The sequence below is a fragment of the Lactuca virosa genome, chromosome 4 (assembly GCF_052849685.1).
Source record: "Lactuca virosa cultivar CGN04683 chromosome 4, Lactuca_virosa_CGN04683_v6, whole genome shotgun sequence".
NCBI lineage: Eukaryota > Viridiplantae > Streptophyta > Magnoliopsida > Asterales > Asteraceae > Lactuca > Lactuca virosa.
In genome coordinates this window covers 335,676,426-335,748,514 of record NC_136429.1, presented here as the reverse complement: position 1 = coordinate 335,748,514, position 72,089 = coordinate 335,676,426, and the positions used below count along the sequence as shown (strand labels likewise).

The 72,089-nt window shown below is 37.4% G+C and overlaps 2 protein-coding genes and 3 long non-coding RNA genes across 13 annotated transcripts; 3 read left to right on the top strand and 2 right to left on the bottom strand.

Moving 5' to 3' along the window:
- Positions 1-9,743: 9,743 nt before the first annotated feature.
- Positions 9,744-10,723, bottom strand: LOC145168933 (uncharacterized). Its single transcript, XR_013742187.1, has 2 exons — positions 10,247-10,723; positions 9,744-10,169 (listed from the first exon to the last, which is right to left on the bottom strand). It is a non-coding gene; the product is annotated as an uncharacterized LOC145168933 (long non-coding RNA).
- A 26,558-nt stretch (positions 10,724-37,281) lies between these two features.
- Positions 37,282-42,230, top strand: LOC145108576 (uncharacterized). Its single transcript, XM_079045608.1, has 13 exons — positions 37,282-37,607; positions 37,886-38,054; positions 38,546-38,626; positions 38,712-38,794; positions 38,899-39,014; positions 39,345-39,455; positions 40,241-40,350; positions 40,621-40,933; positions 41,014-41,091; positions 41,211-41,261; positions 41,400-41,486; positions 41,606-41,683; positions 41,997-42,230. Exons 1-13 carry the CDS (start codon positions 37,595-37,597, stop codon positions 42,039-42,041), a joined length of 1,335 nt encoding a protein of 444 aa, XP_078901734.1. The 5' UTR covers positions 37,282-37,594; the 3' UTR covers positions 42,042-42,230.
- An 862-nt stretch (positions 42,231-43,092) lies between these two features.
- LOC145108574 (uncharacterized) lies at positions 43,093-47,506 on the bottom strand. 8 transcript variants are annotated; one of them, XR_013708393.1, is made up of 11 exons: positions 47,034-47,506; positions 46,815-46,935; positions 46,675-46,737; positions 46,284-46,382; positions 46,106-46,211; positions 45,897-45,979; positions 45,574-45,661; positions 45,415-45,475; positions 44,817-44,986; positions 43,770-43,848; positions 43,093-43,428 (listed from the first exon to the last, which is right to left on the bottom strand). It is a non-coding gene; the product is annotated as an uncharacterized LOC145108574 (long non-coding RNA). The 8 variants fall into 8 exon arrangements; XR_013708394.1 differs by having other exon boundaries at positions 46,904-46,935; XR_013708390.1 differs by having other exon boundaries at positions 46,815-47,506.
- Positions 47,507-54,205: 6,699 nt separating this feature from the next.
- Positions 54,206-55,567, top strand: LOC145106155 (uncharacterized). The gene has a single exon (XM_079043182.1). It carries the CDS (start codon positions 54,206-54,208, stop codon positions 55,565-55,567), a length of 1,362 nt encoding a protein of 453 aa, XP_078899308.1.
- Positions 55,568-55,872: 305 nt separating this feature from the next.
- Positions 55,873-57,614, top strand: LOC145168932 (uncharacterized). 2 transcript variants are annotated; one of them, XR_013742185.1, is made up of 5 exons: positions 55,873-55,988; positions 56,090-56,182; positions 56,582-56,652; positions 56,908-56,991; positions 57,473-57,614. It is a non-coding gene; the product is annotated as an uncharacterized LOC145168932 (long non-coding RNA). The 2 variants fall into 2 exon arrangements; XR_013742186.1 differs by lacking the exon at positions 56,908-56,991.
- The last annotated feature ends 14,475 nt before the right edge of the window (positions 57,615-72,089 follow it).

The window sequence follows — 72,089 nt, the reverse complement described above, 5'->3', positions numbered from 1 at the left end:
AGGTGAGTTCATACCCCTACATTTTCCGTGTTTTTAATGTTTTCAGGGGGGGAATACAAGCCAAACTCAAAGTATTTTATTAAGTTTTAAACTTATTAATGCAGTCCAACGATTTCCACGTTTAATAACATATTCGGATATTTTATCTCTTTTTGTAATATGTTGAGCATAAGGGAAACTATTATTTTGGAAATCTAACTTCATAGCTTTCAGAAAGGTTTTTACAAAGCATTTTCCATACAAATTCTAATAAACTATAATGGGTATAGTTTGGGATAACCCTCTAGGTAGTCTCTACCTAATCAGATTTCATAAATGAATATATATAAACTATGGCAGATTTAGTTTATGTTATATATTTTCTCAGGAGTATAAAGTACTATTATTCAAGGATAATTATTGTTTTATACTGTTTCTCGCTAGTAAACTAGATTATACAGAATTGTGAGGCTCTACTTCAATATTGTACCCTTAGGTGTATAGTGATAAATCCTATCTCAGTATAACCAGAGTCTCCTGGAGGGAGAGCGTGAGATTTGTGAATAGATCTATTCGGGACTGACAATCCCACACCAGAACTGCTAGCTACAGTTAGGCAGGCATGCCTGTGGTGGACAAATGTCATTTAGCATAAACGCCTGAAGAACGTTATAAAGGTCTCTAGGTCATATCAAGTATGGTTATACGACTCGCATTTAAGTATAAACTAACTTTGGTTTACGTACTCTACTCTTCGCTTGTTTTATTTTGAGTAATAAAACTACTTTCATATACATACTGATAGTAATCAGGGATTTTCTAAACTTACATCTCTACCTCTAGGACGGATAACCTGTTTCTAAGGAAAATATGATATTTTCCCAAGATAACACCGGTATTTCGAAAACTGATGGTTTATTTTCTACTAATAGACACTCTTTCAAAACCGCTTTTCATAAGAAAATACAGGATTTTCTTGAAGAACACTTTTCTAAAGGATTCAAAGAACATTTTCTCACCAAAACTAAATGCTTATGAACTCACCAACTTTATGCTGATATTCTTTCAAAACTGCTTGTATTCTCAGGGAATTAGTAGACAGGTACTTCCAGGAGTTCAGAGAAGTCGGAGCGTTATAGTCATGTCTTTCCATTTTACTTTTGATATGAACAAAACTATGTATTAAACAATGTAAACCTTTTTCATATATGTATTCAATGTCTGGTTGTGTTTACTATGCTTGCTATGATACAATTGTTGTGATACTACGCACGACGTCAACCACCCCCGAACGTTTCCGCCGTTCCGGTTTGGGGGTGTGACAGATTGGTATCAAAGCCCTTGTTTATAGCGAACTAAGTATACCGAACCTTACATGGTATACAACTATAAATACTAAGGGACCTAAGTGCTCTAAACTAAAAGTACACTTTCAAAAATACAAGTATTTTTATAAAAGTATATAAGTATACCCGAGTATCAGAATCCGTGTCGTAAGTAGAACAAAACAAAAGTATTTGGATGTTGGACATCGCGGTTAAACCTGGGCAGTTATGTAATCATGTCTAGGGTGAATATAGCCTGATCAACTATATTCAGTCGAGACATGACCAACATGTGCTTGGAAGTGACTGTGGTGTTGCAGCAAGCCTAAAAACTTACCTAGATACCAGAAGAGTTCTAGAACCGAACATAAGGATTAAAATACTATAGGAGTATTTTAGGATGCTATAACGACCAAGCCAGAAAATTACCCAAGAATCCAATCTTCAAGAATCAACCCTGTAGCTATAATACATTAGAAGTATTATTAGATTCGATGCCTATTAACTATCCCTTTACCATCACCTCGCGTAGATAGCATGGTTGGATTCCATCTCCCTGGCGACCCGTACTTTCCCAACCAAGGAGATGATGGATGGATCGAGCCAGAGCCAGAAGGAAACCATGAAATCCCTTTGGACGATGGCTTTGCTGAACCCTTTCCTGAAGAGACTGACTCGGAACCCGAAGTCGAGAACCTACCTCAAGTGGCCCCAATGCCAAACCCTAACCCTCGAGTTGAATTCCACGGTCCAACTCCCATGTGGGTTGGGAGTTTGAATAGGTGGAGCCATGAGCAAGGCCAACCCCTCCCATACAACGGTAACCGCAACTTCTACAATCTGGATGAAGGAGGTCCTGCAGACAGGGCCCTTCCAATCCTGATACGCCGAGTGGCTCGCAATGTGGAGCTAGGTGTGGCAACCCTTCAACGAACTATGGAGCTTGAGGCAGACTCGGAGGCCAACACAAACCGTATTCGCAATCTCGAAGTTGCCTATGGGAGGATTTTGAGAGACAATGAAGCTCTGCAGCAAGAGTTAGCTACAACCCGAGCCGAAGTCATAGAGCTCCGAGCACACCAGACCGGGTACGAGAGACGCCTGCTTGGTGTGGAACGCCAATTGGCCGAATTAAGGTTTCACTTGAGGAGTACTTGTCGCTGATAGGAGAATACTCTACTCATCCTTCCTTTTTGGCCTAAGGAATAACTTTCATTCATATCGGTTTACATGAAAGCTTCGATATCCTAATCGGCACGGAATGGTTAAGCCTCAAATTGTGCTGGTATCCTTTGCTTCGAGAAAGCGATTCGTCTCAACCTCCCCTTCAACGAGACCCTCACTGGTCTCAGTAATAAGATTTTTCGAACCTTCGTATCATTTCCTGCGTCAAGCCTAGGAGCATCTGCGGAAGGAATGTTATGCATTCCTGGATCATGTTGTCAATGAGACGCAAGAAGTTAAGTACCTCGAGAGCATCTCCGAAGTTTGTAACTTTCCCGATGTCTTCCCCAAAGACATTCCAGGGATTCCTCCCGAGCATCAAGTTGAATCTTGTATCGACTTGATTCCCGGAGCTATTCTTATAGCTGACCCTCCATCTCATCTGGAGCCGAAGAAATGGGAGAGTTACTCAGCCAGCCCGATGAGCTGAGCAACCAGGAGATTCTTAAACTTATTGTATGCGAACTTTGTTGTGCTCAAATATTTTCTATTCTTGCTAAGACCACATCATGGGGATGTGGGTCGAATCAATGAGAGTCAGATAGCAAAACGGGAAAAATCTCCATGCATAGATAAACATTTAGGATTTATCCAGAGGCAACCATTGTTGCTCACAAGCTTCTTTTCTTGACATGTAGCAGAATCATGCCTCCGAAGGAACGTACCCAACCCACCAATAAGACACCAGTCCTTCAGATGGACTCAGCTACGTTCCAAGCTACTGTCACAGCAGCCGTAGCAGCCGCCCTAGCTATTCTTAACGCTAACAACCCAAGTGGGAATGGGAACAGTTTCCACATCTCGAACTGTAGCAACACATCAGGAAACCAACAAGGGCTTATCCAGGAGGACACTCCAACTCCCAAACCTAAGAGCGCCAAACGAAAATTCTGGAACAAGAGGGAGCGCAAGTCGTGTCAGAAACTTGCCAAGAGACAACAACCCGTAATAGCTCCTACAGCCACAACATGCGCCAAACCAGTGCCAACGCCAGTGTGGGGATATGCTGGAAAACTTCCAAATTGCGAGGAATGCAACTTCCACCACGTAGGAAAATGCTGTGAATCGAAATGTAAGAACTGCAACAGGCAAGGACACACCGCTCGTTACTGCAGAGCACTAGCACCGTCAAACGCCTCGATTTCTGGTGAAAAGATGGGTCAGGTTTGCTACAAGTGTGGCGAACCCGAACATTTCAAAAGAAATTGTCCAGGGGCTGAGGATGGCCAGGAAGCTCGCTTCGCAAAGACCCCGACTCAACACATCACTTCCACTACCGACGCTAGCATAGTTCAAGTGTGCGGTACATGTGGCGAAATGGGACACTTCACAATAGACTGCCCAACAGAAAAGAACAATGAGGAAACCGGAGGAGTCTGACCTCAGTGAAGGAGGAAGCATCGAAGGACCCTGCCTTGTTTTGGTACGTTTTCAAAAACCTCAATAATTATTCATAATCGTGATTTCTTTCCCATCCAAATTAAATCACAACTTACTTTTAAAAGTTGATGCCCTAATGGGTAAATTATGGTAGCCTAGTGTACACATTGGAGTCAGTTGTGTTTATACATGGCTTGTGTACACCAAACGATCATAGAGGGATCTAGTAAGAACCATTCCATCAAGAGTTCATAGTTTCAAAACATCCGGACCCTCGCATTAGTAGTACCCACCAAATCAAATCAAACAGAGGGAACACCCGAGTCTTTCATCTAGGAGCACCGATGTACTAACAAAACGATCCTCCCGGACTAACATAACGCGCAATTCTACGGCGCCATCCTGTTTAATCCGACTGGGTCTATGTCATATCAAACCCTTTGTCTTAAATCATTCGATCGCGAAACTCCCGTCGCTCGTGACGACAAACTAGATGCGAACTTCGAAGAATTCATCTCTCTTCGAAACCCGAAAGTATTCATACGAAGATTATCATCCACAAAGAGAAGGACAAAGTAAGAGAACCATCCGGACAATTGAAGATGCGTCATGGGACACACATCTATCCTTAATTGAACCTTCTTGCAACGACGGCGACCTTTCCAGTAGCAAGGTTGCGCCGTTAGAAGCCCTCTGCAGCCATAAGTACAGACCCCATCTGCGCTGGGCTGAGGTGGGCAACACGCAACTAGACAAGAGTCAAGTCCCCAATAGCACTCTCGCAAGTCCTGAAATCATCCGAGAGACGGCAAAAAAGAACGTACGAAAGGGACTACGCCGATAAGAGACAAAAACCCTTGAAGTTCCAGATTGGTGGGAGTGTCCTTTTGCAAGTCACACCCTGGAAAAGCCCGATACGCTTCAGAAGGCGTTGAAAGCTAAAATCAGGATACGTTGGACCATCCAAGATCCTTGCTAGGATCAGCCCCGTAAGCATTAAAACTCTAGTTACCCCGAGAACTCAACAAAGTCCATTCCTCCTTCCTCGTGTCAAACCAAAATGAGTGTCTGTCCGATGAGACACCTACGATTTCCCCTCGACAGCCGCGAGTTAGGCGAGAGTCTACACTTTGTGAGAGAATCATCCGAGCTCACGGATCGAGAAGTCAAGCGAACGAAATAAGGTCACATCCCGAGAGTGAAGGTCCGCTGAATTGTCAAACAGGAACTTGTATTCACTTGGGAGCACGAGAGTTCCATAAACCCTAAGTACCTCCATCTTTTCCAAGACCATGAGTTATATTCTTATTCTTGAATTTCGGGACGAAATTCCCTCTAACAAGGGGATGATGTGACAACCCAGAAACCCCTACCTCGCACACTTAGCCAATTCAATCAAAGTTAAACGTGTTTTGTTGACTTCTTACACCGTTTGAGGGTTCGTTTAAGTGATTCTAAGCCTGAGTATGACCAGGGTTGAGATTAGGAATGAGTCAGCAAGTCGTATACTGTCAAAATAGGGCCATACACACCCTTAGAGGGAGTGTACGGCCGTACACATGGGTGTGCGGCCGCATACACACCTCCTGGCAGCACACTCACTTCTAGACCGCACACCCACCCTATATAAAGGGTAGACCCCTTTTCCTTTCATTCCTTTAACACCTTGGCAGCACACAACACCATTTCTCTCAAGCTTCTTCAACCGCAAACCCTCCAAGGCTTCAAAAACGTGAGTAATCCATCCCTTAGCTTGTTGTACTAGAAGAACCACTTCATCTAAGTCTTGATTCATCAAAATTTCATCATGTTCTTCATCATATGAAGGAGTACGGCCGCACACCTTCATAAGGGTGGCCGTACACTCCTAAAAGACCCTCCAAAGTGAGAATTGAACTTCCATATTCGAGTTGGACATGAAGCTAGCCTTGTTACTCCCTATATTTGGCTTTTTGGACATCATTTTATGGGGTGTACGACCGCACACACCTGTGTACGGCCGCACACACCCTTGTGCGACCACACACTCTCGTGTGCGGCAGCACACTCAAGTGTGTGACCACACACTCAAATGTGCGACCACACACCCTAGTGTGTGACCACACACTCATTCTAGGGCCACAAACACACTTCTAGGACCCCTAACTTGCACTACAATCGAATTTAAACCTAGGACACTTCATGGATTGCAAGTATGGACTTTGAAACACCCCAAGAACACTTTCCAACATGACTGTACGGCCGCACACCCCTTGGTCCGCACACCCATGGCCGCACACACCATTAAGGTGGCCATACACTCCCCTCATGCAATCCATTAAGGTCCTAACACTTAGTGCAAGTAGTTCCAAGTTCTTAGAGTGGTTCTCCATCACATATAGTGGTGAAATACCATCATTTGACTCCTTTATGTGTCATTACTTGTTAATTAGGATCAAATCGTGTTCAAGGCTTCACTTAAACATCCCGCATTCCGTATCGATCCTTCATTCAAATCGCCCGAGGTGAGTTCATACCCCTACATTTTCCGTGTTTTTAATGTTTTCAGGGGGGGAATACAAGCCAAACTCAAAGTATTTTATTAATTTTTAAACTTATTAATGCAGTCCAACGATTTCCACGTTTAATAACATATTCGGATATTTTATCTCTTTTTGTAATATGTTGAGCATAAGGGAAACTATTATTTTGGAAATCTAACTTCATAGCTTTCAGAAAGGTTTTTACAAAGCATTTTCCATACAAATTCTAATAAACTATAATGGGTATAGTTTGGGATAACCCTCTAGGCAGTCTCTACCTAATCAGATTTCATAAATGAATATATATAAACTATGGCAGATTTAGTTTATGTTATATATTTTCTCAGGAGTATAAAGTACTATTATTCAAGGATAATTATTGTTTTATACTGTTTCTCGCTAGTAAACTAGATTATACAGAATTGTGAGGCTCTACTTCAATATTGTACCCTTAGGTGTATAGTGATAAATCCTATCTCAGTATAACCAGAGTCTCCTGGAGGGAGAGCGTGAGATTTATGAATAGATCTATTCAGGACTGACAATCCCACACCAGAACTGCTAGCTACAGTTAGGCAGGCATGCATGTGGTGGACAAATGTCATTTAGCATAAACGCCTGAAGAACGTTATAAAGGTCTCTAGGTCATATCAAGTATGGTTATACGACTCGCATTTAAGTATAAACTAACGTTGGTTTACGTACTCTACTCTTCACTTGTTTTATTTTGAGTAATAAAACTACTTTCATATACATACTGATAGTAATCAGGGATTTTCTAAACTTACATCTCTACCTCTAGGACGGATAACCTGTTTCTAAGGAAAATATGGGATTTTCCCAAGATAACACCGGTATTTCGAAAACTAATGGTTTATTTTCTACTAATAGACACCCTTTCAAAACCGCTTTTCATAAGAAAATACAAGATTTTCTTGAAGAACACTTTTCTAAAGGATTCAAAGAACATTTTCTCACCAAAACTAAATGCTTATGAACTCACCAGCTTTATGCTGATATTCATTCAAAACTGCTTGTATTCTCAGGGAATTAGTAGACATGTACTTCCAGGAGTTCGGAGAAGTCGGAGCGTTAGAGTCATGTCTATTCATTTTACTTTTGATATGAACAAAACTATGTATTAAACAATGTAAACCTTTTTCATATATGTATTCAATGTCTGGTTGTGTTTACTATGCTTGCTATGATACAATTGTTGTGATACTACGCACGACGTCAACCACCCCCGAACGTTTCCGCCGTTCCGGTTTGGGGGTGTGACATTTATTACTGAGGAACCCCCTTGGTAGTAGTGTCCATCCCGATGAGATCCTTAGGCTAGGTACCTTATGATAGGTGTTTTAGGGACGTAAAGTGAGGATAACGGGAACGGGTAATCGGGTTATTGTTGGTTGATGAAATTAATAAACTTATTTATTGTAGGTTGAAAAGCCTATGTGCTCACCAGGCGCCCAAGCCTGACCCACTCAGTTTCTTGTATTACAGGTAGTGACACTCGAGCATAGATGTGATGTTTGGATGAGGATTACGGATTATAGGCCTGTAGATATGAATAAATGTTATAAGGCTTATATTGTATGTTTATGCTTTTGATCTGTATTGAACATGACATCCCGTGGTTTTTAATGAAATACATTTATTTGGAAATGCTTTGATAAATCTTTATCATATTTTATTTTGGGAACAAATTCCGCTACACTTTTATTTAAATCGTTACTCTGATTTTCAAACAAAGCATAAACAAAATCGGTCTTTTCTGGCCGTGAAAATGGAAATGTCACACAACAAGGGTGAAAAGAATAAGAACATAAACAAGAAGGCCAATACAATCATGGCTTGATTTCATGAAAGGTAGTTTTTTATATTATATGTTAAATTTCATATTTTTTTTTATTAATTATGAAAGTGGTGCTGACATTTTTTTTCTTGATAAAAGTTGAGAAGTTATTTCTCTGATTTTTTTCCAAGTACGAATTTAACATTGACCATTCATTAAGAATTATATGAGAATAGAGAATTTATTAATTTTTTTTAGAAATTTATTTTTCAAGCTACGCATTCTTGTAAAATAGTGTATGTTCATCATTTTCGTGCACTTGAACTGAGTTTGTATATATACACATTCTACAAGAATTTATTCACTTTACTTAATTATAAGAAATTATTCACTTTACTTAATTTCGTTTGTATTCCTAAAGAATATGTAAATTCAATGTAGCGTGCATCTGGTTTTGTCAAAGAACCAATAATGTATTGAAAAGTTTTTTTTAGTTGTCGGTTTTTAGCAAAATATTCTCAGAGAATATTAGATGTTATTTTATTTAATTTTAGTAATCTGACTTTTATATACATTGCAGTGTATTATTTTATTCAATAAGGACGTAAGTCATATTTCAAGACGGTTGTATGGAGCATTTAATGGGAAACAAGAATGTATGTAGTGTTGTCTGTTTGAAGATGATAAGAGGTCATGAAAACCGATGATCAGTGGAGAAGAATGTAGGGTTTTTGTAATTCAGTTTTCCCTTATGACAATTAGGTTCTTGAGGAATGTATATATTATAATTTTTTGTAATCTTCAACCAGTACTTTATATTATACAAAGAATGTAGTATATATTAAAAACATAGATATAGTATAGAAGGTTGTGTATATTCTTCAAAATGTTGCATACATTATTGTGCGATATATTTTTCTCAGAGAATGTTATGTTATTGTGATATATATATATATATATATATATATATATATATATATAAACACACGTGCATTTTTTAAGAAAATTTTTCTTTTGGTGCAAATTGTTATTATTGAGAAACAATACAGTAATACTATTTAGAATAAATTACATGAGTGGTCCCTATGGTTTAGAGTAATTTTCACGTTTAGTCCCTAACTTAATTTTTTTAACTCGGAAAGTCCTTAATATTTGTTTTTGTAGCGCGTTTGGTCCCTGACCTAAAAAGACTATTATGCCCTTTTTAAATTCTTTTTTAATTAAATTTATTATTTATGTAATTCGTTTTTAGTTTATTATTATAAATTTATCATTAATATAGAAACATACACATTCAAAACCAAACAAACACCAGACACCATCATCATCATGCTACACTTCCTGTTCAAAGATCCAATGATCATGACCACCACGGTCATCATATACACCTCTAGCAACCATCAACAACCACCAGAAACCACTATCAACCACATACAACACTATAAACCATCAACATGCACCAAATCAAAATCAATCCAAAGACAAAGCTGAAAATCAAAGCTCAAAACAAAATCAAAATCAAACCAAAATCAACCTGAAATAAAAGATTAAACCAACCCCAAATAAAACATGAAATCTAGTAATATGGAAAAGGATGCAACCAGAGCGAGGATGAGAAAAATGGAGAGTCGTCGAGAAAGTTTTTTTCATAACACAGTCGTCGACGAGGGCGGACGATAATTGACTTCTATGACCCGATTTAGAAACCATTCAAAATCCTGATTCCAAAATTAAATCAAAATAAAACATGATGAACCTACCACCGATGTATGAAACCAAAACCAATATAAAGGGTTTCTGAAACGACAATCAATTTATAGATCACATCGATTTCATAAATCGCTCATAACTATGACTGTGGTTCTCCATTTCTGTTTTTGAACTCAACGTCAATGGCACTGGCTGTGATTTATTCATCAGATCAGTAATGGCTAATGACTTCTGTAATTAGGAAACAACTTATTCAAAATCCAAATTGACATGGTTAACACAAAGAAAGAGAGGGGTAGGGGAGATACATCTGAGATCCGGTGAACATGCATTTCAGGGAGAAGAATTTTACCAAAGAAGATTAGGGAACTGTGATCTAAGAAGGTAGCAGCTCTGGTAACCGTTACCATGTTCATCATTTCTATAAGAAGCGAACTGTGAAATCTAGAAAAACATTGGTTTCTTGAAGGAGAATAAGGAACATAAAGGATTGATTTCATGATGGTGCCTTTAGTCAATGGTCATCGCACCTGAAGGGGAATGAGGAGCAGAAAACTGATTTCATGATTTTTTTTCTGCATCTCGATGTTGATGGGGAAGACGAATGTGTTGGGGTGGGACGGGGAAATAGGGAGATGACGAGCTAAGGATGATCCTCCGGCCGTGGTGGTTTAGGGTTAATTATTCTTTCTTATGTCTGATGAGAGAAAGAGAAATGGAGGCTATCGATGGGTTTTTTTTGGGTATATAGGTCAGGTCATGAGATGAGATGGTGGTGTTGGTGGTTGTTGGGTTTTGATTTTGAATGTGTAATTTTCTAGATTAATGATAAATTTATAATAATAAATTAAAAAATAATTATATAAATAATAAAGTTAATTAAAAAAGAAATTAATAAGGGCATAATAGTATTTTTAGTTCAGATAAAGACCAAACCTATAACAAATGCAAATAGTAGGGACTTTTCGAGTTAAAAAAATAAATTATGGACTAAACATGCAAATTACCCTAAAGGACCATCCATCTAATTTACTCTTTTATTTAATAGCAATATGTGATTGTGTATATATATACACGTTTATTCATTAAGAATATTTTATTTTTGGTGCAAATTATTAATTATTGAGAATAAATGCAGTAATATTATTTAATAGCGTTTAGTTCTAAAAAATGAGCTCGTATTTTTTAGAATGAACTCATATTCTTTGAGAATGAATGCATGAATAAATGCAGTAAAAATCTCTAAAATGAATTCGTATTCTTTGAGAATGAACTTATATTCTTCATCTTTATTTATTAGAAGAATTCTTCGATTCTTTAATATGATCGTACACCATCATTTCTTTCATATCCATAGAATTATAGTTGATTTTAATAACTGAATATTGTTTTTGAATTAAGATAAATGTGTTCTTAATTCTCTCATCTTCAATATTGAGAATCAATAAAAATGTCAATTATGCCCTTATAATTATTATTTCTAATTTTATTTTATTAAAAGAAAATGTTTATATGTATTATGTTCCATTGTAACTATTGTACACCATTTAATCTTATACTTATACAAATCTAAACTAATGGCCTAAAACTTGTCATATACTCACACAATATATATCATTTACGTTTAATCCTAACCCTATATATATATATATATATATATATATATATATATATATATATATATAATCGAATAATCATAAATAAACAAACGACGTGAACGTAAATGAACGAACGAGAGCATTGTTCGTGTTCGTTCGTTTAACTAGACGAACCATATATCTTGTTCATGTTCATTCGTTTATTAAATAAACGAACTTACCGCCGAACGGTTCACGAACTGTTTGTCGAACGTCCAGTTCGTTTACAACCCTAAACATGATGACCTTAATTATCAAGCTGCCCCACCGATATCACAATTTTCTTCAGGTCTAGAATGAATTTTACATTTTTTAAAGTCCAATTCGTACCCAAATTCATCCTGAGAACCACATTTCTAACACTCATGATGTCTATACACTTGTAATCCGCTAGTCATACATTCCCTTTGTAAGTATGAAGTTCTACATTACATATCTAGAATAACTAGCATGAAATGACGCATTAGAATCCAAGACCCATGATTCAACTGCATTTTTAATTGAATAAAATAAGCACGCCGCCTTTAAATTTTGTTGTCATATCCCTAATATTCATGATATCTAGACACTTTTAATCTGAGAGTCTGATATTCCCTTTATAAGTATGAAGTTATACATTACATCTCTAGAATAACTAAGCATGAAATGACGTATTAGAATCCAAGACCCAAGATTCATTGTGTTTTAACTGGAAAAAATTAAGCGCATCGCCTTCAAATTTTGCTGCAATATTCATCTCCTACTGCCCTTTATCTGCCATGAACTCCATACATTGTTTTTTGACATGACCACTCTCTTTGCAGTTTCAATTGGAAAGTCCCTCCTGTTGTCCTGTCCACCTCTCCTTCTCGACTTCGATCTTGCACTACCCCCACCCTTTCTGTTGGACTCTCTTTCCTTTGTCTTCAGTATCTATAAGACTGATGGAAGCTTCTCCGGTACTTCTCATGTGCATATCCTCATAAGGATTAAATTTTGAATACCTTCAAACATTCTCTTAACACCACCGTTTGATCTACTAATTGTTGTTGTCGTTTCGTACCAACTTTAAGGTAAAGATGATAGTAGTTGCAATTCCTATACTATATCCTTGAATCCATTATCAACGGAAATCAACATTGATAAGGTTAAACTGAATTTATTAATATGATCGGCTACTGAGCTACCTTCCTTCATCTTTAGATTCACCAACTATCTGATCAGAAAAACCTTGTTCGCTGCTGAAGGCCTTTTCATATATGCCAGATAACACCTTGATCAAACCATGAGTAGTCTTCACATTGATAATGTTGTAAGCAACATCCATTACCAATGATAATCTCACCACACTAAGTGTTTTCTGATCCAACAAATCCCAGTCTTCTTGCTTCATAAGAAAAAGTTTTTCTTTTGAAAATGGTTAATGTAAGCAACCTTTTCATATATGTCAGATTACACCATGGGGTACTCCTATTGCACCATGGAGTATGTTGTTGCGCCAAGCATGGCCTAGTTGCACCATGTATGTTATTGTTACGCCAAGATGGTGGTGTTTCTCTAACCTACATGCTCTTGTGCCACACTTGATGCCTCTTGTGCCATCCATATTCCTGTTGCGCCATGATGGCACAAGATGGACCATCTTGGTCCTTGACAAGCCAATTATGCTATAAAGTCCTCAATGATGCTCAAGATCGTTCAAGGATGCTCAAAAGTTGGTATTACTCAAGATACACACCATGTTGTGCCACCATGATAGATTTTGGGCCATTAGTGTTCATGATGCGCCATCTATGCATCATGATGCTCCACTATGGACAAGGTGGTCCATCATGTGCGCTGCTGATGCTCATGGGTTGTATGACCTGGAAGAATGTTCCAGAAGATGATGTATGGCGGAATATGATTGGTTTTCACCATTCATGGGCTTATGGGTCAATGGGCTTAGCCCATTAGGGTTTTAGTTCTGATCTCTCAAGTATAAATAGACTCCTATCTCCATCATTGTAGGTGTGCATAAATTTCAAGAGAGTAATCGTTGTGAGGTTGAGAGTACTCCTTTGGAGAAGTTAGTAAGCAAGAGAGATTCTTTTGTTTTGAGAGATTAAGTGAGGTTTAACCTTTGTGTGTGATTGAAATTGTTCTTGGAAGTTAATAAAATCCTCTCTCTCTCTCTCTCTCTCTCTCTCTCTCTCTCTCGTTCGCCCGTGGATGTTGGTCACCTTGACCGAACCACGTTAAATATTGTGTTAACTTGATTCACATTTTCAGAAGTTTTATTTTCGCAAGTTCACCGAATATTGTTTTGATATTTGTTTGAAGTGCTTAACTTGTTTTGTTGTCACCCAAAAAACTGGTATCATAACTATGGCTGTAGATGGGAAAGTTAAGATTGACAAATTCAACGGGCACGATTTCGATTTCTGGAAAATTCAAATCAAATACTATCTCTACCAGAAAAAATTACATGAACCATTGTCCAAAAGTAAACCTGAAGAAATGAAGCATGAGGATTAGGAATTGTTAGATCGGAAGGCACTTGGTGTGGTGAGATTATCCTTGGTAAAAAATGTAGCATACAACATTGTCAATGTGAAGACTACTCATGAGTTGATCAAGGCACTATCTAACATGTATGAAAAACCTCCAGCAACGAACAAGATTCACTTGATTCGACAATTGGTAAATCTGAAGATGAAGGAGGGTGGCTTAGTGACTGATTATGTTAATGAATTTAATTCAATCCTATCAAGGTTGATGTCGGTTGATATTAAATTTGAAGATGAAGTCATGACATTGCTACTATTATCATCTTTGCCTGATAGTTGGTCCAGTACAGTGACAACAGTTAGCAGCTTAGTTAGGGGCGCTAAGCTGACATTCGAAGGCATTTGCGATTTTATCCTTGGTGAGGATGTACGCAGACGGAGTTCTGAAGAAGCTTCCAATAGTCTTTCGAGTACTGAAGATAGAGGAAGGGGGTCCAACAGAGGATGTGGGGGTAGTGGAAGATCAAAGTCGAGAAGGAGAGGTGGACAGAACAACAGGAGGGACGTGACTTGTTGGAATTGCAAAGAGAGTGGCAATGTCAAAATTCATTACCCAGTCCTCATGGCAGATAAAGGCCACAAGGAGATGAAAATGACATATGATTTTGAAGGTGACGCACTCATTTGTTCAGTTGAAAATTCAATAGAATCTTGGGTCTTGGATTCTGGTGCATCATTTCATGCTTGTCATTCCAAAGATGTGATGTAGAACTTCATGCATTACCAAGGGAAGGTTAGGCTGGCAGATAACAAGTTTCTGGATATCATGGGTGTTGGAGATGTGGTTCTAAAGACGACTCTGGATACATATTGGACTTTGAAGAATGTCAAGTTCATTCCAGATCTAAAGAGGATGTTGATATCAGTTGGACAACTTGATAATGAAGGTCATCATGTTACATTTGGTGATCACAAGTGGAAAGTGAAGAATGGAAAATTGATCATTGTTAAGGGTTAGAAACATGGTACACTATATATGGTGGATGTTTCTGAAGAGGAAGCAAGCATTGTTGAAGGAGTTGGAACATCCACTCTATGCCACAAAAGATTTGTTCATATGAGTGAGGAAGGAATAAGGAAGCCTGTATCCAGTGGGAGGATGCCAGATTCAAAGAATGTGACAGATGCTTCTAAGCCATGTTCTATTGGCAGACAGAAGAAATTTAGTTTTGCGAAGATAGGAAATCCGCCTAAGTTTAGGAAGTCAGGTTCAGTTCATTCGGATGTTTACAGTCCAACTTCAAATTCTTTAGTGGGAGGATCCTGGAATCATGCAAAACATATCCCTGGTCAAAGTATAGGCAGGTGCTCAAGAAGCAGTGGGAGCTCTGGTGATAATGGTTATAAGGGTGGAGCTATAGGTGTTTCAAAGATCAAACCACATATTATCCAGAGGACCACGAAGCAAATTACTCCAGTTAGGTATTCTCCATCAACCAAGGAGACATTGATGTGTGAGAATGGATCAAAATTCAAGGCCTTGAGGATGAACTCCATACAGTGGGAAAAGGATATGGATGACAAGTTGAGTGGACTGCAGAACAGTAAGATGTTTCAAGTTAAGGATGAGAGAGATGGCGGTAAAACTTGCAATGGAAGATTGGCGGTCAAGGTAATACAACAAAAGGGATAGGACAATTCTCCAGTTGCGAAGATGACTACAATTACTTCTATGTTAAATGTAGTGGCCTCTGAAAAAATCTCCATCCAGAACACCTAGATGTGAATACAACTGATCTCCATTATGATAACTTGGAAGGAGACATCTTGAAGGAACAGCCAGAAAGTGCTCTTACAACTGGTAAGAAAAAGCTGGTGTTCAAGAACAAAGAAAACCTGTATGGCATGAAGCAAACTTCTAAGCAATGGTACTTAAAGATTGATAACTTCATCAGGAGAAGTGGGTTAAGAATACGTGAGGTTGATCACGGTTGTTACTTAAAGAAGTTAAGCTCCTCATACATCATCCTCGTATTAAATGTTGATGTCGTGTTGATTGCTGGTTCCAACACACATAAAATCAATGAGCTTAAGATGCAGCTGACCAGAGAGTTCAAAATAATGAACCAAGGGGCTACTAAGATGAAGAAAGCCCTTAGTATGGAGAACTCAACAGATGAATGTATTAAGGTGTTTACCACTAAAAAGTTGAAGTCAGGCATGGCTTCAGCTGCCCTTCCAAGATTTTCAAGATGTTCCAGAACATGCTTCATGTCAGAATATGATTGGTTGTCACCATTTATAGGCTTATGGATCAATGGGTTTGGCCTATTAGGGTTTTAGGTCTGATCCCTCAAGTATAAATTGTGACAACCCTTTAATTTCATTCTTGTAAAAGTCGATCTTGGTCAAAGAAAGTCAAACATATCAAATAAAGGTCAAACCTATTTCTTTAATTATCTTAATATGGTTAGATTAATGAGTTATAGGTGTATAAATCTTGTATTAAAAGGTGTTGTGTGTTTTGGAGGGAAAACCCTTGGAACTGAGAACCTTGTCCGAACCGCAAACCCTCGCATGGGCTGCAAACAGCTCGCAGCCGCAAACGGGTTCACAGCCGAGAACCCACTCCTCGGACCGTAAACCTCGGTTCACAGCCGAGAACTCACTCCTCGGACCGCAAACCTTCGGACCTTATCTCCTCGGGAAATGTTTACAGCCGAAAACTATTGTATATATATGAGTTCAAACGAAATCATTCATCACTTATTCATTTCCAACCGAAAACACACCTTCCACTCTCAAGAACTCCAACCGTGAACACCTTTTCTCTCTTAACTATCATCCTTCATCCTTTGAATCTTCTTAGGATCTTGCTTAGATCTTCAAGTGTTCTTCATTTCATCAAGAACATTCAACCATAAAACCAAGATCTTCTTGGGCCGTGAACTCTTGGGGCTAGCCGTAAACTCCTATCAGCCTTCCATTTTGCTTCTAACACTCTTATTTGTAAGTTAAACTTACAAATTAGTCCAATTCCTTATCATTCTTATGCTTATTCTCCACCTGAATTCAATTAGTGTATATAAACATAAGAATGATAAGGAAATAGACTAATTTGTAAGTTTAACTTACAAATAAGAGTGTTAGAAGCAAAATGGAAGGCTGTTAGGAGTTTACGGCTAGCCCCAAGAGTTCACGGCCCAAGAAGATCTTGGGTTTCTTGGGTTTACGGTTGAGTGTTCTTGATGAAATGAAGAACACTTGAAGATCTAAGCAAGATCCTAAGTACATTCAAAGGATGAAGGATGATAGTTGAGAGAGAAAAGGTGATCACCGTTGGAGTTCTTGAGAGTGAAAGGTGTGTTTTCGGTTGGAAATGAATAAGTGATGAATGATTTCGTTTGAACTCATATATATACAATAGTTTTCGGCTGTAAACATTTCCCGAGGAGATAAGGCTTGAGGGTTTGCGGTCTAGGAGTTTACGGCTAGCCCCAAGAGTTCACGGCCCAAAAAGATCTTGGGTTTCTTGGGTTTACGGTTGAGTGTTCTTGATGAAATGAAGAACACTTGAAGATCTAAGCAAGATCCTAAGTAGATTCAAAGGATGAAGGATGATAGTTGAGAGAGAAAAGGTGTTCACCGTTGGAGTTCTTGAGAGTGAAAGGTGTGTTTTCGGTTGGAAATGAATAAGTGATGAATGATTTCATTTGAACTCATATATACACAATAGTTTTCGGCTGTAAACATTTCCCGAGGAGATAAGGTTTGAGGGTTTGCAGTCTAAGGAGTGAGTTCTTGGCTGTAAACCGAGGTTTACGGTCCGAGGAGTGGGTTCTCAGCTGTGAACCCGTTTGTGGCTGCGAACCTCGTTTGCGGTCTGCGAGCCGTTTGCAGCCCATGCGAGGGTTTGCGGTTCGGACAAGGTTCTCAGTTCCAAGGGTTTTCCCTCCAAAACACACAACACCTTTGAATACAAGATTTATACACCTATAACTCATTAATCTAACCATATTAAGATAATTAAAGAAATAGGTTTGACCTTTATTTGATATGTTTGACTTTCATTGACCAAGATTGACTTTTACAAGAACGAAATTAACGGGTTGTCACATCATCCCCCCGTTAGAGGGAATTTCATCCCGAAATTAAGTCTAAGAGATACTCATGGACTAAGGGATAAGATGCTGATACTTATGTTTCATTTGATCCTCCCGCTCCCAAGTGAATTCAGGTCCCCGTTTTGCATTCCAGCGAACCTTCACTATCGGGATACGACTTTGTTTTGTTTGCTTGATTTCCTTATCCATGATTTCTACTGGTTCTTCCATGAAGTTGAGGCTCTTATTGATCTCGATTTCATCGAGTGGGATAACAAGAGTCTCATCAGATAGACACTTCTTTAAGTTGGATACGTGGAAGGTAGGGTGTACGTTACTCAGTTCTTGAGGTAGTCGGAGTTTGTAAGCTACTGGGCCGATTCTAGCGAGAATCTCAAAAGGCCCAATGTACCTTGGATTTAGTTTGCCACGCTTTCGAAGCGTATCATGCCCTTCTAGGGTGAGACCTTCAATAGAATAAGGTCACCAACCTGAAATTCCAAGGGTTTCCGTCTTTTGTCAGCGTAGCTTTTCTGTCTGTCTCTAGAGGCTTTCAATCGTTCACGAATTTGTACAATCTTTTCAGTCGTATCCCTGATGATTTCCGGACCAGTGAGAGTGTTGTCAGGAACGTGTCCTTTAGCTAGTTACGTGTCACCCACCTCAGCCCAGCATAGAGGGGATCTGCACTTCCGGCTATAGAGGGCTTCAAATGGAGCAACTTTGATACTAGTATGGTAGCTGTTGTTGTATGAAAAATCGACCAATGGTAAATGGGTATCCCACGCATTACCAAAGTCGATCACACAAGCTCTCAGCATGTCTTCCAACGTTTGTATAGTCCTCTCACTCTGTCCATCAGTTTGTGGGTGGTAGGCTGTACTCATGTCCAGCCTAGTTCCCAGGGATTTTTGTAGCGAGTGCGAGAATCTTGAGGTAAATCTACTGTCTCTATCAGAGATAATAGATATGGGAACACCATGCAGTCGTACTATCTCCCTAATGTATGTTCTTGTCAATTTCTCCATCTTGTTGGTTTCTTTGATTGGTAGGAAGTATGCGGACTTACTTAACCTGTCAATGATCACCCAAATGGTATCAAGACCACCCGTTGTCTTGGGCAACTTGGTTATGAAATCCATTGTAATCCGCTCCCACTTCCATTCAGGTATCTCCGGTTGTTGTAGTAAACCTGAGGGCTTTTGATATTCTACCTTAACTTTAGCGTAAATAAGACACTTGCCTACAAAGGTAGCAATATCTGCTTTCATGTTAGGCCACTAATATAACTTTTTGAGGTCCAGATACATCTTGTGTGAACCTGGATGAACGGAGTATCGAGTATTGTGTGCTTCGTTCATGACAACGTCTCTGAAACCACCGAACTTCGGTGTCCAGATCTGATCCATGAGGTATAAGACTCTGTCACCCTTGACTTCTAAGTTCTTATCCATCCCTCTCAGGGTTTCACCTGTCACATTTTCAGGCTTCAAGGCTTCCTGTTGAGCCTCCTTAATTTGTGTGGACAGATGTGAATGGATTGTCATAGTCAATGCCTTGACCCTACGACCTGAGTATTCTTTCCGACTTAGGGCATCAGCTACTACATTGGCTTTACCGGGATGATAACGAATTTCACATTTGTAGGCATTTAGTAGCTCGACCCACTGTCGTTGTCTCATGTTGAGCTCCTTCTGGTCGAATATGTGCTGAAGGCTTTTGTGGTCTGTAAAGATAGTGCTTTTCGTACCATACAGGTAGTGTCTCCAGATCTTCAGAGAAAATACCACTGCTCCTAACTCAAGATCATGAGTAGTGTAGTTGAATTCGTGCGTCTTAAGCTGTCTTGAGGCATAAGCGATAACCTTTCCTCGTTGCATAAGAACACAACTAAGCCCTTGGTTGGATGCATCGCAGTATACCATAAAATTTTCTATCCCTTCTGAGAGGGACAATATCGTTGCACTGCATAAGGATTGCTTTAGCATTTGGAATGCATTTTCTTGTTTCTCTTCCCAGTCAAAGCTGATACCTTTCTGGGTCAAGGTGGTAAGAGGTTTCACAATCTTTGAAAAGTTCTGAATAAATTTGAAACGACCCAAATTTTACAAAGAAAATTTTCATTTTTAATTAGTCAACCATTTTTCATAAAACATAAAGATTCCAATAATTGTTTTCAAAACCATCAACATTACAACATTATTATTTTCAAAACATCAGAGTGTCCTCCAAACCAGATCGGAAAAGAGAGATAGAGTGCACGCCGCATCATCACGCCTTGCCTTTGCCCTTGGACTCCGAAGTACCTAAAACAAATCCACAGACGGTAAGCTGAAAGCTTAGTGAGTCCCCCAGAGCATACCCCGCACAAACCACATATCGCATTAGCTATAAAGCTACCTCTACCACATATCGCATGTCAATTAGCCATGAAGCTATCTCTACCGTTAGCCACAAAGGCTATCTCTACCATCAGCCATGAAGGCTGTCTCTACCATTAGCCCTAAGGCCATCTCTACCATTAGCCATAAGGCTATCTCTACCGTTAGCCACAGATGCTATCTCTACCACATATCATGAACACATACATATCACACCTCTACTTAACAAGTAAACCAACTATCACAAGATGGGCCGGCCTTGGTGCCTTAGACCTATTGGTATGGTGAGAAAACTCTCCTCTCAAAGGCTGAACTGGCAAACTGGATTCAGGTATGCCCTATGCTGCTCTTCCCAACTGCCTATAATCAATGAGTAAATAACTCAGCATAATCCCAAAAATACCCCCAGGGTCAACCCTGGTCAAAGGCAAAGTCTAAAGTCAAGGTCAACACTCCATATTGACCTTGACTCGTTGAGTACAATCATTCACTCGTCGGGTTCCTTGCTTAACTCATCGACTCGCCGAGTCACCCGAAGTACTTGTCGAGTTCCTTGGTGTTTACGGTCGTAAACCACCAACCGTACACCTTTGACCGTAAACCCTTGGTCGTACACCCTTGGCTGTAAACCCTTGGCCGTAAACGAGAAAACCCTCTCGACTCGCCGAGTCACTTGCACGACTCGTCGAGTCCCCCAAAGTTCATCATGATTACGGTCCTTTCCAGTGGGACTTAAGGTCCCAAACTTTAGATCCATCATCTCCTATAGTAGAATTCACATAAAGTTACAAACTTTACGTGCATGCAGGGCCTTTCATAACCGTAAACACCAAAACTAATCCTCCAACAAGGTTTTCCTACCTGGGGAGGGAATAAGCTTATAAAGCATGCAACTTTATGATATTTGGGACCTAGTGAGGTTCAGATCTGGAACCATACCCTTGTGATAGGTCCAGATCTAGGCTTGCTTCCATTTCCTCAAAGTTTGGTCATGAACTCCCAAATAGAATATAGACTTAAGGTAACAGATTCATACCTCAATTTGATGCCCAAGATGAACTAAATGCTAGATCCAGTGTTTTCCCCTTGATTCTTCTTCTCCAAACTTTGATTCCTTCCCAAATTCCCAAAGTCAAGCTCTCAAATGCACACACTTCACACACTAGGGAGTTTGCGGTCGTACACAGTCTCTTATGATGTTAAGGGTGGCTGTAAGAGCGTTTAATGAGGCTTATATAGGGGAAAACCCCAAAATTAGGGTTTTCATTAAACAGCGTTGACTCGTCGAGTCAGCCTTCTGACTCGTCGAGTCACTTCCGATTCGTGCCCCTGAAATACGACCCTACTCGACGAGTTGAGCTCCCTACTCGCCGAGTCCATACATGAAACTTCTCTATTGGCAAGTTTCCAACCAATGCTCAAACCAGGTGTTACAAATCTCCCCCACTTGAACTAGACTTCGTCCTCGAAGTCTGCTGACCCAAACAAATCTGGGTAATGCTATCACATCTCCTATTCCGGCTCCCAAGTCCATTCGGAGCCTCTCCGATGCTGCCATTGCACTTTCACCAGTCTTACTTCTTTATTCCGAAGAACCTTGGTTTTCCTATCCAGCACCACAACGGGTTTCTCAATATAGTTCAAACTCTCATCCACCTGGATATCGCCTAGAGAGACGACCGTGGCCTCGTCGGTGACACACTTCCGAAGTTGCGACACATGGAACATGTTGTGAATCTGGCTAAGCTCCTCTGGCAGATCCAAGCGATATGCTACTTTGCCCACCCGGGACGTGATCCTGAACGGGCCTATATACCGAGGCCCCAGCTTGCCCCTCTTCCTAAACCTGATGATCCCTTTCCAGGGCGACACCTTCAGCAACACGAAATCCCCCACCTGAAACTGAAGATCTGATTGCCGTTGGTCGGCATAGCTTTTCTGACGGCTCTGCGTGACCCGCAACCAGTCGCGCACATGCTGAATCAACCCAGTAGTCTTGAGCACTACTTCATTGCTTCCTATGACCCGGTGTCCAATCTCATCCCAAAAAACCGGGGTCCTACACCTCCGACCATATAACATCTCAAACGGAGCTCGATCGATACTGGCATGATAAATGTTATTGTACGAAAACTCTGCTAGTGGGAGATACGTATCCCAACTCCCTCCAAAATCCAACACGCATGCCCGCAGCATATCCTCCGGTGTCTGGATCGTCCTCTCACTCTGAACATCGGTCTGGGGGTGGTACACCGTGCTAAAATGTAGTTGAGTGCCCAACTCCTCGTGGAATTTCTTCCAGAACCTGGATGTGAACCGAACATCACGATCAGAGACTACCGACACAGGAACCCTATGTCTAGCCACTACTTCACGCACGTAAATATCTGCCAACTTCTCTGCGGATATACTTTCTGATATCGGAATGAAATGGGCACTCTTCGTTAGTCTATCCACAATCACCCATATGGCATCCACACCCCTCGACGTCCTTGGCAACTTTGTAATGAAGTCCATCGTGATCTCCTCCCACTTTCACATGGGAATGGGTAGCGGTTGGACCTTACCATGAGGCCACTGATGCTCGACCTTGACCTTCCTGCAGGTCAAGCACCGATCTACAAACCACGCAATTTCCCGCTTCATGCATGGCCACCAATAACTCAGCCTCAAGTCCCTATATATTTTTGTAGCTCCTGGATGTATAGAGAACCTGGACTTATGTGCTTCCTCCAATATCTTTTGTCTCACTCCCCCATTCGTCGGTACCCACACCCGACCACACTGCGTCAAAAGGCCTCGACTATCCTTAACAAACAAAGTATGCTGCCCTCGGATCCTTTCTACCTTCCAATTCTCTTTCTTTACTCCCTCAACCTGAGCCTCTTTGATCATCTCCAACAATGGAGAGATCACTGTCATCCTCAAACACACATTCCCAATCAGGTAACCTGTCGTCTTACGGCTCAAAGTGTCGGCCACTACGTTGGCCTTCCCTGGGTGGTATAGAATCTCGCAATCATAGTCTTTTAGCACGTCCAACCACCTTCTTTGTCGCATGTTGAGGTTCTGTTGGTCCATCAAATACTTCAGACTCTTGTGGTCGGTGTAAATGGTACACCGCACTCCATACAAGTAATGCCTCCAAATCTTGAGGGCAAACACCACTGCCCCCAGTTCTAAATCGTGAGTAGGGTAATTTGACTCATGTAGCTTCAACTGTCGCGAGGCATAGGCTATCACGTGTCCTCTCTGCATCAGTACCGCACCTAACCCTGAAATCGATGTGTCACGGTACACCACCAGATCATCTAATCCATCTGGTAGAACAAGGATCGGAGCCTCGCACAGTCTCCGCCTTAAGGTTTCGAAGGCCAACTGCTGATCCTTACTCCACCGAAACGTCACATTCTTCTTGGTCAGACGGGTCAATGGCACCGCAATCTTGGAGAAATCCTGAATAAATCTCTGATAATAACCTGCTAAACCCAAGAAGCTACGAATCTCTGATGCATTCTTCGGTACTTCCCACCGCATCACAGCCTCAACCTTGGCTGGATCAACCGAAATACCCTCCTGATTGATGATATGCCCCAAGAATTGTACCTCTCGCAGCCAGAAATCACACTTGGAGAACTTGGCATACAACTTCTCCACCCTTAAGGTCTCCAGCACCTCCCTTAAGTGCTGTTCGTGCTGCTCCCTGGTCTTATAATAGACCAAGATATCATCAATGAAAACGATCACCGACCGATCCAGCATCGGTCTACACACCCTATTCATAAGGTCCATGAACGCTGCTGGGGCATTGGTGAGCCCAAACGGCATCACTACAAACTCATAATGCCCATACCGAGTCCTGAAAGCCGTCTTCGGTTTATCCTCATCCCGAATCCTCATCTGATGGTATCCCGACCGAAGATCAATCTTGGAAAACCAAGACGCACCCTGCAGCTGATCGAACAAATCATTGATCCTTGGCAACGGATAACAGTTCTTCACCGTTAACTTGTTTAGCTCTCTATAATCGATACACATCCTGTGGGATCCATCCTTCTTTTTCACGAAAAGGATTGGTGCTCCCCACGGGGAACTACTCGGACGAATGAACCCTCGGTCTAACAGCTCCTGAAGTTGTGTAGATAACTCTTGCATCTCAGGTGGTGCCAACCGATATGGTGCCTTTGCTATCGGAGCGGCACCCAACACCAAATCTATGTGAAATTCTACTTACCTCTCCGGAGGCACCCCTGGTAACTCTTCGGGGAAAACATCCCGAAAGTCCTGAACAACGGGCACACTGCCTACATCCTTCGTGATCTCTACCCTTGTATCCGAGATATATGCCAGAAATCCCGTACAACCCTGCTGCAGGAACCTCCTAGCCCTTGCAGCCGAACAAAGGGTCGGTCCCTGCGATGCCCTATCACCATGTATCACCAGTTCTCCCCCACTTGGGGTTCGAACCCTCACCAACTGATGCTCACAGTCAATCATGGCCCCGTTGGCCCCCAACCAATCCACTCCGATAATCACCTTCAGCCCTCGCAATGGTATTGGGACTAGGTCGACACGAAATCTCTCACCAAACACATTCAGGACACAGTCCCGATACACCCTCGCAACACTAATGGTGCGGTCATCTGCAATCTCCACCTCGAGCGGGGAATCTAAAGTTCCTGGCGCTTCCCGGAACTTCTTGCTAAGCGTAAGAGATACAAGCGATCGAGTAGCACCCGAATCAAATAAGACGTGAGAAGACATACCATTGACCAAAAAGGTCCCTATACAAGCATATAATACACATAAGCAAAACAGATACATAGAGCAGGGAAGAATAATCACGTACCAACCACAACGTCTGGCGCTGCGCGCGCCTCTTCGGTAGTCAGCTGAAATGCACGGCTCTTCACTGCTGGAGCTTCCGCCTTAACAAGGCTTCCATCGGTAATCCTCATTGTGGCGGGCGCAGGCGCCGCCACCGCTCCTCCTCCTCCCTGCAACTTCGGACAGTTGACCCGCTTATGGCCGGCTGGTTGCAGTGAAAATAGATTAAGCCCTTCGCGGGGCAGTCCCTGCTCATATGGCCCTGCTGGCCACATGCATAACATCCCGAGCCTGCGATACGGCAAGCTCCACTGTGTACCCGGCTACACTTGGCACATCGGCCCCGACCCTGCTGACCCTTGCTGGGAGTGTCTGACGTCTTAGGCTTCTTAGCCTGTCCTACTGCTGCCTGAGCCTGCTCAGGCTTCCGCTTCGTGCGGGACTCCAACTCCATTTCCCGTTCCCGGGCCTTCTCCACCATTTCATTCAGGGTCTTACACCCCGTAAAACTCACAAACTACCGAATATCATCCCTCAGCATGGAATGATATCGGGTCCGCCTCATTTCCTCATCAGTAGCGTATTGCGGAATCAACAAAGCTCGTTCCCGAAACTTGGCAGTGATTTCCGCCACAGTCTCGGTGGTCTGTTGCAAATCATGAAACTCTCGCATTAAACGTTGCACCTCAATGGGTGGTGCAAACTCCAGATCAAATCGCCGAACAAACTCGGCCCACGTCATCTCAGCCACCCGGCTGGCCCCACCTGTCTAGTAACCTCGCCCCACTAATCCCGAGCTCTGTCTCTCAGCATGCAAGAAGCAAACCCAACCTTTGCCATATCCGGGCAAGAGCTCGTGCGTTGGGCGTTTTCGATATCCGCCACCCAGCGTCGGCTGACAATGGGGTCCCTGACCCCGAAAAACTCTGGCGCCCCACACGCCTTGAACTCCCGGAAAGAGGTAGTTCGGGCCCCCAACTGGCCCGCAGCAATCTCAATCCTGAATGATCTGAGTCTCTCCTCCATGATCTCCATTATGCCCTCCTTGACCGTCCCGAAAATGACTGGGGTAGCGTCAAGGATGCCCCTGGTAACCTCGGTTGCAATAAGCTCACGCAGCCTCTCATCTATGTCGTCCGTAGTGTCACCCGATCCAGATCCCGATCCTGATCCTCCCGTCCCGAAACGTGTCACTACCATGCTGAACTGGAATGTCATAAATCATAACGATCAGAATTTTCATAAAACGGATCTCTCCACACCAGTCCTCCTTGAAATTGTCAGATCTAACATTGGCTTGGGTACAGGTCCTGCGCTTCCAGTAGTACGGGCCCAATACTACCTTCCGCACCTACCTGTACCTTTCCCCAAGGATCGACCTGATAATTCCATTTCGTCCCAAATAAAACATATACTACCAACCACTGCATAACCCACATCCTAGACTGTTCTAAGATTTCCTCTACCCACATCAAACAGACCAATCATAACAGGTTACCTTTATGCATGCAAATTATACATAGAAGAGGATCAAATAGACTTTCGAAAAAAAGATCCTACCCTAGGACCACAACCAAACAAGGAATAGAAAGTAAGGCCAAATCTATCATTCTAAGGCTATAAGCTCCTAACCGTATATATTTTTAAAAGCATACACGTAGCAAATTCCATACGATCATCTAAGTTCAACTATCAGAATAGCATGACTAGCATATTGGGGATATACTTACTTGGCTCGGCTGATCACGCGCGTTGCACTCTCATCTTTTCCCTCTTTCAAAATCTTTTTATGTTATGTTTGAAAACAAATTTACCCTTTCCTTAGTTTGAGTCCTGACACACCCGAGAGTATGCCCGAATCCCTCAAACCAAGGCTCTGATACAACTTGAAACGACCCAAATTTTACAAAGAAATTTTTCATTTTTAATTAGTCAACCATTTTTCATAAAACATATAGATTCCAATAATTGTTTTCAAAACCATCAACATTACAACATTATTATTTTCAAAACATCAGAGTGTCCTCCAAACCAGATCGGAAAAGAGAGATAGAGTGCACGCCGCATCATCACGCCTTGCCTTTGCCCTTGGACTCCGAAGTACCTGAAACAAATCCACATACGGTAAGCTGAAAGCTTAGTGAGTCCCCCAGAGCATACCCCGCACAAACCACATATTGCATTAGCTATAAAGCTACCTCTACCACATATCGCATGTCAATTAGCCATGAAGCTATCTCTACCGTTAGCCACAAAGGCTATCTCTACCATCAGCCATGAAGGATGTCTCTACCATTAGCCCTAAGGCCATCTCTACCATTAGCCATAAGGCTATCTCTACCGTTAGCCACAATGGCTATCTCTACCACATATCATGCACACATACATATCACACCTCTATTTACCAAGTAAACCAACTATCACAAGATGGGCCGGCCTTGGTGCCTTAGACCTATTGGTATGGTGAGAAAACTCACCTCTCAAAGGCTGAACTGGCAAAATGGATTCAGGTATGCCCTATGTTGCTCTTCCCAACTGACTATAATCAATGAGTAAGTAACTCAGCATAATCCCAAAAATACCCCCAGGGTCAATCCTGGTCAAAGTCAAAGTCTATAGTCAAGGTCAACAGTCCATATTGACCTTGACTCGTCGAGTACAATCATTCACTCGTCGGGTTCCCTGCTTAACTCATCGACTCGCCGAGTCACCCGAGGGACTCATCGAGTTCCTTGATGTTTACGGTCATAAACCACCAACCGTACACCTTTGACCGTAAACCCTTGGCCGTACATCCTTGGTCGTACACCCTTGGCCGTAAACCATTGGCCGTAAACGAGAAAACCCTCTCGACTCGCCGAGTCACTTGCACGACTCGTCGAGTCCCCCAAAGTTCATCATGATTACGGTCCTTTCCAATGGGACTTAAGGTCCCAAACTTTAGATCCATCATCTCCTATAGTAGAATGCACGTAAAGTTACAAACTTTAAGTGCATGCAGGGCCTTTCATAACCGTAAACAACAAAACTAATCCTCCAACAAGGTTTTCCTACCTGGGGAGGGAATAAGCTTATAAAGCATGCAACTTTATGGTATTTGGGACCTAGTGAGGTTCAGATCTGGAACCATACCCTTGTGATAGGTCCAGATCTAGGCTTGTTTCCATTTCCTCAAAGTTTGGTCATGAACTCCCAAATAGAATATAGACTTAAGGTAACAGATTCATACCTCAATTTGATGCCCAAGATGAACTAGACGCTAGATCCAGTGTTTTCCCCTTGATTCTTCTTCTCCAAACTTGGATTCCTTCCCAAATTCCCAAAGTCAAGATCTTAAATGCACACACTTCACACACTAGGGAGTTTGTGGCCGTACACAGTCTCTTATGATGTTAAGGGAGGCTGTAAGAGCGTTTAATGAGACTTATATAGGGGCGCACCCCAAAATTAGGGCTTTCATTAAACAGCGTTGACTCGTCGAGTCAGCCTTCTGACTCGTCGAGTCACCTCCGATTCGTGCCCCTGAAATACAATCCTACTCGACGAGTTGAGATCCGTACTCGCCGAGTCCATACATGAAACTTCTCCATTGGCAAGTTTCCAACCAATGCTCAAACCAGGTGTTACAAAATCTGCGATAGTAGCCAGCGAGGCCTAGAAATTGACGAATTTCCGTAGGCGTCTTTGGTGCTGACCAGTTCTCAATGGCCTTGATTTTGTAAGGGTCCACGTGAATTCCCTCTTCTCTAACCACGTGACCCAAGAACTCGACTCTTCGAATCCAAAATTCGCATTTAGAGAACTTCGCATAAAGCTTCTCTGCTCGTAGTGTTTCCAAGATCTGTCGTAAGTGTTGACTATGTTCCTCCTTACTGCGTGAGTAGATAAGTATGTCATCGATGACTACTATCACGAACCTATCTAAGTAAGGACGGCACACCCGATTCATTAAGTCCATGAACACCGCGGGTGCATTGGTTAATCCGAAAGGCATCACTATAAACTCGTAGTGACCATAACGAGTTCAGAATGCTGTTTTGGGAACATCTTCCTCTAAAACTCGTAACTGGTGATACATGGATCTTAATTCAATCTTTGAAAAGTAGCTTGCTCCTTGAAGTTGGTCGAACAAGTCATCTATCCGTGGTAGAGGGTATCGGTTCTTAACGGTAAGTTTGTTTAGCTCGTGATAGTCGATGCACATACAGAACGATCCATCATTCTTCTTCACGAACAAGACCGATGCTCCCCATGGTGAGAAGCTTGGTCTAATAAATCCTTTTCTGAGAATTTTGTTCAGTTGACTGGATAGTTCCTGCATCTCTGTTGGTGCTAGTCGGTAAGGCAATTTGGCTATAGGGGTAGCTCCTGGAATTAAATCGATTCTGAACTCAACTTGACGTTGTGGTGGTAATCCTGGAAGATCTTCGGGAAAAATGTCGGGAAAGTCGCGTACTTCTGGGATGTTCTTTATGTATTTCACCTTTTGGCTCATATCAACCACGTGAGCAAGGAACGCATGATATTCCTTTCGTAAGTACTCCTGGGCTTGAATACTCGAGATGATTCGAAGGTTCATGCCTGGTTTGTTGCCATAGATAACTAGGGTTTCGCTATTTGGTAGATTAAGACGAACGGCTTTCTCAAAACACATGATGTCAGCACAATGAAGACTTAACCAATCCATACCGATAATGACGTCGAAACTTTTTATTGAGACAGACATGAGGTCGATTTGAAATGAAAAGCTATCTAGAGTGAGGGTGCATCCTATGTATATATCGTTAGTGCTCTCAGTCTTCCCGTTAGCCATTTCTACGGTGAGCGTTTCTTTTAGTGCTTGTGGTTGTTGTTTAAGTAAGTGTTTAAATTTTTGATTCACGAAACTACTCTCCGCTCCACTATCAAATAGTATGCATGCATAAGAGTTATCGATGAGAAACGTACCCGTGACCACCGTAGGGTCTGCCACAGCTTCCTCATGGCCTATCGCCAAAAGTCTCCCTACTCCACCAGTATTCCTCGCCTTTGGACAGTTCCATTTGTAGTGTCCAACTTCACCGCACCTGTAGCAGGCCTGGCCTACTCCCATACCAGGGACCTGGGTGATTGGTCTTGCCGGTGCCTTACAGAAATGGACAGTGTGTCCTTTCCTGTTGCAGTTAGTACACTACATCTCCCGGCATGGTCCGTTGTGATGGAAGTTGCACTTGTTGCACTTCGGCAAACTCCCAGCATACTGTTTTGCTGGTGCAGGGACAGCAGGGGTTGTTTCGGCATGAACAACCACAAATGGTTGTTTCTTGGCGGAGTTCTGCGCCGATTTGTGCTTCTTTCCGTCCCAAAACTTCCTCTTGTTGTCGGTCGTTTTTGCTGGTTCTGGGACAGCAGGGTTTGTTGTTTGTGGACGGACTCCATGGTCGATGAGTCTCTGTGCCAATCGTTTGGCACTATCTAATGTAGAGGGGTTCGAAGACAATACGTTCCCCTGAAATGGAGGTACTAGTCCCCAAATGTACCTCTCGATCTTTTTGCTCTCCGTGGGGACCATCCCTGGACATAGAGCCACTAGATCATTGAACCTAGTCGTGTAGGCTACTATGTCAGAACCTTTCATAGACAGGCTCCAAAGTTCCTGTTCGAGCTTCTGAACTTTGCCCCTCGGGCATTATTCCCCTATCATTAGATCCTTCAGTGTATCCCAGCCCATCGAGTTAGCCAATATTAGAGTAAGTGACTTGACATGGCCATTCCACCATGTGAGGGCCCTGTCTGAGAAGGTGCAGGCAGCAAATTTTATTTTTCTTCCTTCTGGGCAGGAGCAAATGTCAAAGATAGACTCTGTTTTCTCTATCCATTGTGATAGAGCAATGATTCCATCACTACCGTTAAAGGCTTTGGGTTTGCAGTTGGTGAAGTCTTTGTATGAACACTCCCTAGGGTGCCCGTGACTATCACCTTGGGTAGAGTTAATACCCGTTCCACCTCCACTAGTACCGCTAGCGTTGATCTGAGTTAAGGATGTCGTTACAGCTGCGGTCACTGCAGCTTGAAAAACTACAGGATTGAATTGTGGAGTAGGTGGTGGTTGAGTTAGAGTTATTGGTGGATTGCGTCTGTTTGATTTATGAGGAGGCATCTTTCAACTATAAGTCCATAAAAATGAAGATAATGGTAAGATGTTAATAGTGAGAATAGTGAGAGTGTTCCCTGAACTAATTCACCATAGTTCAACATGTAATTGTTTAAGTGTTTACAATAGAGGTCTACCACTAGAAAGATGAAAGAATTTGGATAGAGATTTTCCAAGAGAATTAGATGCCTGTCAATTTCATTGGTATTATAGATGTATAGAGTTCGGGAAAATTTTGACCTTGTAATAGGTTTACAACATACCAATATAGAGAAAACTTTGACAACACGAAGACTTAACGAACTGAAAGTTCAAGGTCTAGACGTAAATAGGCAAATAATACTAGAGTCTAAAATTAGACCTAATCTATATCCAAAAGAGTGAGTAGAGTATGCTCTACTCGCGAGGGGTGTTGTTCTAGTTGGTACTAGATTCTGCCCTGGACTCAGCTAGCTGGTGTTCTGTTTCCCACAAACGCCTTTCCAATGCAACTTGACCCTGTCGAAGTTCTCTAACTTCGGATCAGCTGGCATTCAGTTCCATCTGTAGAGCGTCAGTGTGAGTCCTTGTTAACTCCACGTCATCAGTCAGATAGCGGAGGCGAACTGTGTTGACTCCTGAGTTAGCCCTAATTTCTATGACTTGGTCGATGGTTGCTCTTCCTTGTTCAACATTGTGAGCAACACGGCGAACCAAGATAGGGAGGATTTTGTCAGCTGAGCCTCCCTCTCTCAAGTTGTAGAAGCTTCGGTCTCCATTATAAGGAGGTGGTTGTCCCTGTTTGTGGCTCCACCTTCCTAAGTTCACTGCCCACAGAGGCGTCGGGCCTTGAAAATCCTGTCGAGGGTTAGGATTTTGGGTAACTTGAGGTGGATTATAGACCTCGGGTTCTGAGTCAGAGTCTTCTTGAACTTCCTCCTCATTCTCTTCCTCAGAAGTCTCCTCAAGGTCTTCTTCTATCGGGACCACAAGGTCATCTTCTTCAGGTTCAACTTCAAGCCATCCACCGTCCCCTTGATTAGGAAAGTACGGGTCACTAGGTAGATGAAATCCAGCCATGTTATCAAAGCGAGAAAAGGGGTGTAAGAGACATATAATAGATGTATTACTAAAGATATTTATAGGATGATCCTTACCAGTTACTTCCATACTTACGTAGTGCATACCAGCTATATATAACCAAGATAGAATAGACCTTCGAATAAGTGATCCAACTCTAAGACCACAACCAAACAAGGAACAGGAAGTAAAGCGAAGATCACAGATTCTAAGTCTATAACATCTTAGTCACATATAACCTTAGCGCATCCACTCAGCAACTATTGACCTACTAGTAAGGGTCTTTTTAGTTTTCACATAAGTAATTATAGTACAACAAAATGATCCTATAGTATTTTAAGTTTATGTTATGTTCTAGTGTTTCTTTGTAGTAGAGTTGGTATGTTTTAGACTTGTTGCAACACCATAACCGTTCCTAGGCACATGCTAATCACTTCTTGGATATATATAGTTGATTAGGCTATATTAATCCCAGACCTAATTATATGTCCCCAAGCCTACTTGTGTTGTTCAACAATCGCAATACTTTTGTTCTGTTCTAGTATGACACTGTTCTTAGTATGAATGCATATATGTATACTTTAGTAAAATATTTTATTATTTAAAAAGTATAATCTCTTGGTCAGAGTGTTTTAATCCCGTTGTGTTTATAGTTGTATATCTTTTATGGGTTGATAAACTTAGTTCACTATAAACAAAGCTCTGATACCAATCTGTCACACCCCCAAACCGAGATGGCGGAAACATTCGGGGGTGGAGGACGTCATGTACAATATCATAACAATGCACAATAGTAAAACAAGCAACAACATCCATTGCATTAATAATATAGTTAATACATGTGTGTTCTTTGTATAGTTGTATGACACCAAAAATATAAATCAAAATAAAAGACGAGTCTGAACATGCTCCGTCTTCTCCAAAACCTGTGCTAGTGTACCTGCCTACTGGTTCCCTGAGAATACAAGTTTTTTTGAAAGAGAGTATCAACATTTAAGTTGGTGAGTTCATAAGTATTTAGTGTCAAGTGTTTGTATTTGTTTCATGAAAATGTTTGTATTGTTTCGTAAAAATGTTTGTATTTGTTTGTATAATTCCCAGAAAATCCTATATTTTCTGCTTAAATGAAAAGTAGTCTTCTACCCAACACCAAACTGTTTGTATGTTTTGTTCTCTTGAAATTAGTGTAAAATGTATGTTTGTACTTGAAATTGTATAAAATGTATGTTTTCCATATTTGTAAACCATCTTTACTAGAAAAATAGTATGCATTTCTCATGTGAGAATATCACTGTATGAATGTAATGGAAAATGAAGGTTTACAGCAGTATTGTATAAAATACACTATTGATGCATAACTGCCTTGTAACCAAACTGGTTAATTAAGGTTTAAAATGTGATTAGGGTTATAACCATGCTTGATTGACTAGTATAAAACACGATGTTCTTCAGACGTCGAAAATGATATGACATGTATCACCCGTAGACCTGCAGGTCCCACTGTAGCTAGCAGCAAGGTGTGGGATGGTCAGTCCTGTATGGATCTATACACAAACTCGCTCTCTCCCTCCAGGAGACTCTGGTTACAAAACGTGACTTAGCAAGAATATTGCTATGCCATGAAATAGTATCTCGCATTTTAGTTATCTCGTTCTCGTATAGTATGTAAGTTCCTTTTTGTCCTTGTAAATGAATAGTATACTTTGTAATGAAAAGTAATAGTATGTATGTATTGATTCATGTATTGTTCCACTGTTCTAGAAAATAGTATGACTGGTCTCTAAACTATACCTATTATAGTTTACTAGTATGTTTGTTTGAACTGTAAAAGATTTGGAGCAAAAGCTCATTTGATCAGCATATACAAATGAGTTAAGTATATTCTTGAAAAATGAGATTTAATACTCATGTATATATTTAGCATGTATAATTATGATTCAGCCGACAGTCGAACTAGTGATCCTACCCTAAGCACACAACCAAACAAGGAACATGAGTCAAGGTATTTAGCAATAGTCCTAAGTTCGTTAAAGCATACTTATACATGCTAAATATATACATGAGTATTAAATCTCATTTTTCAAGAACATACTTAACTCATTTGTATATGCTGATAAAATGAGTCTTTGCTCCAAATCATTTACACTTCAAACAAACATACTAGTAAACTATAATAGGTATAGTTTAGAGACCAGTCATACTATTTTCTAGAACAGTGGAACAATACATGAATCAATACATACATACTATTACTTTTCATTACAAAGTATACTATTCATTTACAAGGACAAAAAGGAACTTACATACTATACGAGAACGAGATAACTAAAATGCGAGATACTATTTCATGGCATAGCAATATTCTTGCTAAGTCACGTTTTGTAACCAGAGTCTCCTGGAGGGAGAGAGCGAGTTTGTGTATAGATCCATACAGGACTAACCATCCCACACCTTGCTGCTAGCTACAGTGGGACCTGCAGGTCTACGGGTGATACATGTCATATCATTTTCGACGTCTGAAGAACATCGTGTTTTATACTAGTCAATCAAGCATGGTTATAACCCTAATCACATTTTAAACCTTAATTAACCAGTTTGGTTACAAGGCAGTTATGCATCAATAGTGTATTTTATACAATACTGCTGTAAACCTTCATTTTCCATTACATTCATACAGTGATATTCTCACATGAGAAATGCATACTATTTTTCTAGTAAAGATGGTTTACAGATATGGAAAACATACATTTTATACAATTTCAAGTATAAACATACATTTTACACTAATTTCAAGAGAACAAAACATACAAACAGTTTGATGTTGGGTAGAAGACTACTTTTCATTTAAGCAGAAAATATAGGATTTTCTGGGAAGTATACAAACAAATACAAACATTTTTACGAAACAATACAAACATTTTCATGAAACAAATACAAACACTTGACACTAAATACTTATGAACTCACCAACTTAAATGTTGATACTCTCTTTCAAAAAAAACTTGTATTCTCAGGGAACCAGTAGGCAGGTACACTAGCACAGGTTTTGGAGAAGACGGAGCATGTTCAGACTCGTCTTTTATTTTGATTTATATTTTTGGTGTCATACAACTATACAAAGAACACACATGTATTAACTATATTATTAATGCAATGGATGTTGTTGCTTGTTTTACTATTGTGCATTGTTATGATATTGTACATGACGTCCTCCACCCCCGAATGTTTCCGCCATCTCGGTTTGGGGGCGTGACATAAATAGACTCGTATCTTCATCATTGTAGATGTGCATAATTTCAAGAGAGTAATCATCGTGAGGTTGAGAGCACTCCTTTGGAGCAGTTAGTAAGCAAGAGAGATTCTTTTGTTTTGAGAGCTTAAGTGAGGTGTAACCTTTGTGTGTGATTGTAATTGTTCTTGGAAGTTAATAAAATCCCCCCCCCCCTTCTCTCTCTCTCTCTCTCTCTCTCTCTCTCTCGTTCGCCCGTGGATGTAGGTCACCTTGACCGAACCACGTTAAATATTGTGTTCACTTGATTTACATTTTCAGAAGTTTTATTTCCGCAAGTTCACCAAATATTGTTTTGATATTTGTTTGAAGTGCTTAACTTGTTTTGTTGTCACTCAACATTTGTTAGGAATTCAACAAACCAAGTTAAGCACTACAAACAAATTATAAACAAACATCGATAAAAACACATAGAATAAAAATGAAAATTCTACAAACGAAAAATTGAAAACTAACCACAATATCAACGTGGTTCAGTCAAAGTGAGATATAAGAGAGAGAGAGAGAGAGAGAGAGAGAGAGAGAGAGAGAGAGAGAGAGAGAGAGAGAGAGAGAGAGAGAGAGAGAGAGAGATTGACTTCTTATACCTCCCTTCAACTCTGAAAAATAAAAGTCTATTCTTAGAAACTGCTCCAAAGGATGCGCTCTCACAATTAGTAATCTCTTGAATATGCTCCAAAAAAACTAACACAAAGAATAATGAAGTGGGCATGTGCCTATTTATAGGCAAGCATGCAAAACCCTAATTCTTGATGCCCATCTATAATTAACCCATGAAGGGATGTCCTAATTGCCAACCAATCACATGACACCATGCAATTTCTTCTAGAACCGTTAACCTTGAGGGATGTGCATGGCCAAATGCCATGCACTTAGGAGTGCATCCAAACCGCCTCATCACATCATTAGAGCGCATTCAACTCCACCTGACGAGCCAAGAGCCAAGAGCGCATTCTGATGACCTGGAGTGCATTTAACAGACCAACACATCGATAGGAGGGCACTTACACCTCTGCACACCAAGAACACCATTGCTCACCAAGAGCACATTTAGGTACCATGATCACTTTTGTGCATAAAGAGTACCTTTTTCCCATCAATAACACATTTGCTCAAGTTTTCACACCTCAACATAAGGTCCTTTACCTGATGAATGAGATTTATGACACATGCTTTCTAACTATTAGACAATAATGAACAAGAAAACGAACTTCAGAGAAATTCGTATGAAATTGTCAAACTCAAGGGCTTTGGTGTCAAATGCCCAATTATGAAATACCAAGTCGACGAGATTACCAAATTTGCAATTTATTGTCACGCGTCCACGTATTTTGTTGAAAAGTGTCGTACGTTTGCGGCTGAAGTCGTTATACAGTGCAACACGTAGGGCATCTTCTCATAAGATACATCAGCTGCTCTCCATAAAGCAACCTTGAACAATCACGAAATCTCCACTATCCAACGGCCAGGATCTTTTGGGTCCTCTACTTCCCCACACGCCACTCGAATATTCCGAACCACTCAACTTGAATATTACTCCTTTGAGTCGGCAATAAGAGAAATTTATGCCAGCCCCCTTCTCATCTTTTTGCGCTCCATAAAAACCAAAGCTCTTTAATGGACAGTTTCTCTTTCGCTTATTCAACAACACTTGATTTCATTCGTTCTTCCATTCATTCTTTGTTATTCTTCAAACCTTTTCCTGTTCATAGTCACCCTTGTATTTCCTTATAACGATTTCAACCAGGAGCTGTCACCAATGGGTAAACAACGTAAGTAGTTTTTGTAAATCAGTCTGCTTCATATACGATTTCTGATTCTGTTGCTATGCTTCTTTCTGTAGTCGATTCTTAGATTAAAATAATTCTAGGGTTTCGTTTTTCGTTGAATCCAATCCGGGTTGTTTTCCTTCAAGTTCCCAAATTTAGCGGATGGTTTGTTAGTGGTCAACGCGTCATATTCGAAATGTTGCTTCCACATGCAACTATTGAGTAATTTGTGTTTGTATAACATTGAAGTAATTGTGGTGTGATTTTTGATTTTTTTGCAGGTAGTTCTCAACGCAAGAATGCTGCAATGCTTGATAGCGATGATACTGATAGTGTGAGTTCATCGTCAACTGTCCCTTCTGATTATGTGGTGGGGAATGGTGTGCCAGAAGTGCAGCTCGATAAAGAAAGTGTTTTGGATCAAAGTTTAGATGCTTTGTATGAGAAACGGTAATTTCCTAATTTCTTGTAATTGTTATCTAGTATGAAAATGGAATGTTTAATGGCTTGTGCTCTTTGATTAAATCAACCTTTTTGTTATGATGCAATATGATAATTAATGTAAGAATAGTAGAATACAATCCAGTAAATGAAAGGCCTTTCAGTGTAATAGTTTGTTCATGGAAAGGTTAAATGGAATTAATTTGTTTAATGTTTGTCATAGGATCCTCCATTAATTAATTCTATTAAAGCATTGATAGCAATGTCATATGAATACCAATCATTTTTTATCGATATATGGATAGATTTTTCATAACATAATGTCCTAATAATGATTAAACTTTCCAAAGTACGATACAAATAAGTTTCAAGTATAAGCTGTAATTCGGTAGACATTTCAAAATATAATGCCTTCATAATAAAAAGTTGTACTTAGAATACACTTAATTGTCAATATCCGCATTTATTTGAATCCATTGCTATTTTTTGTGTGTTCAAAGGGGGTCCACAAGGGAGAAGGCTTTGGCTGATATCATAGAGGCTTTTAACAGCAGCTTACCACACGAGTTTGTCGAAAAGAAGTAAGTATTCAATATTATCATTCTTATTTTTTTATTATTGTTTTAATCATTATCTTGAATTGATGATTTATGTTTTTCACCATAGATTTGCAACATTGCTGCATCAATGTCTCAATTCTGTAAAGCGAGGATCAGCAAAAGAGATCTCCTTAGCATCTCATGCCATCGGTATAATTTTTTTTTTTTTTTTTTTTTTTTTTTTTTTTTTTTTAAATTTAATGTAATTAATTTAATTTGATAGTTGTGAGCAATAAAAAGTTGTATATGTATAGGATTACTAGCTCTAACTGCTGGATCGGGTGAGAAATCACAAGAAATATTGGAAGAATCGGTTTCTCCCTTCTCAGAGGCTCTCAAATCACGCTCTGAAGCATCAAAGATAGCGTCGGTATGTATATACATATATCTATTTGCTAATACAAGAAATAGCAACGTACTTTCATTTTTTTTGTATTATAGCACCATACTTCTATTTTCTTCTATAACAACATGTTTATTTCAATTTTCTTTTTCTCTTAAAGGCACTGTACTTTGGAAAAGCTACCCAATTTTGGATGAGATTTATATAATTGGGTAGATTTCAAAGGAAAATGGTGTAAGGATGCTTTAGTAGATGAAAATATGAGAATATGTTGCTAATTTTCTGTTTTTTAAGCTTGTATTTATTAGTGTAAGTGATTGTTATTTGATGGTGTTTTTGGGCAACAATGATTTGTAGTTATTAGAGGGGTTGGCTGTGATTGCTTTTGTTGGTGGCAAAGAACCTGAAGAAACTGAGAAATGCATGCAAATTATGTGGCAAGTGGTCCATCCAAAACTTGGTCCCAATGTATGTGTCTCTTTATTTTACCATCTTTTTAAATTTTAGGGATAAAGTCTTTCTAATTTCTGCAACTAAGGCCACTATTTCTCTACATACCTTGTTATTGTTCTCTTATTATGTGTCCTATACTGTGATCATTAGGTAAAAAAATAATTTCGAGTATCTTAAAAAAGACCTTTCATTTATCCATTTATTCTGATTTCTCCCTATATTTTGGGTTTTTTTTTTTCCCGGAAAAACCCTCAACTTTGTTTTTTTTCCTGGAAAAAGGGTTAATTTCATAAAAGACCTTATATTTTGAATTTTTTCCGGTCATTTTTATTTTTATTTCCTGAAAAAGACCTTGTATTTTTTCATTTTTTCCAAAAGAACCGTCAACTTTTTCTTTCTTTTTTTTTTTGAAAAAACCATCAACCTTCTAAGTATTTCCAAATAAAACCCCAACTTTTTAGTTTTTCTCAAAAAAACTCACGTTTTACAACTTTTTTCGGAAAAAATGACTAAAAGTGCCCAATCGGGAAAAAAGAAAAAAAATACAAGGTCTTTTTCAGAAAAAAATGAAGTTGAGGTTTAATCCGGAAAAAAACCCAAAATATAGGGTCTTTTATGATATTAACCCTTATTATAACAGTACTATACAGTTGACAAAGATTAGTTAACAATCAATAATAGAATATAAGAATCATTCTTACTCATTTCCAAATATACTTTATTAAACTTAAGCCAGTATTATATAATTTGCAAAAGCATGTTGGTATTTTATGAGTAAAACTGTTGGCTGCATGTTTCAGGTTGTTGCCACTAAGCCATCACCAGGAATAATATCAGCAGTTGTATCTGCTTGGGCTTTTCTTCTTACAACAATGGATGGGCCTTCCCTTGATCCTAAAAGTTGGCAAGAGTAAGTCCATGTATATATATTTTCCATTAACTTCTGTATAAATAAAGTGTTGTATGGATAAATGTTGTTTATAAATAGGGCTAAATGCAATAAATAACAACATACTTCCATTTTTGATCAATTATTCCATTGGTATATTTATAAATCTTTAAAAACTTATGATTTAATGGGAAAAGTGGTTCTTTACCTAACTTTCTGTATTAAGTCAATAAAGATACACTCATATGTAGCTTAGCTTACTTAATGAAATTAACAATTAATTTTATGCAGGTCTGTTTCTTATCTTTCCACTCTTTTAGAGAAAGATGACAGATCTGTGCGTATTGCAGCCGGTGAAGCACTTGCTCTGATATACGAAATGGGAAATTTAGAGAAGTTTTGTGGAGCTTCTAAACCTACTACTAATGACACTTCTGCCACTGATGCTATTAGTTCTCGTGATGTTACCCATATACAGGGTTTGAGGGCAAAAGTGGTAAATCAAGTGAAAAATCTTTCTGCTGAAGCCGCTGGGAAGGGTTCTGCCAAAAAAGATCTCAACAGCCAGCGCAACACCTTTAGGGATATTCTTGAATTTCTTGAGGTATTCGTCTATTATTAATTTGTTTGAAATGATCGATAATTCGATACATTTTTATTTTTTTATTTTTTTGATGAGTTTAGGACGGTTATTCCCCTGAAACCTCCGTGAAAATTGGTGGAGAGTCGCTTACAACTACAACATGGTCCCAACTAATCCAGGTTTGGTTTAGTGCTCTTTGGCTCATATTGTGTTTTGATGTCAATGGAACTTTTTAATGTGTAAAAGACATGAATACCCTTTTTATATTTCATGTTTTCTAATATTTGTGTTTTGACAGTTGAACTTTTTGAAGCGATTTCTTGGTGGAGGATTCGTGAAGCACATGCAGGTTCGATTGCACTTGTTATTTATGTTTTACATTAAAGAATGGTGCGTTTAAGGATGTAAAACTATGATCATAATAGAAAAAAATATTGTTTATGTTTAGCACATTTCTATGTAAATGATTTTGATTCTATTTGTACAGGAAAATGAATTTCTTCATGAGGTATTCGACTTCACACCAAAGAAAAAGATTCTATCAAGCACAGATCGTGTATCAGGGATTGATAAGGTTTGGTTTGTTCATATTCTTTTTGGGTCATGCTTTCTTTTTTTTATTCATAAACTTGTTACTATTTGGGTGTCAAGTTTGTTAACTGATATAAGAATTTACCAATTTACCCATCACAGAGGATGTACAGGTCTCCCAACTCGATAGTCAACAAGGCAAGGACTCAGTTTCTGAACAAACAGCGGATGATGTCTCAGGTACACCAACAACCTTTTTTTTTTTTTTTTTTTTTTGTATGCAAAGATTGTTGGAATTGTCTCAAAGATCCCCAACAACCCTTGCTTTGAGAAATAATATAGACTAATCTCTCAAGCCACTCCCAAATTACATCTTAACAAAAATTTATAATTATTGTCCTACTAAAAAAGGTGGGACATGTGGAAAATCCTCTTCATGGAAAATAAAGCCTAGAAACCTTTTCCAGTCTTGTTTTGTGAACTTTATTTTTCATGGGATTTTATAGACTTAGGCTTGGAATTTCTGATTTTTGTTTTTTTTTTTTGGTTGCAGGATAGGAATGCTGGGCACTATGCATCTGAGTTAGGCGAGGAGTAAAGGTTGCTGCATGAAAATGTGCTAGAATTCGTGCCATATTGGCACTGTGTAATCTGTCCAAAATAATTTATGAAACTATTCCATGGGTTTAATTTTAATTGGTGATAGTTTAGGGATTCATTTGTGCACTGACTATGAAAACTTGAAATTATTGTCTGTGCTATGCAGAAGAAACAATTTATTTTTCAATTTGGAATATTCTAAGATACTTTTGTGTTAGATACATTCTTTATAAATACTTATTATATATCATCCTTAGATCTTATAAGTGAATGTTTTTAGAACATACATATTATAGATAATGACGTATGTTCATGTCACAAATTTATTTCTATCATAACATATTAAATAACTACAATAAATTGCATAGATCATAAAGTTAATGTGTAACTAGGAAAGTATCACCCCCACATGCGGGGTTAGTTGTAGTTACTTATGTGTTTTGATGTTCTCATATGAATGTGTTTAACTATGTTTCATTTGATATTAGTCAATCGTTCCTGAATTTTTTTTATTTTTTTTTTTGTAAATTTTTTATGCTTTTTTATGTTATCATATTTATATTTTTCTAGAAAATGAGTATTTTATTAATAAAATGTAATGCATATTTACGATTAAATATCATTTTTTATAAAGTTTTTATAGTTTTTATGAGAATCTTTAACATTTTCCATTTTGTGACATTATCATATACAAAACCATAAGATTTATATATAATGATTTAGAAAGGAAAATACATAATTATAATTATCTCATTTCAATAATATTAACCACTTGCCCATCATCAAATGTGTTTCAAGTATAGAAAAGATATCAAACTATAATTTCAACAAAAAGAAGTGAATTTATAATTACAAATGATAATCAAAAGAAGCCCTAAATTATTCGTATTTAAGGAGACACCCAAATGAAAAGAGGATCAAATTTGTAGAAGAAATCTGACTTTCAATCAAATGGGAGTAATTACTATAAAAACATTATTTCTGAAACATAATTAATCAAAATTCAGAATTCAAATCTACAAATTCGACATGGCAAACTAACACTCGAATTAAAACAACATATAACTCTACTCAAGAGTTTATTACGTATGACGACAATATATATATAGATAGCCTTCCACCAATCTATTTGCCGTATATAATTCAAAATTGCATAAACAATTATGTCGCTATAAGAGGCTGTCAGGTAAGAACATACACTAATTATAGAAGAATTGCATCATTATATCGGTTATGAAATAATAATAAGACAAAATGAACAGGTGAAAAAATGTTTTATCTCTCCTTTCTGAATCAAAAGTGAGCTGAAGAGTTGGATGACACAGGAATGGAAGTATCAGATTATGATAAATTGAGTTGTCAGTGATACCACATCATTCATTTACCTGAAAAAAAAACCAGCATAAACTGCATGAGAACAGAGGATTTTTTTTTTTCAAATATGTATGTATAAAAGAAACAAAAGTTTGAAGAAAATGTCATTTATCACTGCTGATATTTCAATTCATTTAATATTGTATAAATAAGATTACAAAACAGGTCCTGTGCAGAAATGTTTTATAGAAATAGTCCATACTTAATTAAAAAAAAGGTCCCTATGGAACAAAAACACCATGAATTTTCTCTGGAACTGGCATTTAATCAAACATAGTAAACAAATAAATCGAAAAAATACTAACAATTAAATGGTATACAGTCAAACAGAGAACAATTTATGAGCACTTACATTCTTTTTTTTTTTTGCATGTAAACACTGGGATCTTAGAAAGGATGAAATGGGATTTTGCTACCTGGGATTTTGCTACCTGTTATAATATATGTGAAAATGAGAAATCAATAGCGTTTTAGCCTTTAGGTGGTGAATAAATGAAAATAAATAGTAAGCAATAGAGAATTAGTTTTCAAAGATTAATTTGTCATTACCTACATATAAGTAGATTTTGTTGCTCTTCTAGAAAAGCAGACATCAGATTTTTTGAAAATATAGACCTATTGTATGAAACTATTTAATAAAGTTTGTTGTGTGTAAGGTTTTAATGGAATTAGATTCAAAAATCATAATTTCTTCTGTATTAGTTGGAATACATGCATAACCACCAACATGAAGACATATATATATATATATATATATATATATATATATATATATATATATATATATATATATATATTCTATCTATCTTACAAGAAAAGACTAAAATACCCTTTTGTTAAAGTGGATTGGTTTATATATATATATATATATATATATATATATATATATATATATATATAAACCAATCCACTTTAACAAAAGGGTATTTTAGTCTTTTCTTGTAAGATAGATAGAAAGAGATTGACCGTAAAGTGGATAAGATATCTTTTGGATGTGGTGATCCGACTGAAATTTGTATACTCTGACAAATTTTCACGTTTCTTTGATTGATTAAACCACGAACTTGACAATTTAACGAACATCCCTCGAGACCTAAGGCTTTATGACAATATACTTTTCTTTGTTAAAAGTGTGAACATATGAAAATACTTTCACAAAGACTTGGGGGCTGTTTCGTCTTTACTTAATAGGTTAACCTAAAAAAAAGAACATAACTTAATACATTCAGACACTATCCATTTACTAATTTTCCTGACTTATAGTGCAATGTATGGGTAAAATGGTCATTTAATCTCATTAAGACAGTTTATCGGTCAAGAAAAAAATGGACCTTATATGTATACAACATTTTATCCACACATATATCACTACCCATTTGGCGATCTATTTTAGGCTTACCTTTCTAGAAGCTATATTAGAACTTCAAAAAGCATCGTCCGCATCAAGGGGAGTAAGTTCAGAAACACCTTCACTTTTTGACTCCAAATCTGGACATTTTTCCAAAAAATAGAAATCAATGAGGTTGTTATAGTATTCAATGCGTTGTGGATTCGGTTTGCCTGTTCCATCTGTTATAACATGAAAATACATGTTAGTTTATTTGCCACTTCCAAAGAAATCAACAGTATACCATATTATCATAGATTCATTAACGTGGTTAGTAAATTTACTTATGAATATTCTTCACCGTGATATTCAGAATATATAAACATCATATATCAGAAAAAACTCACTGAGGCATTTTGTCAAACACCTTATATGCACTGAGCATCTTTATAAAGAAAATACCATATTACCAAGTAGAAAAACCATTTTGTTTTCATATGATGTTTCTAGATTTAGTCATGGTCATTTCATTCCAAAGTTTTCATGTACAAATCATATTTTTATATAAGTTTTTATATAGAATTAAATATTCATTAAAAAAAATTACCAACTTTTTCCATCTTCACAATATAAAAAAAAAAAAAGGAAAAAAGAAGAAACATATGCTCACCTTATGTGTATTAGTGACAACATAGGATTCGATGAAGAGAAGTGTAATCAAAACTGATCATCTGCACTAAAAATGTAATTTGGTCATGGTAATAACTTAAAAAAATTCAACCTTATGAGTTGTTTCAAGACTCAAACCAATAAAAGACAGTAGTAGTACCTTAAATGGCTGCCAATTTAAAAGTAATTGGCATTTCAAGGGAAAACGTCTAATTAGCTCCATTTTTTGTGTGGATGAAAGAAGATAACTACATCAAATAATCCAATACAAGTAAGAGTGAATAACATTTTAACCATTTTATTCATTCGAAATTTTAGTCCAGGTTAAATAGATGTGATATTATAAGAACGATATTATTATGAACGTGATAATATAAAAGTAGAACACTTCTAGTCTTCATATTACCTCTTACTACCAAAATAATCATTGTACCTAAAAAAATATCATACAAATAAGGAATTTATTTGTAAAAGAGGACATACCTTGCCAAATATACAGGCAATTCATAAACAGCAAGTAATATGTCCAAGTAATTTACTGATAGATTGCACTTTGGCGACCAAAACTGAAATCAACATGAACGTGGTCAAAATAAATCAATGAAAGCTAAGCAATGTATGATTTTGTTTTTTTTTTTTTTAATTTCATGCAAATAAAGATTAATGTATTAATAAACCAAATTTTTACGTACTTGCATTTCTTCTTCTTGCTGCCCAACTGCTTCCTTCTAACAGAAAGGGTGGGCTGTTGAAATCAAAGAGTCCTGTTTTTCCCTGATGCAATGGGGTCTACCCTTCCTATAAAACAATAAGATTGAATTAAAACTTAAAAAAGAAATAAATTAATAAAAGAATCAATATTAATATTACATTATCAGCAACATTGACATCAACTTTGCATTTGATGAGCAACTTAACCGTTTGCATGAGACTCACTTAAATAGCATAATGAAGTGGAGTAGCACCATCCTATGACAAGGGCATTTTAGTAATTTTGAGAAAAAATAAAAGAAAGGAATAATGACATGGAAAATGGAGTTTGAAGGAGAAGGGTGGGTCTCACCAGGCATGAGGAGTTGCAAAAACACAGACTCTTTTTTTAAAAAAAAAAGTGATATATGAGGTTGTAAGCATTAGAGAACTCTTTTGGACAAATGTCAACCACTTTTCGTAATTGACTTTGACCCATATCATTTTTAGATAAGTTATTTTAAATTTCAGTAAATTGCTGATTTGGAACCATTATATATAAAAACAATACCTTATCAACAACATCAATCTCAAATCCATTTTGTAAAAGGTTATCCATGAATTTAATCTGCATCTGAATCTCAGAAGCAATGGGGTCAGTAAAACTGAAATACCAAGAATATTAACAATATTAACAGTATATTTTCTTACTAATAAATCATCAAGTTTCAGTCACATTAACAAAGAACATCTTCATATAAGTATGACGTTTGTAAGTTGTAAGGAAGGCTAAGTTGTACCTTATATCATTCCATAAAGAAGTCTAACTAACCTTCACACATACATTATATCAAACAGTTGGTGTGTGTAAATTGGAAGTAAAAAGAAACACGAAACTAAACTGCAAACAAAGTTGGGCCAAACCGTAACCTTTTCTTGTGATCTCAGTGCGAAAAGATGTCAAAAACTTTTTGTCAATTGTATCTGCAACTTTCACCCATGTGAATCTACTGTTACTCATAATCGAACATCTTCCTGTAATCGCAGTGCTTACCTGTACAAAAATTAAAATCAACAAAATAAGATCGTTGATCTTGAATGAAGAAAGACGAATGAAGTTGTCGATTTAGGAGGTTCAGGAGATGCTGAGAGCTGGAACGCAGGAACAGAGTGGTTTGCCACTTATTTCAATCGGTGGAACAGTTGGAGGCCAAACAACAGAAATTCTAGACACATATACCCGCACATAGGAAAGGAAGCGGAGGCGGAGGTATAGTCGCTTTCCTCTGGAACCGACTTTCGGCGAGAGAGAAGAAAGTAGGAAGGGGCTATGTATGAAATTGGGAATAAGAAGACGGTAGTCAATGGCGGTGGAAAATTTTATCACGCCAGTCAATGACGGTGGAGAATTTTATTGGAGGAAAGGAGCGGCAGCGGGTCACAAATGCAAAGAAACAAACATAGTGTCAAAAGTCTAAAAACAGAAATGTTAGGTGGCCAAAATGTTAAAGAGAGTAGGTAAAAATGAAAAACCTTAGTGGCAAATTTTCAAATGGGCAAACTATACTGTACTTAAGGCTCCGGGAATTAAGTATAGATATTAATAGAGAAATTAAATATCCTCTTATTTTCCTTCCTACATATCTTCCTACCCATTTGAAATGATGACAAGTGTATTAAAATATCATTAATCTTATCCAAATATGACACATGTCAACATTTCATATGGGCAGGAAGAAAAGGTAGGAGAATATTTAATTTCTCTATATAATAAGGCTAAAATTCGGTAGCGGAATCTGAAAGAGCATTGGAATTTGCTACAAAGATTGGAAATGAGATTTTGTAGCTAAAATTTGTCCATAATTGTAATTCGCTACCAAGATTGAAAATGAGAATCTCTAGTATACCGTAAAAGATATAATTTTTTTATCGTATTCATTTAAAACTCCTATTACTTTTTAATTTATTTATAATAATGAATATAAATTGATTAACAATGTTAACTAAATAACATCTTTTTACTTCTACTTATAAAATTGTCTTTAACTTTAAACATATTATACTCAATTTATTAGTTTGGATATGTTGTATGTGAACCATTGTCATTTAAAGTCATAAGTTTTGAATAGTTTATATAAAATATTTCAAATTATTAATTTAAATATAATGTTAAGGATCAACTTAGATCGAAATTTGAATTAAACTTAAAAGAAAATTCAAAGATTACTTTGTAAATAGTTAAAAGTTATAAATTGTAGTGTTAAATGCAAAACCTAAACTATAATCCTAAATAAACTAAAAAAAATACCTAAAACTATTTATAATAATTATAACGTTAAGGGTTAATCATATCGAAATTTCAGTTAAACTTAAAAAATCCAAAGATTATTTTGGAAATAGTTAAAAGTTATAAATTATAGTGTTAAATACAAAACTTCAGCTATAATCCCAAATTAACTAGAAAAAAAATCCTAAAACTATTTTTTTAGTAATTAAGAGTTTCCAAATATGAGCTTAATATAACTTACAACAATAACAGTTAAAAGCGATACTATATACAAAAGTTATATTGTTATCTTTAGAAACAAATAAAATGTTTGATGTTTTAAATAATCACAATGATAGAAATTAAAATGTTAGCCAAATAATTTTCGTTTAAATTATATAATCATAACAACTATAAATATCATTAAGTCATATATTATATTTAACTTTTTTCATGAGTAACCTGTGGGTAGGGACCATTGAGACAATTAAGATTATAGAGTTTTAAAACATGTCTACATTATCATATAATTCAAAACAATGTTTATATCAACTTATTGTAAGAATTATTATATCGAGTTAATAACATCATTGCTATATTTAAAGAAACATATTTGTAAAGATTTCAACTATATTGTTGTAGTTCGTGCAACGTGCGTGTATTCACCTAGTTTGTAGCTAATTTTTGTGCATAATATGGTTCCATAGCAAATTTGCTATGGGAACTATTTCCGCATTTATTTTACATCAAATTAATTATGATGGACTACTTAAGTGCTAATTTTTTAGCAAAATAATTACAAATAAAAAAATATTTGTAGCAATTTTTTTGTCTTTTAACATCTTTAACTTTAAATTTCTACAAAGTAACTCAAACAAACTCTTTTGCAAATTTAATACCTCCTAATAGAGATGGACGGAAAGATGATACTAGTTATTGGGTTAGAGGGAGGCCTGGCCTGTAAGCCAACCCTCCTTCCGGTCGCCTTGCTCCCTTGTTTGGATCTTCTTCTCAGAAACCTTCTTTAATTAAATGGAATTACTTCGTACTTGAGTGTCCAATTGAGCCCGTAGCCCGTAGGCTACTCTCTACATAACAATTCTTCAACAAAGTCATAGGCAACTCTCTACATAACAATTGTTCAACAAAGTCAAAGTCAACATAATACATGTTTTATATACAAAAAGTAATAAATTTAAATTTAAAAGTTAGATAAATTGTTCATAAAGATATTGTCACTTAACTAATCAAATGTTGCTTTGCTGGAAGAAATAATTAGTATCACTTACTAGTAAAAGTTGACCTATTCACCTAAATAGTTTGCAACAAAACCATTCATTTTTTTCCTAGTGAACAAAAGAGAATTCTTTTTCAATTTTGGCAATGAATTATATTGTGAAAATTCCAATAACTCTAAAAAGATAAAGCTTTTGGTGGTCTAATACCTTAATTTATTTATTTGATTTTTTTTTGTACTGAATACCTTAATTCTTACTTAGACTCTAGTTTGCTTTGTTTGTTTACATGAACACCTTAATTCTTACTTAGACTCTAGTTTGCTTTGTTTGTTTACATGGAACAAAAGGACCCTAATTATGTTAACTTTCCAATGATTCATTAATAAGAAGAACAAGGACACATGAATCAAGCAAATCATCTTCGAAACATGATAAGACAAGAAAAAACAGATTCCCATAATAAATGTGATCATATAAACTACATAACAAGAACAATCAAGTAATAAATTGAATAAATTATGAACTTGCCACAACGATAAGGAGGTGAAAATACATACATGAGGTTTTAGGTTCGAGTTAGGCAATGGATCCCTAATTATGTTAACTTCCCGATGATTCCTTAATAAGAAGAACAAGGACACAAGAATCAAATACACCATCTTCGGAAAAATAGACAAGACAAGAAAAAGCATAAACCTATCATAAATGTAATAATTAAAACTCATAACAATAACAATGAATAAATTATGAACTTGCCATAATGATAAGGAGGTGAAAATACGTACATTCTAGGTTCGAGTTTGGTATCACATTTCTTGTTCTCTTGTTCTAAGGTCTTTGTGATTTACCTCCCTATGTTTAGGGATGGAAATGAGACGTGGATTGGTGATCTTAGTTTCATACTCGATGATAAAATCATACCACAAACCCAGTTGTATTGTCATGTCTGTCAGTAAATAACCATACGTTCGGGGGTATACCTACAGGTACGGATGTCCCACTTTATGATCTTAATATGTTAAAGTTTAACCGTTCGAATTTCCATTATCTAAAACAGATGAAAATCTCATCCAAAAAATGAATTGAATTTTCAATAGTTCCAATTTCTAACATCACGTGTGAGATGATAGAGATAAGAGACAAGAGATGATTGATACTTGATAGACTGTTGTTTCTTAGTTCTTGCTGAATCTTAGTTCTTGCTGAATGGTGGTGTTGACGACTCGACGTATTGTTGACTTGGAGATCGAAGAATACACATCGGTCTCAACTTTCCAAGTTTAGTTGTGAATTATTATGTCATTTAGGTTATTATAATTATTTTTTGAATTGAAAAATATTTTATTCAATAAAGGCGCTAAAAAAAATTAAAGAATCATAACTTAACCAAGGAATTTTCATCCATCCAATCTAATCTGTTCTTCTTCTATAACACCTAGTCGAAGTCCACAATAAAAATTGAGGAATAATGCTCTCAAGTAAATTTTCCTTTCCCGGTTTTGTTAAAAAAAAAACGGGATTTTTTTTCCTGAAAGACCAATTAGACGAAGCGCACGTAACCATGATCATATTGAAGCATGCTTATGAAGTAATTAACATGTTATTAGTTGAGATTAGCAAGGTAATGATAAATTAGCATAAGTTTGAAGTTGGTATTGATAATAATGCATAACACAGGGGTGTTATAACCCATGAAAAGCTTAGTTGAGATTTTTCAAAAGAGTTATGTTTATAACCAAAATGTTATGACAATTAAAGGAGGACAAGACAAAATATGAGCCATTGAAATAGCATTCAAATTGTACAATTAGTATATAGAATGTGAATGGACCATGGATAAAAATGTAATTGACATAATAATTGAATAAAATGATTAGTTTTAAAGGAATTTAACTTGGAAGAGATAAGGAAAAAAGCAAGGAATCAAGAGTGAAGGCTGAGTGGAATTGTGTTGATAGATAACCTAACTACCAAGGTGAGTACATGTGACATTTTGTAACACCCGTTTTCACTTTTAAGTTAATAAAGTATAAACATTTGCTTATAAAAACTGAAAGTGAAAATTAATACTTTTTAGTTGAAGTAATGTGAATGAAAGTTGTGTAGACATGAATATGAACGCATGGATATACAGATCATTAAAACCTGAGTTCGCATGAAAAAGTTATGACCGTTCGAACTTGAGACGAAAATAGAAAAAACGCGACACATACAGACCAGGTAACCAACAAGTGCAAGAGAATTTAATGCTACCTCCCAAACCCGACAACATTTAAGAAGTTGTCCCCTATATGTGAGAACGCAATGGGTCAGACATATTTCCAACCTATAAATAGAGGGGTTAAGCTCTTCAAAATTCACACCTCTCTCAATATCTCTCAACTATAAGTTGATTGTTTGCTATTGAATACCGCTAGTAGGACATTAGAAGCGTTGGAAGGAGTCATATACGAGGAGTTATGTGGAAGTTACACTCGCAACTTTCTGATTTATCAGTAAGGTAAGTTACACTTATTATGTTTAAGTGCAACTTGATGTAGAGTATATATATTCATTGTTGTAATTATGAAATAAATAAGCATAAGATGAAACATTAATTTCAGTTATAGTACTGACTGATCTACCTACGAGAGCGGTGCCTAGGATGGACATGTTGGCCTGATTGTTGGATTTTAGAAAGGCTATATGCCGAAATGGTCCTACCTTCCGAATGTATTGATTGACCAATCTTTATTTGATAGTCAGTTCGTATTAATAGGATTAATGAATAATCTAGGTGTTAGTTACTCTAATCATGTAGTAAGTAACAAATATAGTTTTATAGGTTGATATGCGCTTGTTATGCTTGTATGCAAATCAATCCAATTAGATGATTCAAGGTTGTTCAAGTGAGTTACACTAACTTACTTATTATGTTAGATATGCATGTTATGTGTAAGTTGTTCATTATGTGTTCATGTTATGCAAAAAACTGGCTAAGAACAACCTTCGTGGAAACCAGTTAGTAGTAACAGGTCAAGAACAACCCTTTGTGGTAATTGACCGACTAGTGATTGAGAACAACTGTTTGTGGGAATTAGTCGTAGAGGGTTGGTATCAACAATATGTGTTACATATGTATGTAATAAGTATTTACCTACTATATGATTAGAATATGAACATGATTAATATAAGGATGAGTATTGTGTATGCTCACTAAACTTTAAGCTTACCCAATTTTTTAGGACCCTACAGGGTAGATAAAAGGAAGAACACGGCCTGACTGTAGCAAAATCCGCATTATGTTTAAAAACCTTATTTAAAAGACTTTCTCTATTTACTCTCAGTTAATGTGTTTTATGTAACCTTGGAGAAATGATTTTATAAATGATGTTTTATTCACTACTTGAAAACATACCTTTAATGACACGCGAACTATGAAACACATGAATTTAAGATATGCAAAAGTGGGTGTCGTAAAAAATGTCTTTGCTTATAAAATTTGAAGGATTTAGGACACACATTTTTAGCATGCCCTAAAATAAGAAGTCATTTTATATTTTTTAAGAAACGCACGTCTCCTTAGTACAGAGGGAAAACGAAATCCCTAAAATTTTTAAACCCCCGCTTTCTTCTCTTACATTCATTTCCATCTGTATTTCGTATCTCTCCACCCTCGTCTCTACCCCTCACCCACCTCTACCGCCTCCAACCCTCACCGCCTCTTCTGGCCTCACACAACGACGGTGCACCTTTCTTTTCAAACAATGCTTCATCTACCACCATCTTCCAATTATGTGAGCCCTAGGAATTGACAGAGACGAAGAACAAGCTCGAGGAAATGCCCACAAATTTTGCGATATAGGGCATCTTTTTGTACACAGGCTGCAAGAGTAGAGATGATCGATGGCTTGTTTGAGCCTGTTTAACACGATAAAGATGAAGGAATGATAAGGTTTAGTCAATCATAAACATTTCCAAATCTTTCAATGGTTTTGGAAGCTTGGTTGTTATAAGGTTGCCGATTCTTATAAATTATGATTTGGAAGAACAAAAACTCAATCTTTTTTGTTTTCTTGTATTACAGGAATAGTCATTGATAATTAACTATGCCATCCAAAGAACAATGACTTCTATTTATGCGATCAAAATGGAAAAATTATGAGTATCATGAACTTTCACGCATTTTGTAGAAATGATTTTCAATAAAAATGTTTTGAATCGATTATATTTTGGATTTTTAGGGGACTACATGTTGGGACTATCAAGCCATGTACACGTGTTCTCAATGCCATGCCAACAGCTGTAAATAGTTAGCTAGATGTTTCTTTCTATTACAATCAGTTAGGCTTACATTAGTGGTTCATTTTAGCATTCCCTGTACAATATATATATTGCTTCCAGATCATTGTAATGGTAGAGAGAGAAATACAATCTTCAGTTTCTCATTTCAAATTCTTGTTATGGTATCAGAGCGACTTCCGTTCTTTACTCAAATTCAAATTTATCTTTCAATCTTCATCATCGATTGTTCTTGTTCGCAATCGATTTTCTGTTTTCATTGATTGTTTTGTGCTTCTTTGAATTCTTCATTATTCGATTGAATTCCAAATTTCACAATGCCTAATTCATCGAATAGTAGTAATTCAAATCAATCTTTGGATCAAAATTCCGCAAATGATCCATATTATTTGCATCATTCTGATAACCCTGGGTTAGTTCTTGTTTCTCAAGTTCTTACCGGTGAAAATTATGCATCGTGGAGTAGGTCAATGACAATCTCGTTATCTGTCAAGAACAAAATTGATTTTGTTGATGGTACACTTCCAAGACCTGATAATTCTGATCCAGCAAAACTCAAGTCGTGGATTAGGAACAACAATATAGTGATCTCATGGATTCTGAACTCGGTTTCTAAGGAAATATCTGCTTCTGTGATCTATTTGGATACTGCGCAGGCGATTTGGAAGGAACTCAAAGAACGATTTCAGCAGAGTAATGGCCCTAGGGTTTTCCAAATCAAGAGAGATCTTATGAATCTTGTTCAAGGACAAGACTCGGTTAGTAATTACTTCACTAAACTCAAAGTTCTATGGGAGGAATTGTCCAACTATAATGCAAATTGTACCTGTGGCCTGTGTATATGCGGAGGTGCTAGAGAAGTTGAACAAACCATGAGTTTTCTAATGGGATTAAATGAAAGTTATGCTCAAGTTCGTGGTCAAATCCTATTGATGGATCCAATTCCATCGGTGAACAAAATTTTCTCTCTAATCATTCAAGAAGAACGACAACGAGATGTTGGAATGTTGCAATCTAGTTCTTCTCCTATGGCTTTCAATGTACGAAGTAATAATGATGGTTTTACTAACAACAATGGTAATAAATCTCGTTTTAATCCTAATCACAAGAATAATGGAAACAAATCTTCTTTCTGCACTCATTGTAAAAGAACAGGACACACACAAGAGAAATGTTATCGTTTACATGGATTTCCTCCGGGATATAAGAACAATCAGTCAACAAGAGATAATCGGGTCAACTCTGTATCTTTCAATTCACCAATTGAAATTGATAATCATGCTAGTTCCTCTTCTTTGGATACAAATGATGTAGTGACAGGTCTCACCAATTCTCAGTGTCAGCAACTCATTGCTCTGCTCTCTGGAAAGTTAGCATCCACCAATATGGTCACTACTGCTACTGAATTTCACACAGGTACTCATTATATCCTTAATCTGAACTCTGGACATTATCAATCAAATGTTTGGGTCTTAGATTCAGGAGCTACCCGCCATATTTGCAACGATAAACATTTGTTTACTGATATGAAACAAATTGCAAATACCAGAGTATTATTACCAAATCGATCAAGAATTACTGTTCAATTGATGGGAAATATCAAATTAAGTGATACTCTATTTCTTAGAGATGTTCTTTTTACGACCCACACATTACCATGTGCTTTTAGATCAGATTGAGTTTTCTGCTGATGAAAACTTACTTTTTTTAAAATATTAGGGCAAAATTAATGTTTGATTTGGGGATTTTGGGTGTTGCAGTTACCAACGGAGCACGTGCTTCTACTACAGAGGCATTTGCTGTTGTTCGTGAAGCTACCAGGAGGAAGGTTGGGATGCGTCATTTTGATGTGTTTGTGTCTCTCTTTCTCTCTTTTATGTGTGTGGGGGGGGGGGGGGGGGGGGGGGATATTTGTTGTAACTGGAGAAGTGTTAGATTCAGTTAAATAACTTGAATAGAGTTTGGTCTTGCAATTGATAGATTATGGGTGGTGTAGTGCTTAATGATGGGCCTATTATTGAGATGAAAACTGGAGAGGGGAAACATTGGTTTCTACATTGGCTGCATATCTTAATGCCTTGACCGGTGAGGGTGTTGATGGTAAGTGTATTATAGATGGCTATACTTCAAATTTATTTTGTACTGACGACCTCTCCTGTTAACCTAAAGGGTATTTTCGTCTTTTTTTGTTTTTATTTCAGAGGGAGCGGTATTACAAAGCAGCAATTGTGAAGTTGATGAGGTGGTGACCTGTCCCGATGAGATTGAGGAAGGGGAGCTTCCTGACAGCAATGGTGAGTTTTTTTTTTTTTTTTTTTTTTTTTTTTTAATTTTTTATTATTTTCAAGTAAAGTTGGTTAAATAAATAGTCGAGAGTTTTTTTATAGTGGTTTCTGGGGGAGAGCATTATAGGAGCTGCTATGGCAGAAGATGGAAAAGTGACTCCAAAAGTCACTTGTTTTCTGCAGTAGCTAGCATTCAAACACTAGCTCAAATTGGATGTAAAATTAGAAACTTCTATGCTTCTTCTGTTTTCTTTTCTCAAGATTACGAGTTTCTTGATCTGTATTTATGCTTGTCCTTCATAAACAATTTGCAAGAACTGTAAGCGTGATAGTTCCCTTTTAGAAAACTCTTTTGTGTTTATCCATACAATATGTACTAATCTAAATTTCTATACAATCTGTATGCAGACTAATCTGTGATTTAAATGGAAAGTGATCACATTTCCGAATCTAAGCAGCATGACAAACAAAGAAAAACTGTAAGTTATTAATTTTAGGTTTTAAATATCCTGATATATTCTTTCTCTTTCTGTATTCACATACACAGAGAACATAATGTCAAAAATTTGTAAGATGATATAAAAAATCCAATAAGACTTGTGGTGGAGAAAATGTGCATTTCAACAAGAAAAATTGAATAAGTTCAAAATAGTTGTTTGCATAAAAATGAAATAAACAAAGAAAAAATTGTTGTTTGCATAAAAAATTGAATAAGTTCAAAATCGTTGATCCAGATACTTCTCAAGTATCAACACACAGAGGATTTTCGTGCCATCATATTTGTTGAGCGTGTTGTGGCTTCCCTTGTTCTTCCAAAGGTTTCGCATTTTCTTATATTAACAATTACATTTTTCTCTTAATCTTATAGGAGTAGCTAACTTTCCATCACATGCATCCATTTTCTTATATTAATCAAATGGAACAAAACCATTTTGTTCCATTTTATTTTTAATAAACTAATGAGCAAATGTATACTAATAAGATTCTCCTTATCTACCGATTTTTCCCAAATTACCCTTATCTCAAATATGTGCTTAAGGTGGATACATAGCAGTTTCCACTCTATTTTCATTTTAGTTAATGGGTTTATATCTTTTATTTATTATTGATCCTATAATTTTTTTCTATACTTTTTATTTGTGTGTGATGTAGCTTAGAAATGAAACGTGTGAGAAAAATCTTGAGAGAAAAAGTTAGAAAATGTGGTAAAATTATTGATTCATGTTATTTATTTTTTTATGTAAAATTCTTATTTTTGGTGGTGAAAATTCAAAAGCTTATGGTTGTGTGTATGCACAGGTGAAACGTATGGAAATGGAACAGAAAGAGTGTTCATCAAATGTTGATACATTTTGATTGAAAAGATTTATTGATTGAGATACATATAAGCCGATTTACTATCTTATGTTCATCCTACGTTGCAAAAAAGAATTAAGAAAATTGTTTCTTTTGATGGTACATTTATTGTCTGAAATAGATTTTTTATACGAAACATAAAGTAGATTAGATGAATGAATGTTGGTACATTCACTACTAGAAAACAACCTTTTAATGACACATGAACAATGACGCGTACTGATTTATCATACACATTTTTTGTGTGTCCTAAAATAATGACAGTTTTCCAAAAATTGAAGGATAGAGGACACATATTTATACGTGCCCTAAAATTAGTGTCAAAAAAGAAAAAGAAAAGAAACACGGAGGGCACTTATCTTAAACGCGCGTCTACTAGAAATGTCATTTTATAATTTTTTTTAGCAAATGCGCATCCATTATTATCCTCATCACAGAACGACGTCTAAGTCTAGGGCTTTTTTTCACAAAATCGCATCTATTATCCTCAATCCTCACGAACGCTTCACAATGCTGGCGATCTTGATGAGGCTTACTTCACCTCATCGGCAACCTCACACTTACCTCGCCTCGTCGGCGACTCCAATTCCCCTCTACCTTACTCCACCTTGATTAGACTCGCCTCACCTCCTTCTACTCACTGGTACAATCATCACTCCCACTCGATGCTGAAATTGTCACAAAAAGCCCTAATTTAATCTTATACTCTCAAGTCTCAATATTAGGAATGCAAATCTTGATTCTCGTTTGTTTCTAATTTTCCATAGAGAAATCAAAAAACACACAGACAAAGAACCATAGCTTTCCTCCATTAGCTTCCCTTCGTCTGATTGCATCTCGTGTTGATTCTCGTTTGTTTCTATGGGATGTGGCATGTTATTTTCAATGGATGACTGCAAAAGAAGGAAAGAAGAGGATGCTTCGTCAAAGAATTTCTCATTAGACATAACTGATTTGATACAACCTATGAATGGTAATACTTCCAAACAGGACACAATATACTATTCAACTACTCTCCCGTCTCTGGATCTCTCACTCTCTCCATTTTTGATTTTACAGGAGAGAGATCGACGAGAAGTTTCATTTCTTCAATTGTGAAACCATAATGTTTGGCCCTCACGCATTATACTATTCCGCTACTCTGTTAGATTCTGTTCTAAATAAGTGTTCTAGGACTCCAGGTTGTGGCCTTTTATATGTGGGTTGACTGTTTTCATGTGATCGTTTGAGCTAGATAGTTAGTTAAAAGATTAAGAGTGTAGATTTCACTAATCATACCCTACATTACAACTTTAGTTACATAAAGTGATTACTAGGTATTAATTATGTGTTTAGTTGTATAATACTGTATGTAAGTTGTTGCTACTGCTGTCACCTTGTAATCTAGTTTGTGCTAAATGTTGTAATTGTAACTATTGGAAAAGGTGTATAAGCCCATAACTATAATCGGTATGTACTTGACCCGATAGTAGCATGGTCCATTTGGGTTGCATTCATTAAAGCAATATGTTAGGAAGGATATTTGGGTAAGAGGTTAATTATGATTTATTAATATATTATAAGTATAATATATTAATTGAGGAATCATATTATTTATTTAGTATTGATCAATAATTATTTTAAGAATCAATTTGGTGATCAAAAGAGACTAATTAAATTGATACATATGAGTTGGGCTAATGATCCATGATTTGATTTGTATTGGGCTTATAGGTTAATCCATGAAGTGGTTATCCAAATCAAATGGGTGGATCTTAAGCTTATGGGTATGGATTAGGGTTACACATGACCCTTGATATTCTACATATATATATATATATATATATATATATATATATATATATATATATATATATATATATATATATATATATATATGCATCTATATGCACTAAAATCGGTTACACCTTACACTCTAAGAAGAGAGAATCGATTTTGAGTCTCCATAACCTCTCCATATTCATCCTAAATTGTTCTTGGTGTTTTGTGATTCCATTTGAGGCATCACACTATTGGTGCTAAGCTTTCTTAAGTCTAAGTTATTCAAGCTACTACATAAGGTAATATTCTAACTTCTTTTATGATTCAAATATCACCTTGCATGCTAGTTTAGGCTTCATGCTTTGGAAAAATGTTTATTGCATGTATAATTAGAGAAAACTTAGATCCAAAGCATTAGGGTTGTATGTGCACCATAGGAATGTTAGAGTGCATAAAACCCAACAGTGGTATCAGAGCCATGAGTGTTTTTTACTGTATTGATGCAATTGTGTAATTTTCAAAGCTGAAAAACTGCATTTCGGGATTCTGCTAGGGCCAACTCGCCGAGTCCATCTTTGAACTCGACGAGTTGGATGAGTTTTTCCTTGAACTCGACGAGTCCATAATCGACGAGTTGATGCATCTGATGGCAGAATTTTCTAGTTTGTGCCCTGTTTTGAATTAAGAACATTACCACAAACTGTTTTGGTTCATAAAATTCGATTTTAATGATACGGTAACGTGTATCCCCATCCAATAACATGATGTTTATCAAACTCTAAGATAACTACTTGTTTTTGTGATATACTAGTTATTTGTAAAATTTGAAGTTATCATGTACTATGAATCAAATTAGGTCAAATTGGTAAATGATCATCATTTCATAATTGGATTAGTTAATTTGATCTATGTGTGTTCTTGGAAAAGTTCCATAACTTGTCCTCAAGTTATGGAATATGAAAAGTCTATATTTATGAAACCATTAACTAATGTAAGTTATAGAATTCAAAGAGTCTTGAAAGGTTTCATAAGTTGTACACAAGTTTGGAATTGGAAAGGTCTCATTCATGGATCATAAAAGTCTAATAAGTTATGAATTTCAAAAGTTTTGACAAGTTATAAAACTTGCCTTCAAGTTTTGGAACTTGAAAAGTTACATTAATGAAACTTTAATTCCAAACCCTAGAATTTTAAAGTCTCCAACTCATGGGTTCATAACTTAAAATTAATTAAATAGTTTTTATTTGATATAGCATCTTGATGTGTTTTGAATAGTTCAATTAACTCTTATGGACTTTATTAATAGTTAATTAAATGTTTAGTTAAAAGAGTATTATTAAATCCATAATCCTATGGTTTAAGTTTAATTAAATTAAGAGTATAATTTATTAATAGATTAAACCATCAAGTATTTTAAAAGTTTAAAATACACCCTTATACTATATAAAATTAAAAGTCTAATATATTATATATGTATAAGTTAAAGGTCAGTCTTACTGTTAGTAGGCCTCATTCACGAAGCCGGTCTATAAGGGGGGTATAGGGTTACTTCCTATAAAATGGTGGTTTAATCGGTGTCCACTCTCACCCACCGCTTCCTTGATTGGTGGAGGGTCGTTAGCCGAACGGATATGACATGACACAAACTTCCATTAAAAGTATAATGAAAATCTAAGTAACTAAACACTTATAAATTACCAATCTTAGTTACTTAGGAAAAATGTGAAAATGGTGCTATTCCATGAAATTGCACTTTACGCCTTGTTAAGTCGTTAGTGGAGCGTGTGTGGTTAACCAACACACTAATTTGAGACTAACAAGGGTGGAAAATGGTAGCTTGATGTTAATCATGGATCAATGGAGCGTGTGTGGTTAACCGACACATTGATTGGGTGATTTGTAATATTGAGAGTACCAAGCTAATTTGCATGGTTATTCACACCTTGTTTGTGATCCTCGGCATCCCAGTCACAAACTTGAGAGGGCATAATCGAGATTAAACATGCCATTGAAAAGTTCAATGAATCTCAAAAGATCTAGAAATTTCAATTCATTTAAAACCTAAAATTCATTTTCGTTTTTCATGGTGGAAATTGGTACGTCATTTACCTACCTTCAAATATTTTGCAATTGGATTACGACATCCCTCTTCCGAATTGTAAATTATTGTGTTGGGTCCTAGCCTTAATATTTCATTTGGGTGGTATATTAAGGACTTAAATCAACTTACTTGAATTTCTCCCTTGTAGATGTCTAGTTCAGACAACTATGGTCTTCCCAAATCTTTTGGAAAAAAGCTTTCCTCATGAAGATGATATTCCTAGAAATCATACTTCATTTCCTCCACATCCTCCAATAATTCTCCCTAACCCACTAGTTCAAAGACTTGAAAAGTTCAAGGTCACTCAAGCCCTATTGGCTAGCAAACACCGAGATGAAAGGTGTGTGTGTGCACATGTCTTAGAGATGAAGTCACACATTGACAGGGTGGGAATGTTAGGAGTCGTTGTGTCAAGGAAGTTGGCTGTTGACTTGGTTCTTCAATCACTTACTGAGTCATATAGTGAGTTCATTAAAGATTACTATATGACAAATCGCGACATGACCCTTATCGATCTTACCTATTTGCTGGTGGCTGCTGAATCAACAATGATTTGGCGCACTGGTCAAGCAAATTTGATTGGAAGATCTACCTCCCAAACATCCATGGACGTTGACAATGGAAACATTGGAAGTCCAGAAAAGCTTTCTCTTCCCAATGGAAAGGGATCGGCCATGGTCAAGTCATTTGATCAAATGGTAAAGAGAAAGACTAAGTCTGAGATTGTCCCATGTACCATTCCAAAAGAGTCTGTTTGCTTCTATTGCCAATAGAAGGGGCATTGGTTGCGAAGCTGCCGTATCTACCTGAAGGACCACAAGGATGGTAAAGTCAAAATGTTTGACTCTGCTTCAGGTAAGTCCATTATCTAACTCTATTAAGTTCGTATTTGGAGATTCTTAATACATGATGTAATAAGATTACATTTTGATGTTTTGTAGGATCGAAGAACAGAAAGGAAGCTTAAAGGAAGAGTAAGTTGAGTCTGGTCGCGAAGAGATGGATTTCGATCGCATTGTTCGATGATCGGATTTTTGAGCTGCTGCTCAGGAGTTATGATAGATTGCTTAGAAATATTTAGGAACATAGTTTTCATTTGTAATTGCATTGTAAGGAAAAGTTTTTCCGCAAATTTTATAAATAAAGAAATATTTTGTTATCTTATTTCCTTGCAATGACATTTATGAGAATTGATGTTTGTATGTTTCTATTGTTAGCAATGTTGAAAATGGATTTGATTCTTTCGTTTGTGGTAGAGTCAAGATTTACCAAATAAGGAAAGATTCTCATCAACCAAGTTTCATTTGGATAGAAACTTGGAATCATGCAACTTGTATTGTATGATCAATGAGAACCTTCATCTTTGGGAAATTAGGACTAATTCCTTGTTCACATGTATATGTGAGTCAAGTGAAGGACTAGGGGATCGGGTACACATAGCTGTGCACTGGTCAGGTCCACCACAAAGAACAATAAGTATTCGTTATGATTTACTAAAAGTTTGGTAAATATGGTTATGCTTACAAGATTAAGTGTAATTCTGAATCATTGAAAAGGTTTTAATGTATAGCGGAACGAATAAGAAGAGTCAATTAGGCAGAAAGATAAAAAGTTTCTCCAATCTGAAAAGAAGGGAGAGTACTTGAGTATCGTGTTTTATGATCATCTTAGTGATTATGGAACCATATCACAACTGATCCTCTAAGTGCACTTGTATGGCTAAGAAGAGGAATATGGAACTGTTGAAATGGTTAAATCAAAAGGTGAATCATACTTCGTTCCAAAATCGAGTCTTAGAGTTATTCTCCAAGATTATGAATTGAGTGACATATCTTAAGTAGGTTATGACACATTCAAATTGGTGGTTGTGATGTTTTTGATAAAACAAAGACCAACTAAGACCAATTGTGTGAAGTGTTATTATTTATAAGAATCTGCACTAACTCTTGAATATTTGTTTGTCAAGGAGTGTTACTTGATAGAGAATCTTATATTTCAAGAGGTCAGTGGGAGTCTTAAAGATCTTGAAAGTTTCAAGAACTAATCAAGAATAAAACCTATTGTTTATCGCTAGCTCACAACTTAAGGTTTATAACCTATCGTGTTGACATATTCTTGTTTCTGTGCCCATTCCAGTTGAAGTTGACAATGCATGTGAGTTCTATGAGTGCTCAATTGTTTGCATAAGAACTTGGAAGCAATGGTAGGCCCTTGTGCTGCCAGGTGGCAAGAAATTAAGATTGAACAAGTTCAGTCCATATGAGTTTGGTTTTGTCACTAACCTTATCTTATGATTATGGTTATGACAAATTCACATGGATAGGAACACATACACCATAAAATCTAAGTGCCATAGGGTTTCTCTTCACTTCATGAAAATGAGTGTGAGGAAATACTTTCAGATTTAAGGAGATAGCATTTGTGATATTTGCATTCTCAAATTCGATTTTGATTACGACATCCCTCTTTATAGTTCAAATTGTGGGAAATGGCAAATAGTTTAAACATTTGAGACTTATTGCTGTAAGTTCTAAAACTGTTTAGACACACATGTGAGCTATCTAAGGAAAGGTGTATGAGTTTGAGAAGCCTAGATAAAGTTTTATCGAAGCGTCTTGTATCAGAAATCTGAACTTTGGTAAGAAAGTCAACATGTATTGATTTCTAGAAGTCCATCTTATTTCTGGGTACATGTCAAAGCTAGTGGGAGCATATGTGTTATGCTATTAAAGAAATGATTATTATGCTAGTGGGAGCATAATCGTTATGGTAAGTGTTGCAAGTTAGCAATGTTAATTATAGAAAACAAAATTTTCAATTCGCAAAGTTGCAGAGTTTGAAAAGTTGTTTTGCTATAATTAAGGGTGAGGAACTCATACTTCATTTCAAATCTAAAAGCTTAGATTGTTGGAATAGTTCAACATAAGGAAATTCTATATATGGAAATATTATAGCAAAAGACTGGTCAAGTATCATGTCTTTATGTAAGACATTATGAATCGTGTCCCATATGCTTCAGGTAAAGGATCGATTGAATATGCTATAATATTTATGTGTTCCGAATTTTACAAATGCCTAGGGCATTAAGAAGGAAAAACGACCAGAACCAGATATGACTAAAGTTGTTAAACAATTGCTAAGAACAATTTAAGGTTCGCCAAAGATTGGTTGCTTGTGGGCAATTAGAAGTATTGTAATGGATGGACCATATTGACATTATTATGATTAGACAAGATTCTATTAATAACGAGTTTTCATATGGCAAATATGGAAATGTTTCCATAATGGGAGTTGGACATTAAGAATCTATGTGTAAGTTAGAAGCTTTTACGCAAGAAGGATATTCAAAGGAATGTACTTTGAATTTGAGACTTCGCTTCCATGGAATTGTTTTCTTATTAATCTCTAGTGGAAAACTTTGTAATTTCATTGTCCAAGTCTTTGTGGCTTTGGTGCATTGACATTGCAAAAGGATCATTGCATAAAGGTTAGAACCTAAGACATTATAATAGTGGCAAGAATTTGGTATTATTACACTGGGGATAAAAATTTGGAGTTGTGAAATGGTTTTCATTGAAGATGTATTCAATTGATCTATTTCACAATGAAAGGACCATAGGTAAATATAGTGTGCATGCTTGGAGCATGAGATAACTATTGTTTTAATTCAAGTATTAAGCTGATAAATCGAAACATTATACAATGAATAATGTGTAATCAATGTGGTGATTAAATAAAAGGTGTTTTATTTATATCAAAAGTTTTGAGACCATATTGGATTCGATTATCCTTGTGTTTCACTTTGCATGTTTTGACTTCCCGAATAACTAGATTATTCAAACTATCCACAGTCGATCATACTTTGGAAGTAGGTATTGAAGCTAGACTGTCATGAATGGATTTATAGATTGTCTAAAGGTGTTTAGACATAGCACAAGTTTGCTGCAGGTTTCATGAGTACTCCTGTAATAAGATTTGAGTATTGGACTAAACCCACGCTCACATATCACTTCATGGAATTTATCACGAGTGATTGTGAGATGATAATATCGTATAATCTTCAAACCAAGATATATGAGTTGGCGATTATTTGTTGATTGTACATTAATAGTGCGAAAACGCATCAGTAACTCGATGTTATAACACGTGATATTATGTATGATTCGATGAATAGTTAGTACAAGCATATAAGTCGAAGTTTAGCTGTTCCTTTTGTTTTGACTTTTGTGCCGGGCCCGGTCAGAACTCTATTGATGTGTTCAATTAAGTTCTATGTCAAACAAATCGGAAATCAGGAAACAAACTGCAGCACAATAAGTATGCCTATGTTCCATGTATTTGTCCGCATGATATCTTGTAGAACAAAGGATTATATGACCACTTATCTAATGGACACATCAGAGTATGTCAATGGCTTTTTGAGAGCTACGATTGCTAATCAGATTTTAAGTTACATTGGCAATTACAGTTATTAGACTTATCCAAGTGGGAGACTGTTGGAAAAGGTGTCTAAGCCCATAACTATAATTGGTATGTACTTGACCCGATAGTAGCATGGTCCATTTGGGTTGCATTCATCAAAGCAATATGTTAGGAAGGATATTTGGGTAAGAGGTTAATTATGATTTATTAACATATTATAAGTATAATATATTAATTAAGGAATCATATTATTTAATTAGTATTGATCAAGAATTATTTTAAGAATTAATTTGGTGATCAAAGAGACTAATTAAATTGATACATATGAGTTGGGCTAATGATCCATGATTTGATTTGTGATGGGCTTATAGGTTAATCCATGAAGTGGTTATCCAAATCAAATGGGTGGATCTTAAGCTTATGGGTATGGATTAGGGTTACACATGACCCTTGATATATATATATATATATATATATATATATATATATGCACTAAAATCGGTTACACCTTACACTCTAAGAAGAGAGAACCGATTTTGAGTCTCCATAACCTCTCCATATTCATCCTAAATTGTTCATGGTGTTTTGTGATTCCATTTGAGGCGTCACACTATTGGTGATAAGCTTTCTTAAGGCCAAGTTATTCAAGCTATTACACAAGGTAATATTCTAACTTGTTTTATGATTCAAATATCACCTTGCATGGTAGTTTAGGCTTCATGCTTTGGAAAAATGTTTATTGCTTGTATAATTAGAGAGAAATTAGATCCAAAGCATTAGGGTTGTATGTGCACCATAGGAATGTTAGAGTACATAAAACCCAACAGTAACATCTGCTGATAGTTGTAGGTTGGATTTGTTGACATTAAGTTCATCTATATTGGAAGCTTCTATAGATTAATTGAGAAGCTGGAACTGGTAAGAAATTAGTGATTCTCTAGCTCTTGTTTCCATATTGACACTTTTGGACTTTTGGTTCCTTGTGATTAGGGAATTTTGTCAATCAAATTGAACTAGCTTCCTAGAACCTTGGTCATATTCATCTCTGTAAAATCTTACTGGTGACTGTGCTTTAAAATTGAAAATCCATGATTCCCTGTTTATATGTTTAACAGTTTAAGTGAGCTGTTTGAGCATTATATAACTACTGTTATCATGCTATCTATTAGAAAACAATTTACTATTTATCTTAATCAAAACAAATTGCCTACGATACCATACAAAGTGGGAAAATTGGTCTTAATGCTATCCAACGACGCCATGTAATAGTTTATACTGGAGATTCAGTATCTGTTAGTAGGTATGTGTTTATACTTAGTCTATTGTAGGAACTAAATATGTGTTAGCACTTTACAAATCCCTTTTTCCAATGATTTCAGGTTTGTCCCATCTTCAAAAGAACAACGCTATTAGCAGAACAAGTCAAAGTTAGCAGAGGTAATCCACTTGTCACAGTTCTTCTAGAAGGTCCTAGTGGCAGTGGTAAGACTATAATGGTAGCTATTGTTGGTATTGGTAGTGATTTCCCCTATGTGAAAAATGTAAGGGTTTTTTTTTCAATTTTATTATTTTATAAAATCCAATTTATTCACTTAATAAAATTAATTTTATGACTATCTAAAATGGTAGACTTCGACTGACTCAATGATTGGCATAAGTGAAGCAAGTAAATGTGCACAGATTGTGAAGGTTTTATTTATTGATTTACTTTTGTCCCATAATGTGGCATATTAATGAGATTACAGTTGAAGGCATTTTGAGTGTTCTTAATAGTATATAACAAAATAAGCCATTTTAGATTGAATTGCACATACCTGCAGCAAAGGTATTATGGGAACTAGGAAAATTATTTGTGCACTAAGTGCAAAAACGTTGCAGGTGTGTTTTAATACTAATAAATCTAAAAGTTACAAAAAGTTGCTCATTAGAAACTTCACCTATGTTTATTTAATGTTTTTTTCATTGGTTCTCAAATGGAATAAACTTGTGTAATTAATATAACATAACTTCTTTTGGTTTTTATCAGGTGGCTGCCTTTGATGTGCCACCTGGTTCCTGGGACAGGTAACACATTTCAGGTCATTTATACAAGTCATGCCACTACCTTCACCTGTGGATATAGCCTTCTATTATTGCCTGTAATTATGGAAATATTTATAATTGTTTTGAGAACAACAAGACCCTTCCATTACAATGTATTTTTATGTCTAAGATTTGTAACCTCCATGCTCTCTTATTCATTATTATGGTGCAAGACAAAACTTATATGCCTTATGAACCACTATCTAGGTGATGATCAAGCAAGGTTACTCCACCATTAATGTTACAATCATCCAGGCACAACAAAAGTTTCTCAAATGTAAATTAGTTTAAAACTGATCGTCTAACAAACAAGAACAAGTTTCTCCCCAAGATCCATGCATGGTATGCTTGATTTACATTTTTTATCTGTTATGATAAGTCTTGTAAGTTTTATTGTAACGTCCCAAAAATAAGACCCAAAAATTTCATTTTTCAATTAATAAAACATTATCCCAAAACATCAACATAATTCTCAAAAAGATCAATTGTATCAAAACATAACAAATTATCAAAGTTATCATGAAAATGCGGAACTATATCATGTGTGGACTGTAATCACCACGAACTCTTCCCTTTTGCACCAGAAGTACCTAAAGCATAAACTGAAAACCATAAGCACGAAGCTTAGTGAGTTTCCCCTAAATACCACATACCACACATATCAAACATATAATGGGCCCCGCCCCATGAGTGTAACGGGCCCCACCCTAAATCGCATGATGGGCCCCTCCCACTGAGTATAATGGCCCTCGCCCTAACTTATGTAACGGGCCCCGCCCAACATACAAACATACAAGAAAAAAAAGTAATGACATATAGATTACCCATGGGGCCCTTCCCTTTAAGCATACATATACATGAAAGAGTCACACATACATATAGCACCCTAGCATAACAAACCATGAGTCGGCATTGGTGCCTTCGACCTGATAAGCACAGTGAGGAAGACTCACCTCGAACTGCTGAATCACACTAATAAATCTCTGGCTGCTGGTCCGACTAATCCCCGAGCTATCAATACCAATAACATCTAATTAATAATTGGATTCCAATCCATAATCATCAGTCTAAAATAGGGTAAAAAGACCATGTTACCCTTTACCTAGCTTGGTCCAAGACTATGGCCCAACCAACTACCCTAGAAGGCCCAATTCGAAAATGGTCACCCAAAGCCCATATATGGCCCAATTTTCCAAATTGGGCCCAAGTCCCTTTGTGGGCCTTCATCCAAGTGAACCCAAAATAAAACATCAGCCAAACTAAAACATGATGGTCCAACAAGACCCTAATCACCTAAGTCCAAACATGGCCCAAAACCGAGAGCCCAAGAGTTCAAAGCCCATCTGCTGAGTGTGCGGGGCGCAATCAGCTCGTACGGTTAACGTACTTGCTTTTGGGCTTGTACGCGCATCGTACCAGCTTGTACGCCCATCGTACTCCCCAGCTTGGCCAACCTCCATTATCCAGTTCTTAATCGATTAAGACTTCAACCAACACTCATATCTGACTTCTTTAAGGTGGTTTATCACGTAAAGTTTATCACGTAAAGTTGGCAACTTTACGTGCATGCATGGATTAATGAGGCTCTTAGAGCTCAAAGAGCTTAACAAATGGTTTAACACATGCATGAGTCCATAAATACCATAAAGATTGCATTTTTATGCTTAAGGGACCCTTAAATGGCCAGATCTAGAAGGTTTAGCTTCTAAAACGACCTTAGCTCATCAAGACCAACCAAAAGGGACCAAAATGAGCATAAACAAGGTAAAGAGTAGATCAATGCAAAGAGTAGACAAGGTAATGACTTTATACCTCAAAAGTCACCAAATGATGGAGCTAAATCTGGATCTCTAAGCTCTCCTCCAAGGAATGAGTCTTCAAACTTCTTCTTCTACCACTTCAAGATCCACAAAACCCACCAAAGTTCAAAACAAGAGCACACGAGCACCACAGACGGCAAAGGGATGAATTAGAGTTTTCAAAGGGTGGAGGCTGGTCTAAAATGTACAGGAGGTAGGTTAAAGAAGCTTAAACAGGGCGCATAACCTAAAAATTAGGGATTGCCCCTGGATAACGTACGGCCAGCGTAACCCACGTATGCCTAACGTATGTGGTCGATGCCCGCGTTCATATCTCATCTAGTACGACAAGCATACTCTGTGGTACGCCCCATGTACTAGCCACAAGGACCAAAAGTGCAATGCTTTAAATAAGGAGGGTTAAATATAAACATACCCAATCCAAGTGTTACAATTCTCCCCCACTTGAATTAGACTTCGTCCTCGAAGTCCGCTGCTCCAAACAATTCCAGATAGTGCTCCCTTATCTCATCTTATGGCTCCCAAGTCCACTCCAAACCCTTGCGATGCTGCCATTGCACCTTCACCAACCCAACAAACTTATTCCTCAAGGTTTTCGTCTTCCGATCAAGAATCACCACTGGTCTCTCAATATAATTCAGTCGGTCGTCCACCTGAATATCCTCCAACGGTACCACTGCGAAATCATCCACTAAGCACTTCCGCTGCTGAGAGACATGGAACGTATTGTGAATCTGACTGAGCTCATCTGGAAGATCCAAACGATATGTAACCTGACCCACCCGGGCCAAAACCTTGAAAGGACCGATATACCTGGGCCCCAGCTTGCCCATCTTCCTTAATTGGATGACACCTTTCTAAGGTGACACCTTCAGGAGAACCATATCCCCCACCTTAAACTCTAGATCTGATCGGCGTCTGTCGACATAGATTTTCTGCCGACTCTGAGCTTTCTGAAGCCTACTCTGAACCTTCTGGATCAACTCAGTGGTCTTGAGTACCACCTCGGTACTCCCCATAACCCGCTGACGGACCTCGCCCCAACAAATTAGGGTCCTGCATTTCCTCCCATAGAGTATCTCAAAAGGAGGTTGATCAATGCTGGCGTGGTAACTGTTGTTATACGAAAATTTCGCTAACGGAAGATATGTACCCTAACTCCCACCAAAGTCCAAAACACACGCCCAAAGCATATCCTCTAATGTCTGAATCGTCCACTCGCTCTGACCATCAGTCTACTGATGCAACGCTGTGCTGATATGGAGATGAGTACCCAAATCATCATGGAACTTCTTCCAAAACTTGGAAGTAAACCTGACATCCCTGTCTGATACCACAGAAACCAGCACCCCGTGCCGTGTCACAATCTCCCTGATGTACTCCTCATCCAACTTCTCCGCAGAAACACTCTCCTGAATCAGGATAAAATGCTCGCTCTTGGTCAATTGATCCACGATGACCCACATCGAATGCACTCCGCGTGCCGTCCGGGGTAACTTCGTGATGAAATCCATGGTAATATCCTCCCATTTTCATAAGGGAATCTCCAACGGTTTCATCTATCCGTGAGGCCGCTGATGCTAGACCTTGACTTTCCTGCAACTCAAGGACCGCTCCATAAACCAAGCCACATCCCGCTTCATGCATGACCACCAATAATCAAGACGAAGATCCCAACACACCTTCGTCGCCTTGGGATGAATGAAGAACCTAGACTTGTGCGCCTCCTCCATCAGAACCTGACGCACACCGCCCCAGTACGGAACCCAAACCCACCGATGAAGAGTTAACAACCCACAATTATCATAATCGAAGGAAGCCACCTGACCCACAATTCGCTCACTCTTCCGGTGCTCTTCCTTTATAGCCTTGACCTGAGCCTCATGAATCCGCTCCAATAGCGAAGTAATCACGGCCATCCTAAAACATATATCTCTGATCAGAGCCGCGGACACCTTGCGGATGAGAGCATTTGCCACCATATTGGCCTTCCCGGGGTGATAAAGGATCTCACAATCATAATCCTTCACCACATCCAACCATCTGCGCTGCCTTATATTCAGGTTTGGTTGATCCATCAGGACCTGAGGCTCTGGTGATCCGTGTAAATAGTATCACGAAACCCATAGAGGTAATGCCACCAAATCTTGAGGGCGAAAACCACAACCCCCTGATCCAAATCACGAGTCGGATAATTTTCCCCATGAGGCTTCAGCTGCCTCGAAGCGTATGCGATCACACGACCCCTCTACATCAACACTGCTCCCAAACTCGTGATCAACGCATAACAATAGACCACAAAATCCTCAACACCCTCTGGCAGGGTCAAAATCGGTGCCACACAACCGCTGTCTCAAGGTCTTAAAAGCTGTCT

What these genes read in the sequence shown, in the direction of transcription:
- LOC145106155 (XM_079043182.1), top strand. Translation starts at nt 54,206, where the DNA reads ATGCCTAATTCATCGAATAGTAGTAATTCAAATCAATCTTTGGATCAA.
- LOC145108576 (XM_079045608.1), top strand. An exon ending in GATCCTAAAAGTTGGCAAGA is followed by an intron (nt 40,351 to 40,620) that starts GTAAGTCCATGT and finishes AATTTTATGCAG; the next exon opens with GTCTGTTTCTTATCTTTCCA. An exon ending in GATTCGTGAAGCACATGCAG is followed by an intron (nt 41,262 to 41,399) that starts GTTCGATTGCAC and finishes CTATTTGTACAG; the next exon opens with GAAAATGAATTTCTTCATGA.